The following is a 72089-nucleotide window of genomic DNA, read 5'->3' on the forward strand; positions in this document are numbered from 1 at the left end:
TTAATTTGCAGACGTATTGCATTTAAGGAGCATCTCAATTTATTGCCATGGATATTGCATCACAGTTTTTTAATTCTCAGTTTTATCGACGTCTAATTATATGTCATGTTATATAGAATTCATGCTCATTATTAAGAAAGATGATCTAAATACCCAAGGAAGATAATATTTTGAATGATCACCTATATAAAACTTGGGCTTTTGCATAGCAAATTTTGGATAAATTTTTATTATAATTTGAAGAAAAGGTCATGCAATATGAAGCTTAGATCATGTTTAAGGATATTGTATTACTGTTATTTCTTAATTGAATGGGTTGCATGGATCAAATTGCACTTTGGATTAAGGCTCGCTAATTTTGTTTTGAATCAAAAGTGGCACATTGCAATATATAAAATACTCAAGACACGAGATCTTTTGATTGCTCAAAGTGTTTAAACTTTATAAAGAGGTATTTTATATTTTACCTTTGTGATATGGTATTAATATTTTTGCACCTACATGGAACTTAATGTTGTATGTCAAATTATCAAGTAATCACATATCATTGCTGGAAATTTCTTGACAGTTTTATGCATTTAGGCGTATACTGTGAAGTAAATTAGGAGCAAGTCTTGAAAGTTCTTTTACACCAATTTGTCATAGTGTTTTTAATCATAAGGTTATTGGTGCACTATATTGAAGTAGCAAAGTAGTGAGTGTTTGCCCAAGTGGGAGAAGTGATGTAAAGTTTTGGGCTTCACACTAAATACCTTATTAGCTTGTATTTTGATAGAGCTCATAAAGGTTTTGGAGCACACTTGGAAATGTTTTCTAGTTGTTGACACTGTAACATCCCGGACCATATTTTTAATTATTTAATTCAATTTTTTTTGGGTGAAATTCCAATTTTGCCATTGGAAGTAGGGTCTTTTTCGTCACTTTTTAATCCGGAAGCAATTTGGGGAAAAGGATTGCACCGTTACGACAAGCTCGTCGAAACGAGTCCTCAGACGGGCAGCACACTAGAACCCGAGTTGTGGAACTCAAAAAGGACTTTTTGGTCATTTAAAATTTTGTTCAAAACCGTAAAACTACTCAGTCAGATGCGCACATGCATCAGAAACACCCCAGCCGCGTCTTCTCTCTCCTCCCCTCAACGTCTCTCTCTTTTTTCATTTCGAAGTCGGAACCCATTGATTTTCCAGACCCGATTTTTCTGTCGTCATTTTCAGCTATTCCGACAACAGAATCCGTCGAGTAAGGTGTGCTTTTTCATCATCTCAGTGTGTTCTTAATGTTTTGGTAGTTGGTTTGGGTCGATTTGGAGTTTTGGAAGTTTGATTTTAAACCTAGAAAATTTCGGTCTTTGAAGTGATTTTTCGGCCCCTTTCCGGCCAAATTGGAGGTCGCCCGGTTGTATAAGTTGCTCCCCTAGTTGCCCTGATCACGTAGGTGTAGGTATTGTTGGGTGATTTGAGAAATTTCCGTCGCTGAAAATTTCTCAAGCCACCCACGCGCTGCCTATGTGTGGCGGAGCTTGGGCCTTGGTGTGGTGACCCATTGTGTTTTGATTTGATCCCCATGTAGTCCCTAGCGTGACGGTATGCTCGAATTCCTATTTGGTTTTCGTATGACAGTCGAATAGATTTACGCCTATTAGGCGATATCTGGGTTCGATATGTTCGGACTGTTGGATTGGCTCCAATTTCAAGTATGTTGTTTCCCGTACATCAAGGATCGTGTAGGAATTTGCGGATCAAGAATCAGAGTCTCAAATACTCCGAATCAATGAGTTTAGGGTTAAGAAAACCATTGACCGTCCGATCGAGAGCGATCCGACCGCTCGATCAAGACCAAACTCTCATGACGTATTTAGTAAACTCTGTTGGACCTATAGAAACTTTCGGATCGGAAATTGGAGGTCATGGGCCCAGCGGGCCCGGTTGATGACTAGTTTGACGGGACAATTGACCAGGGGTCTTTTGAGACTGTCTCATCTCTTATTAAGTACCTAAATTGACAGGACCCGATCCAAATTCTGCTTTGGAATCCGAACCAGATCCTATGCGTGTCCGATACCTGGCGAATGTCGGGCACAAATGACCTATTTGCCCTTCTATACAAAACATGATATAATCCGAAGGCAACATTTAATATATGAGTACAAGGTGATTTAAGAAAATATAAAGTTTCTGAAGCAAAACTGTTAAATAAGCAACTTTCTGTAACCTTTAAAATTCTGCTGCCATTTATCTGTAATTAACAAGAATATCTGTTCCTATAAGCTTTAAAGGACATTTCACTCGGCAGCACGCCACATAACATATTTTACAGAATAAAACAGCTGATAACTGAAACTGAACTGCTTAAATTCATTTATTAAAACAAAGAGTCCACTCACTGATAGTCTGAGCTCGCTGGACCTCTTGAAGGTCCATCCTGCAGGTCAACTGGTGCCCGGGTGCCTGATTCAATGACCATAATAGTCTATTAAGACAATATAGTATTAAATTAAAAACCCTACCCTCGGCTCCTAAAAGTACGTGCATCAATTTAAAGTGATCCCTATGCCCATAACAGCTTTCCTTTCACGTGGGATAGTTTAGCGGTATCTTGGGACTCAAAAAGCGCTAAAGTTCAAAAAGTCAATCCGGAACCCCACAGGTCCATGACCTCACAATATGATCCGGATGCCGCTAGAAGGTCCAATATATCTAGGACACATGTCCCGAGGGTATTGGTGTCAATCGGACGGTCGGATTAATCATGATCGTGTAATCGCATAATTTCTAAACCCTAGCCCTAGGGTTCGTGTTTTCGGAGTATTCGGGGCTCCGATTCAAAATCCGTCGAATCTGACACGTTTCTAAAATTATCTAAAATAACATATCTAAAATTGATTACGATCCAACGGCTCAACAGTATTGAACCCGATAATCGCACAATATGGAAAATCCGTTCGAGGCTCAAACGATATCCAAATTGAGATTCGCGAATTCCTATGCGCTTGTGACAACCTAAGGATCGCATCAGAACACAGTATCATAGTACCACCCTCGCCCACGCTCCGCCGCATGCGCCGGCAGCGATGGGTGTCCAAAGCGATAACGAATCGCCGGAAAATCGCAAAACCAAGGCTCCAAACTCCTATCATAGGTATAACACCATATTTGGAACCACTTTTGTTTTGGACTAACCTCAAAACTTGACCAGAAGTGGCCGAACACGGAGGCCGAAAGTCGGCTGAATTTCAATTTGCTAACTAAGCTAGCTACGGTGAAAATCAATGCAAACCTACCCAACCATCAGCTAGAGCACGGAAAATAAGTAGAAATCCATACCTTACTCGACAAATTTGGAGGAGAATTGAAGGAGAACGAATGGTTGGAAGTTTTGACAAAACCGGCGGAATTCCTACCGTTTTCGGCGACTGGTGAGCGGCGGAAGTGGGCTGCGACGTGATGGCGGGGTCGGGCCAGTCAGGTTGGTACCGGTGTTGGGGCTTGTGGTGGCCTATAGTGGTGGCGCTGGAGCTTGGAGGGCGACGGGAGGGAGAGAAAGAAAACAAAGAGGGAGGAGGGCGCGGGGAGAGAGAAAGAGAGAGAGAGGTGAGGTTTTTATAAAAATTCTGGTTTTCCAATTTACCGTTTTGCCCCTCGTGATGTTTTAATCGTATTTTCTTCGTTAAAACTCTGATTCGAGTCCACTTCGTGTCTATGAACTCGTGTCATCGTGCTCTACGCAATGGCGTAAGTGGAATTGTCAAATTCCTTTTCTGTCAAAAAGTCAACTTTGGGTTCATAATTTATTCCAAGGGCAAAATTGTCTTTCCGCATAATAAATTACTAATTAAATATGAATTTTAGGTTTGGGTCATTACATAAATGGCCTTAGGGATTTTCTTAAAGGACGTACACCCACTGTGAGTCCCGAGAGCTAGGGTATTGATTTAAATTTCAGTGTTGGGTTTGATTATTCAGTTAATTCTGGACCATGTGTTGGACCGTGTGTGAGTGGACATTTATTTTATAAATAGTTTTTATAAAATGATGCTTGCATGAAATATTTTAAGAATTGATTGTTTCCGGTGTTTTGTTTCTGAACATTTGGTTTTGGGTGGAAGTAATCAAATTATGTCTTAATTATGGTTTTGACAATTTCCTTCGTGCTATGATGGTTTTTACGACTAAAGAGTTATTAAATGTTTATGGATGATGTAAGTTGGTTTTTTATTTTTCCAAGCATTCAGTTTTAGTTCTAAATGACTTTAAACAATTATACATGCTGATAAACGTGATTTACTTGGGAAGTTTGGGAAAATGTTTGTGAATGGTTATATATGTTTAACAGTGATAAATATGCGAGATTGTTAATTAAATATTTAGTAGGGATTTTAATTGTGGGTTATTGTTCGGATTTACCTTGAGAATGTTTTGATAAGGTTTTTATTGGTTTGAAGTCAAATAGTGAAATTAGGGTTTCAATCTCGGGTTAAAAAGGGGGTTTCATTTATTTAATTATTTATCGATGTGTACTTGAAATTTTGAATGGTTTTAAAGGAATTCATCTTGTTTTGAGAAAATTAAGAAAGGATTTGAGAAAGAGTGGAAAAAGGGATTTGCAGAAAAGAGAATTTCTATGAAAAAAATGTTGAGAATGGATTTCAAACCCACCCCAGGTACCCATTCCCGGTTGCCTTCGAAAAAAATATAACGATTGACTTTGATAGTGTATGTACACATGACTAGGGTATTGCCTGTACCTACGGTGGTAGGTGTCCGGCCAGTGGAAATTGCATGTACCTACATGGGTAGGTGTCCGGCCAATGTGTTTCCTGTACCTACGTTGGTAGGTGTCCGGCCAGAGTGTATTGCCTGTACCTACGTGGTAGGTGTCTGGCCAGTGGTTTCTGCCTGTACCTACGTTGGTAGGTGTCTGGCCAGTGGATATTGTATGTATCTTCATAGAGATTACTATGTAGGTGTCCGGCCAGTGTGTGTATTGCCTGTACTCGTACTACAAACACGAGCGTTCGGCCAATGATGATTGATAGGATTTTTAGTACTTGTGCAAACAGTGTTAAAAATCACATAAAATACTTGCAAGAATACAAGGCTATTGTAGTATAGATGCTCATGCAAGGTCGTTTTCCTCAAGGACTAATTAGCAATTTATGTAAAAACAAATTCCAATTACTACTTAAAATAAAAAGTCAAGAAAGATGATTATAAATTTGGTGGATTCTAAAAAACAAATATTAAACAAAAACAAATACGATTGAGAGAAAGAGTTTTGAATATCAATTTATAAAAACACTAGGGTTTCACCATCACCTAGCAATCCTATGAACTTTTACCAATTACTTATAATTGAAATCCAAGAAAATATCATTAAGAAGAAAAGAACGAAAACACCTGAAAGTTGTGAAAACCCAAAACCCTAGCAATTGCTCTCCACAATGCAAAGTTCAAAAGTGAAAAGGGAGTCCTTCAATTCCTTGTGAGAAAGAGCTTAAATACCCCTTAAAACCTAGCTGCCAATGTACAGCTTTTCTATCCCCACAAGGAAACTAATTAAAGTAAAATAATACTAGGAAATAAAGTCCAAATTGGAATAGGAGAATTTGCCTAAAATCTGCCCAGCCACGTTTTGGCCCCAAATCTCCTCCAAATCTGGCCCAAGATAGCTTGTTTTAAAGATAAAAATGTTCTGAACACTTCTCTAGAAGGCCACGAACCCATCCGAGGTCATCTTGGGCTTCAAAAACGCAATAAAAGCCCAACACGTCACTATTCCAGCACCGCGCACTGCTCATTTATTTTATTGCCAGAAAATAACCGCTTGGAAGAAAGATCTGAAATTTTGATACGATCAAGCTAAGTGACTCAAGAACGTCCTCCAACTGGAATTACTCCAAAATTCCTCAATTTGATTATGTTTTGCTCCAGAGAGAGTCGAAAGTCCTATATTGAAAATATAATTCAAAGTATCAAAATTCTTCCAAAATATTAACCAAAATATACTAAGAATGAGGTTAAATATATAATATAAAATATGTCCATCAAAATACCCCCAAACTTAGCTTTTGCTTGTCCTCAAGCGAAACAAGACTCAAACAAAAAATAAAAACTTAACAGACTAGACATCTGGCTAACACTTAACCAGGACAAAATTTCCATCTTCAAGTTGCAATCCATAGAAAATTTTAAAACCTAGAACATCCTTTCAATAGATCCAAGTAATCCCACCACAGAGTCTGAGCTATTTAGACTCAATTAGAAAAGAATTCACAAACTTCCTTCAGTGTAAAGTGAACCATCATGGTTATGGAGACTCGACTAAAACCCTTACCACTCATCCCTTTTATTCATACTTCACACACTCCACACTTTTTATTTTCCCTTTCTTCTTCTTTTTTTTTTTCTTCTTTTTTTTTTTTTTTTTGGTGTATAAATAGTAACAGTAGTGGTTGTGCAATGTTGGTTCCTTTAAGCTTTCGATCCAACCGTGTAGCGAGACTTAGGTCAATGTCTCCCAAACCACTCGGGTTTTAGGGCACTAGGTGTAGAACACCCCTAAGGACTTATTAACTCAAGCTGAAAAGGCTACGAAACCAACTAACCACCCTGCCTCATGCCAAAACTCTACCTTTTGTCTCGAGAATCACTGCTGATTAGGCAGGACTGGCCCGGTTACTAGCAAAGTTTCGAGTGAGGCAATTATTACTTTATAACACATACTAACTTTATTTATATTGAAATGAAATTAAAACACACTTGGACAAAAAGTAAGTATTCCAATCTCATTCCCCAAAAACCATGTTGGTGTGATGTGCAAATTTCAAAGTATAATTCATGAATTAGTGTCTAAGCAACAATAAATAGAAAAGACTCTACTGTGGGATTGATTTTCACCATGTCCATTTGTTCTAACGTTTAAAATAATCTATGGATATTGACTGAAAAAAAACGAAAATTTGTAAACAAGACTCAAAAAATGAAAAATAAAAAATTTACGTTCCCACCCCCAAACTTAAAGCACACTTTGTCCCCAAGGTGTGGAAAATAAACAAAGGAAACAACTAAAGAAGTAATGAGGAGAGAAAAATAAATAATAATAAAAAAGAAAAAGAAAAGAAAAGAACATAAAACAGAAACAGGAGAAAAAAAACGAAAATAAGAAAAAAAAAAAAAAATGAACAAACCAGGGATGTGGAGGTGACGCTGCAGTGAGTCGAAGGCAGGACCTGGAGCGGGATGCAAAGAGCGCTGACCAACTCAACCACGTCCACACTTGCGTCAAATATGAGCGACAGCTACAATATAACCTGGTCTAGCTGCTGCATCTGTCATTTGAAAAAAAAATATTGGATTCCCTTCTCCTAGCCCGAGCCCAGAAGGCTCTCTTCTGTCCATTCCCAGCTCAGACTGTAAATCACAAAAGACACTTTTTTTTTATTTCACTCAGTTTCAACCCATCCATCTCCACCCTCTCCCCTTGTCATCTATAGCAAGAACTCAAGAGCCTTGGCTATCTTTCAGAGCAGAGTCGTGTGGGTTCATCTGTGTGAGGGTGCCAAATCCAGAAAACCCTCAACAAAATCAAAATCACCATCCGCTGCGGCTTCGTCGAAGAGACAATCGGATGCTCACCGAGATCCGTCCCAACTTTGACCCCAACGACTCAGATGAGCTGACCCAGACGGAGTTCAACCCCAACACCACATACACTCGTAGTTCCTGAGCTTGGTTAATGGTAAGCTTCGCGTTGTGCTCATAACTGGGTCACAGTGTGGGTATTGTTGTGTTGAAAGTAATTAAGAGCAAAAGTGATTATTGCAGACTTCGTTGCCTTGTTCTGAGATACTCATCCCCGTCTGTTGGTGGATTTCAGCAAGCAAGTCAATCTTCAAGTTGGGAGCAGGTATAATATCGAATCCCTGCAAGTTTTTTTCTTTTTCTTTTGTAGATCTGCATTAATTCATGGGTCTTTCTGGATTGTGAGAATTTCTGCTGATTTGTGTCTTTTGGTTGGTTCTGAGAGCGATACTCAATTGTGTGGTGTCTGGTGATGTAAACTAAGTTGCAAAAATTAACTTCTCAAAATTATATCTATGTGCTGGATCCGCAACAGCTTCCCCCAAACTTGCATCTTCGAGTGAGCTCGAGCTCATGTGAATTGCTTTAACTTCTAGTATAGTGTAGATGTGGTGATGGTAATATAGGATTGCTGCTGGGTGCATGATTCCAGCTGCTGCTGGGTGCAAGATTCCAGCTGCTACTGGGTGCAAGATTCCAGTATAGGATTTTCTGTTTTTGATGCTTGCTGATGATGGTTGTGTCCTGCATTGAGTCATAAACGGCCTGCGTTGAGTCAATGATGTGTTAGGAATAGAAAGAAAGAAAAACAACAATTTTGTTTTTTGTTTTTTTGTTTTTTTTTTGTCTTGAAAATAAAAGAAGTAAAGAGTTTAGAAAAATTGGGTTGCCTCCCAATAAGCGCGCTATTTTAAGTCTGTAGCTAGACTTTGCAGAAGCCTGGTGGTCAAATCACTGGTTCCTTCAGAGTCAAAGACTCGGCTGCAATGTCAAAGGGTGTCTCCACGTAGGGTTTTAGCCTATGACCATTCACCTTGAACGTGTTGCCTTTATCTTCATTAGTGATTTGAACTGCTCCATGAGGAAAAACTTGAGTCACTAGGTAGGGTCCAGTCCAGCGAGATTTTAATTTCCCTGGAAACAACTTGAGCCTTGAACTAAATAACAGAACCTTTTGCCCTGGCTGAAATTCCTTCCGTAAAATTTGACTGTCATGAAATGCCTTAGTTCTTTCCTTGTAGATGCGAGAACTATCATAAGCACCTTGACGAATTTCCTCTAGCTCATTTAACTGCAATTTCCGCTTTTCCCCAGCTGAGTCATATGCAAAATTTAACTCTTTAATGGCCCAGTAAGCTTTATGCTCCAGCTCCATAGGTAGATGACAGGCTTTCCCATAAACAAGTCGGAATGGTGACATCCCAATAGGAGTTTTATAAGCTGTCCTGTATGCCCACAAAGCATCATTTAGTTTGAAACTCCAATCCTTGCGTGTAGAGCTCACTGTTTTCTCCAAAATACGCTTTATTTCTCTGTTTGAAACTTCAACTTGGCCAGATGTCTGTGGGTGGTATGGTGTAGCCACGCGATGATGAATCCCATATTTTGCCAATAGGTTAGCAAATGGTTTATTAATAAAATGCTTCCCCCCATCACTAAGAATAACACGCGGTATTCCAAAACGTGGAAATATAACCCCCTGGAGGAACTTCAGGACCACTGATCCTTGATTAGTTGGTGCTGCAATGGCCTCGACCCATTTTGAAACATATTCCACAGCCACTAAAATATATTGGTGCCCATTAGAAGATGGGAATGGTCCCATGAAATCAATACCCCAAACATCAAATAGTTCAACAATTAGGATACTTTGCTGGGGCATCTCATTCCTTCTGGATTGATTGCCGACCCTTTGACACCTATCACATGCCTTGCACCAATTCTGTGAATCTCTAAAAAGTGTTGGCCAAAATAACCCACTCTGTAGGATTTTCTCTGCTGTCCTTTTCTGCCCAAAATGTCCTCCACAAGCGTAGTGATGAGCAAACTTTAAAACACTTTCCTGTTCAACCTCCGGAATACACCTGCGAATAATCTGGTCTGCACAATACTTGTATAAGTACGGTTCATCCCAGAAATAGTGCTTTACATCAAATAAAAACTTCTTTTTCTGCTGGTAGGAAAAATCTGGATGCACCACACCCTTAGCCAAATAATTGACAATATCTGCAAACCAAGGTGTGTCAATTTTGACAGCAAATAGCTGTTCATCTGGGAAACTTTCACTCAATGGTAGAGAATCTGCCTCTGTAGCTGCTGGAATAATTAATCTAGATAAATGATCAGCCACAACATTCTCACTGCCCTTCTTGTCTTTAATCTCTAAGTCAAATTCTTGAAGTAAGAGAACCCAACGAATCAATCTAGGCTTTGCATCCTTCTTAGACAACAAGTATTTAAGTGCAGCATGATCTGTATAGACAATTATTTTAGCCCCAACCAAATAAGACCGAAATTTCTCTAGTGCGAACACAACTGCCAACAATTCCTTCTCTGTAGTTGCATAGTTAAGCTGTGCATCATTGAGAGTACGACTTGCATAATAGATGACATGGGGAAGCTTATCTTTTCGCTGCCCTAAAACTGCCCCGACAGCATAATCTGACGCATCACACATTAGTTCAAATGGTAAATCCCAATTTGGTGCAGCAATGATGGGTGCCGAAGTTAGGAGGGCTTTCAACTTGTTGAATGCTTCTAAACAGGCCTTATCAAAATTAAATGGTGCATCCTTAGCCAATAAAGTGCACAAAGGTCGACTAATCTTGGAGAAATCCTTGATGAACCGACGATAAAAACCTGCGTGTCCTAAGAAGGATCTCACACCTTTTACTGATGTAGGAGGTGGCAGCTTTGCAATAACTTCAATCTTTGCCTTGTCAACCTCGATGCCTTTGCTGGAAATTGAATGACCCAAGACAATTCCCTGTTCAACCATGAAATGACACTTTTCCCAGTTTAGCACTAAATTTGTCGCTTGACATCTCTGAAGAACTAATGATAAATTCTGTAAGCACTGATCATATGAATCCCCAAAAACAGAAAAATCATCCATAAAAACTTCCACAATATTTTCGACCAAGCCAGAAAAAATACTCATCATACAACGTTGAAACGTAGCAGGTGCATTGCATAATCCGAATGGCATCCTCCGATAAGCGTAAGTACCAAATGGACAAGTGAAAGTAGTCTTCTCTTGATCCGCTGGTGCGATTGGAATCTGATTATACCCAGAATACCCATCAAGAAAACAGTAAAAAGCCCGCCCAGCCAACCTTTCTAACATCTGGTCAATAAAAGGCAATGGAAAATGGTCTTTTCTCGTCCCTGTGTTAAGCTTCCGATAATCTACACACATTCTCCAACCCGTAGTCAATCGTGTAGGAACTAACTCATTATTATCATTTTTCACCACTGTAATACCGGTCCGTTTAGGCACAACTTGAGTCGGGCTAACCCATTTACTGTCAGAAATAGGATAAATCATACCTGCATCAAGTAATTTCATAACCTCTGTTCTGACCACCTCTTTCATAATTGGGTTAAGGCGGCGTTGAGCATCAACTGTTGGCTTTACGTCGTCTTCCATTAATATTCTGTGCATACATAGTGCTGGGCTGATTCCCTTGATGTCCGCAATTGTCCATCCCAATGCATCTTGATATTTTCTCAATACACGAAGCAATTTATCCTCCTCTGTCGGTGTTAAATCTGCTGCAATTATAACTGGCAGCGTCTCTGCAGCTCCTAAATATGCATATTTAAGATGTTGTGGTAAAGGCTTCAGCTCCAATTTTGGTGGCTGTTGTCTAGATGGTTTAAGGGGCTGTTTGGGCTCTCCTAAACTCTCATACACATTCCTAAATTTTGGCAACACTGTGGGCAGACTGTTCAATGCGTGTATGTACTCATGAACACCTTCATCTTCAGAATCTGTCTCAAGTTCCCCCTGTAAAACATGCAGCAACTGATCTGTTTTTGAATTAGCACAAAATCTGTCATGCACCATACTGTCTACCATGTCAATACGCATACAATCTTGCTGTTCAGCAGGACGTTTTGCTGCCTCAAACAAATTAAACACCACAGATTGGTCTTGAACCCGTAAAGTCAATGTTCCAGCTTCCACATCAATTAAGGTCCTAGCTGTTGCCATAAACGGCCTCCCTAAAATAATAGGTGTTTGAAGGTCTTCATCCATGTCTAAAACCACAAAATCTGCCGGTAGATAAAGATCATCAACCTTAATAATTAGATCTTCAATAACACCTCTTGGATAAGTGATTGAACGGTCAGCTAGTTGAAGTATAATTGATGTAGGCTTTAAATCTCCTTGCCCCAATCGCTGAAAAACAGAAAAAGGCATCAAATTAATACTTGCACCCAAATCAATTAAAGCACTTTTAAAATTAGAATTTCCAATAGTGCAAGAAATATTAAAACTCCCTGGATCTTTTTTCTTAGGTGGTAGTTTGTGTAGCAAAACTGCACTGCACTGTTCTGTCAAAATAACTTTTTCCAAATCTGAAAGCTTCTTTTTGCTGCTGCAAACTTCCTTCAAAAATTTGGCATATGATGGAATTTTCTTGATTGCATCCAGTAAGGGAATGTTGATTTGAACCTTGGATAATGTCTGCATAAAGTCCTTAAGTTGCTGATCTTTTGCTTTAGGCTTCAAACGTTCTGGATATGGAATTGGGGCCTCATAAACACGCTCAGGAACTTGTTTTGGAACAGTTTCTAGATCTGCCGAATTATGTTTTTCTGCAGGTTTGGCAGGTTCTGCTGCTGCAAAATTTTCTGTATTATCTTCCACTATTTGCTGCTCCTTTTCAATGCTATTTTCACGATTGTCATAGCTTTTTCCACATCGTAAAGTCCGAACAACTTTGCAATCTTCACGTCCATTTGGATTAGGAATTGTTTGACTAGGAAATTTGCCCTTTTCTCTGTCTGAAATCTGTGTAGCTAGCTGTCCAAATTGTTGCTCCAAACTTTTAATTGATGCTTCAACATTTTGAAATCTTTGATTGTTGCCCTCGATGAATGATTGAGTTGTTGCTGCCAGTTTAGCAAGTTGATCTTCCAGAGATGGTTTGGAGGGAACAAAAGGTTTTTGTGCATGCTGGAATGGTTTGGCATTAGTCTGATTGTCACCCCATTTGAAATTAGGGTGATCCCTCCATCCAGGATTGTAATGAGTTGCATATGCATCATTCCTAGGCCTTTGATAGCTGTTCATCATATTGACATGTTGTTCAACAAGCTCTGGGTAAGAGTCTCTATGTGGGCAGCCCATTATGTCATGTGTAGCCATACTGCATATAGTGCAAACTGTTGATGTAGGTGGCTGCTGTGTAGAACCTGCTATATGTTGTAGAAGCATATCAAACTTTGCATCAATTTTCTTATCCATTTTTTCCATTTGTGCAGACATGTTGGGAGAACCTACTGATAACTCAAAAATGCCCCTTTTCTGTGAATGTTCTGCTGCCCATTGCTGAGATTCTGTAGCCATCATATCAAACAATTCAAATGCCTCTCTTGCAGATTTATTTGATAATGATCCTCCAGCTGATGCATTCACATGGCTCTTAGATGTAGGATTAAGCCCATCAAAGAAAATATTCATTTGTGTATCTGAATCAATTTTGACATGTGGACACTTTATGTACATCTCTGTATATCTCTCCCACGCTTCATGAAACTCTTCATTGGGCTTCTGTGTGAATGTCAAAATCTCCCTCTTGTAATTCAATGTCTTGGATGCTGGATAATATTTGTTCAGGAATTTTGTGTGTAACTGCTGCCAAGTAGTAATGCTATTAGCTGGTAGAGTGAATAACCAAGTTTCTGCCTTGTCCTTCAAAGTGAAAGGGAAAAGACGTAACTTAATAGCCTCAGCAGAAAAACCCCTAATCAAAATATTCTTGCAACCCACAATAAATTTTGCAATATGTATGTTTGCATCTTCATTAGGCAATCCCCGAAAAGTAGGTAGAATTTCAAGCATATGGTGCCTGATCTCGAACGAATCACCCTCTTCTTGTTCAGGATACACAATGCAATTGGGAACATCAGTGGCACGGGCTTCCAATGACTCCCTGAGTGGTCTACCTGCCGCAGGTAATTCTAACGCCATGTTACTCTCGTTTGCAAACAAATTCTGCAAAAAAGTGCCCTGCAGTGAACAGTCCCAAGCCCAAATAACTTCTCTTCGCTGTCTATGCAGTGTGCGCTCTGGTTCTGGATCAAATTGTACAATCTGTGCAGTTCCTGATCTGGTCTGGACCATGCAGTCTGCAAAATCTGCAACAGAAACAAAATTGTTCAATTTCAATTTTGTATTTTATTTTTTATTTTGGACGAAAATTAAAAAGTAAAATAAAATAAAATAAAATAAATCAGAAAAAGGTTAAACAAAAATTGTCTAAAATAGTCCCCGGCAGCGGCGCCAATTTCTTGATAGGATTTTTAGTACTTGTGCAAACAGTGTTAAAAATCACATAAAATACTTGCAAGAATACAAGGCTATTGTAGTATAGATGCTCATGCAAGGTCGTTTTCCTCAAGGACTAATTAGCAATTTATGTAAAAACAAATTCCAATTACTACTTAAAATAAAAAGTCAAGAAAGATGATTATAAATTTGGTGGATTCTAAAAAACAAATATTAAACAAAAACAAATACGATTGAGAGAAAGAGTTTTGAATATCAATTTATAAAAACACTAGGGTTTCACCATCACCTAGCAATCCTATGAACTTTTACCAATTACTTATAATTGAAATCCAAGAAAATATCATTAAGAAGAAAAGAACGAAAACACCTGAAAGTTGTGAAAACCCAAAACCCTAGCAATTGCTCTCCACAATGCAAAGTTCAAAAGTGAAAAGGGAGTCCTTCCGACCAAAATTGCATCCAATTACTTTTCTAAAGATCCTAATGGTGATCAGGCATTAAGACAATTAGATAGTTTAAAACAGTGATTAACAATTCAAAATACGCATGCACTCATCATAAGCAATTAAATAAAAATCACATATTCATGCTAAGGTTCAAGGCTTCACCCTAGCAAAAGAAATTTAGTTACGCATACTCATAATTGAAATCCAAGAAAATATCATTAAGAAGAAAAGAACGAAAACACCTGAAAGTTGTGAAAACCCAAAACCCTAGCAATTGCTCTCCACAATGCAAAGTTCAAAAGTGAAAAGGGAGTCCTTCAATTCCTTGTGAGAAAGAGCTTAAATACCCCTTAAAACCTAGCTGCCAATGTACAGCTTTTCTATCCCCACAAGGAAACTAATTAAAGTAAAATAATACTAGGAAATAAAGTCCAAATTGGAATAGGAGAATTTGCCTAAAATCTGCCCAGCCACGTTTTGGCCCCAAATCTCCTCCAAATCTGGCCCAAGATAGCTTGTTTTAAAGATAAAAATGTTCTGAACACTTCTCTAGAAGGCCACGAACCCATCCGAGGTCATCTTGGGCTTCAAAAACGCAATAAAAGCCCAACACGTCACTATTCCAGCACCGCGCACTGCTCATTTATTTTATTGCCAGAAAATAACCGCTTGGAAGAAAGATCTGAAATTTTGATACGATCAAGCTAAGTGACTCAAGAACATCCTCCAACTGGAATTACTCCAAAATTCCTCAATTTGATTATGTTTTGCTCCAGAGAGAGTCGAAAGTCCTATATTGAAAATATAATTCAAAGTATCAAAATTCTTCCAAAATATTAACCAAAATATACTAAGAATGAGGTTAAATATATAATATAAAATATGTCCATCAATGATTGTTCCTAAGATGTTGCCCTACCACCCTGCCGGTTGTCTACACAGGGTTGGTCAGTTTCCCCATAGGTATACTTGGGTGGAGAGTTTTTGTATGAATTAGGTTGAGACTAGAATTCAGTTGAATTGTATTTTGGGCTTGCTTGTTTTATTGAATTCAAAGAAATGGTTTGAAACTTGATTTATGTTGAACGATTGCTTGATGTATTGGATTTAAATTGATGTTTTGAGATTGTATTAATTGTATTTCTACTTACCAGTTAATTCCGAGTATGTTTTATGTATATTTGTATCTGTCATATCTCATTCCTGTATATGTATTTACAAATGTATTAGTGAATTTCAAAGGTTTGCGAAAAAAGAAGGGCTAGTATGTTCTGTATATTTATTTTCGAGAAAACTTTCTTTTTGTCCGCTCACATCTTTACTGTTTTGCTCCCCCAGGAAGTAGATAGCTCAGAGTTCGGATGACCACGTAAGCTACTCAGTCGTCGGTGAATTCCTAGCCTGTTCACTTTATAGGACTCGATTTTTGTTTCATTGTTTGGAAACTAACTTTGTAAACTAAACTTCAATAGTTGTTATGATATTTCCCACTTAGGATTGAATTTGAGGTCGGAGGCCATTTGTAATTTGTGTGTGCTGCCAGTTGGGATGGTTAAATTGTTGTAGTTTGCAGGTTAAATTAGTTGTGTAAATGTTAGTTTTTCAGAGGAGACTTTGCCGAAATTTCGGCATAAGTCTCTATCTCTTTTTCTTAAACTTACAAGAGTGAGAGGTGAAATTTTAGTAATGGGCCCGGCATCGTTCTGATGCCTGACGGGAAGCAGGGTCCGACACGAGTTCCAAGGGGGAATTCCGATCGGGCCTGTCAGACACATTAAAGTTTTACATCTTAAGTGTTGGTTTTATGCATCTATATGTTTATGACTAATGTTTGGATGACCGGCTGTTTCGTTTTTTACTACTAAAGTTCTTACAATGCTTATGGTTTTTGGCTTGTATTGGTTAAAGAAAATTTAATTGATATTTAAGGTTGAGGCCTAATCCTAAAGAAAATTTCAGTGAAAATAATATGATTTGTACTATGCTCATTTCTTAATACATGTTTTGGTTGCAAAATATGCGTTCGATGAGTGGGAGCATTCAATAATCTTCTTTTTGCATACGTTTAGTTTTGACTTTTTATGATTAATCACTTAATGTTCTAGTTCTCCATTAAGGGTTTTAAGCTAATACGAACAAAGATTGTTTAGATGTGTTAATCAATGACTTTTACCTTTCATTGAATTTATGATCACTAATAAGCATTAAGGTTTTTGTTTCGAGTTTGTAAGGTATAAAGTAAATGAAAGGAAATTGCATTGGTTCATTGATTTACTGTATGAGGTTATTCCCAAAAGTGTTAATGGGAAATTTGATACGATTTTGGTTATGCCGTTCATTTTTCATATGCAAAATCAGTGGGAGCCAAGTTTTGTTCGACTTAATTTCATTATTTTCTTAAAGACAGTTCAATAATTTTTTTAGCTTTTTAATCACAAATGGTCCTTGAGGTTTGCCAAATTATCACTTTTGGTCATTTATGTTTTTTTTTTCATTATTGGTCCCTTATGTTACACCTCACACATCAATTTGGTCCCGCCGTCATGTTCCGTCAAAATTTTCCCTTAGATTGCTGACGTGGATTAAACAATGTTTTAAATATTTTAGATTTTATCACAAATGGTACTTGAGGTTTCCGAAATTATCACCTTTCGTCCCTTTTTTTTTTTCCTGACACTATTGGCCCTTATGTTACACCTCACACATCAATTTAATCCCACCGCAAGATTTCCTTTTTTTTTTGGTTAAATTGCTAACATGACACATATGTAGTGCACACATAGCGAATGAGAAAATGTCAAGTGGATCTAAATGAAGAAATGTTAAAAAAAAATTAGTTTAACATTTAAAATCTTTTTAAAAAGAGAGAAAAATTTTAAAACATACTTTTTTTTATTCAAATCCACTTGGCATGTTATTAATGGACATGTAGGCTCCACATACATGTGGCGTCAAATCCGTTAGGTTTTGTTGAAAAACCCTAAACCCTTTAAAAATAGTTTAACATTTAAAATTAATTTTTAAAAAAATTAAAAAGAGAGAAAATTTTCAAAACATAATTTTTTATTTATTCAAATGTCATATCCGTTAGGTTTTGTTGAAATTTTCATCAATTTAACAGAACTTAACGGATTTGACTTGACATGTATATAGAGCCTATATGTCCAATAATAACATGCCAAGTGGATTTAAATAAAAAACAATTATGTTTTGAAATTTTTGTTTTTTTATTAATTATTTTCTAAAAAATTTAAAATGTTAAACTATTTAAAAAAAATATAAAGGACCAATAATGTCAGAAAAAAATATAAAGGACCAAAGGTGATAATTTCGCAAACCTCAGGGACCATTTGTGATCAAACCCAAAATGTTTAAAACATTGTTTAATCCACGTGGCGTCCTCGTTAGCAATCTAAAGGAAAATTTTGACGGAACTTGACGGCGGGACCAAATTGATGTGTGAGGTGTAACATAAGGGACGAATAATGTTAGAAAAAAAAAAACATAAAGGACTAAAGGTGATAATTTGAAAAACCTCAGGAACCATTTGTGATAAAAATCTTTTTTTTTTTTTTTGTTATTGTTTGGTTCAATTCTTTTAATAAATTATGTGACTTCAATTTTATGTTTTTTATTCTTGATAAATGAATCCAGTTACATGTCATCATGCAGTATAGCTAGTTAAATAAAGTGACTGTAGCTAGCTATATATATGTATGAATGAAAGTGACCTTTGTAAACGCAAATTAAGTTTGGTCATGATCATTCTGCATTCTAGTCTTGATGGAAGTCTCATGTGATCTTGAGAGCTTGTATGTGTAATTATAAAAACCTTGAAATATTGAAATGTTCAATAAGTCTTGATAGTTCCGTGCTTCTTCTTCTCATTGGCAGTGACTTAATTAGGAATTATAGTTTAGTTGAATTCTATAGGCCTTACAGTAATTGCTATTGAGTTCTTGATGATCATTAGACAAAGTGGGAGACTGTTAGACATATGGATGTCTATCTCATTAAAGTGTGGTCTTATAATCATCAAAGACTTGATACCGATACCAATTAGGAGTTTAAAACAACTAAACCTGCAGCTCTATTAAGGTTAGTGTTTTAAGGCTAATATAAGAGCTAGAAGGATTCCTATCTTAATTGTGGATTAGAAGTTATAAATCTAATGCAAAAAGGACTTCTTAAGAGTTTCTTGATGAGCAAGACTCTTAGGAAGATGCATATAAATACAAGTGCCGCTGCTCAACCGATCAAGCCAACCCACACAAAAGAATTCATGAAGAGATCAAATTGAGAAAATATGCTGTATATTCTTAATGTGTGTTCTGTCATGTGTAGTCATTATAGTTTACATCTCTCACCATATATATATATATATATATATATATATATATATATTGGTAAGCTCCCATTGCCAAACCACCAATAAACCATGTATAAATTTAATAGGTCCACCACAACTTTGGAATAATTTCTTTTTAAAAAAAAGAGATCATACATCAAAAGTTCTAACGTATGAAAAACAAGTCAAAAGAATTAAAAAAATAAAAAGATTAAAAGAAGAGATGCATTATTTCTAACAAAGATATACAAGCACCAATTAGAATGAAAAAACATAGGTCCCTCTCACTTTGAATAATTTGATTTGTATCTCGACTATAATGTTCTTGTTTTCACTGGGATGAATAATAAACTATTCTAAAACAATTTTTTTATTTGTTTTTTATAACTTTGATTTGATCTCGACAATGAGGATAAAGCTTGTCTCTTGGTTCTTTTGAGGCACTAATCTTTGTAATCTACTTTATTAACGATGCTTTTTTGGATTTTTTAGCATAAGTTCCTTTCCTCACCTAACAGCTTTTTCATTAATGATAGTTTTTTTCCTCGGAAATGCCTTAAGCATATTATAATAAAAAACATGTTTTTTTTTTCCTCACCATTATTATGATTACAACCTTTTTCGATATTATTTTTGGACATTAATGGCATTCCCAATAAGGTACGATGTTGTTATAATAAAGAGAAATATTTACAGTGCAATAGTGGATATATCACTTGCTATAGTTGTGAATAAAGTATAACAAAGTGTGGCCGCGCGACCATGCTCATGCTCACGCTCATGCTTGTGCATTTATTTTTCTATCTCTTTAGTTTCTGTTTAAGTTTATTGTATTCGTAAATTAGTCACAAAGATCATTAATCAAAAGATCAAATATAAATATCTATAAAGGAATAATACAAATATGGAATAGTAACCACTCATAGTTGATGTAGATACATGCCATAAAATTCCAAGCATTTTTCTTTTTTAAGGTGATCATAAGTGTGACATAATATGAACCTCACATGTTTGTATCTAACTGTTTTACTATGGAAGCCTATAAGTTCAGTTGAAAAAAAAAAATAACCAACATTTAATACAATTGTTATCTGTTAGGGACTTCTGTTAAAATTTGACATGGACCCATCAACTTCGCATGGCGTTCCCAAGTGGGCCCTAGACTAAATGAAATGTGGCCACTTAGGCCATCTCCAAGTGGGGAGGGCTATATTTAGCCCTCTAATAAATGATTTTATAAGAAATCGTGTCAAGCTACATTTTAACCAGCTCCATTAGCCAAGAGCTAAATTTAATATATTAATAGTTTTTAGTATATTATGTAAATTTATTAGTTAATTTAATTACACTACTATTTATATCCTATTTAAAATATATTTTAGAAGAGAAAATATTTTGGGATAGGATTTTTGACATTAGCTAGTCGTTTGTGTTTGCAATTAATAATAATTGACAATACATTATGATGTTCAAGTCTTTTGTGTTTACAATTAATAATAATTGACAATACATTATGATGTTCAAGTCTTCATCTTGCTTTAAAAATAACTTTGACATTTGCAACTAATAATAATTGAAAATACATTGTCATGTTCAGGTCTTTGTCTTGTTTTAAAAAACAACTTAAAAATTAATTTAAATGAAAAAAAATGATTTAAAAAAAATGAAGGATAGTTTGTAAAAGAATTAAAGAAATTATGTAAAATGATGAAATTGAGGAAGGATAATATGTAAAATGATGAAGATATGAGAAACTATGTAAGAATGAGGTAGATATTTATACAACAAAAATTTAGAAATTTTTTAGAATTTAAAAAAAAAATCATTTTTTTGGGATTTAAAAAATAATAATAACAAACAACTAGTTAACGTCAGCTAATGGCTAGGTAATATAAGCTGGGCCCATCCAATTATTTAGTATGAGTTGGCCAAAGGGCCACATGACATGTGGCCTGATTTTTATGAATTGGCCCTTTGTGTAGCCCTCCCTTTTTTTTTTGGTAGTCCTTTCTGTAGCCCACTCTTGGAGATGAGTCTTAGAAATTTCGGGCTATAATATAGCCCTCACCTGGAGATGGCCTAAGGCCGTATTTAGGCTTAGGCCATATTTAGGTGGGGAGGGCTATATTTAGTCCTGAGCTACATTTAGCCCTCTAAAAATAATTTTATAAGAAATAGTGTCAGGATACATTTTAACTGTCTCCAGTAGCAAATGACTAAATTTAATATTTTAATAATATTTAGTATATTATGTAAATTAATTATTTAATTTAATTAAACTACTGTTAATAATAATAAAAAGTAACCTAAAAATTCATTTAAAAACAACAACAAATTTCAAGTATGTAGTTAAAAATAATACTTAAAGAAACTAGTAAAAACACTTACTTCATCGGAGACATTGGCTCCGCTTAGATATCTCCTCTTGGCCCTTTTCAAGGCTTGATGCCATTTGTTCATGCTCGGAAATATGTGCTTCTTCCACCGAATCACTACAACTTTCATGGTTTCTCGGCATCGGAGCGATGCCTTCGTAAAGCTTGTAGTATTTTTTAGAAACACGCATCCAAACGTTGCTAGAAGTTTGGCTTGTACCCTTGAGACTATCTTCGGAGACTTTTAAGTAAGCCTTGCAAAGAGTTTCACCTTCCCTTTGAGTCCAATTTCCTCTTTTCTTTGAAGTACCGGCTATTTTTTTCTAACAATGGGAGAAAATGATTTTTTTTTTTAATGGAAAAAGATGAAGATAGTTTGTAAAAGAACGAAGAGAATGTGAGAAATAATGTAAAAGGATGAAATTGAGGAAGGAATATGTAAAATGATGAAGATATTGTGAGAAATAGTGTAAGAATGAAGTAGGTATTTATAATTAAAAAAAATTTGATTTAAAAAAAAAGAAAAAGAAATCATTTATTCTGATTTTTTATTTTAAAAAAAAAATCTAGCTGACGTCAGCTAACCGCCGGGTTACTCAAGACCCTTGATTTGCAATGGTTTTTTAATCAATGGCTACAAATGGCCTATTTGATACAGGGAAAAAAAAAAAGGCAGTGGGGCCCCATCCAATTATTTAGTTCGGGTTGGGCAAAGGGCCACATGTAGTCCTCGTTTTTTAGGAATTGGCTCTCTGTGTAGTCCTCTCTTTTTTGGGTGAGATTTCATTTAGTTCGGGGCTCAGTTGGGACACGTCATGCGAAGCTGGTGGGTCCACGTAAGCTTTTAACGAAGATACTGACAAATTAACTAATAGATGCATTAAATCGGTACGGAATTAAACGTTATATATGTGACTGAGACGAAAAAAACTTCATGTATCTAAGGCTGCAACTCGAAAAACTTTGTTTTAGTAAAATAAAAATTCCCCTAATTTTTATTTTTGTGAAGAATCCAAACAAGAAAAATTGGTGTACATCAATTTACAGATTCAAACTTTTATTCAAATTTCAAACTTATTTCCCTCTTTTAAAATGCATGATAAAAGTAGAATGAGAAATTCATTCCGATATGGAAAGATTTCAATTGAAGTCACGGTTATTAGTGGTCCATGTTGCATGGAATGGTGATTGAAAACAAGTATCTCGTCTATTACTTGAGCTTGTATAAAATTGAAAATAGTATATGTTATAAAATATAATCAGTAAATGTTGTATGCTATAGGATCACTATATTATTGCACAATTCTTAAAATACAAACAGTAGCAAAATTACGAAGTCTGTATAAATGTGCAAATATATAAATTAAGTACAGAATACTGACTTTTATTGAAGATAGAGGCTTGCGTATTTGCAATGTCCTAAAGACAGAATTTCGCCTCTTCTCAATGCTTGAAGTTCAACAGGCGTCTATCTCCCAGGATTCAACTATCTATAATTCAAGGGTCCAGCACCGGATCCTTGAATTCTGGCGAACGTTGGTGTGCTTCTCTCCAATACAGTTGGTAACTTTAAAATAATATGAGATAGTTTTAAAGAAAAAAAGATTCGTCTTATGGCCTAGGACTTGTGGTTTTATAATAGAATTACACCCCTTCAAAATAGCAGTTAGTATCAGTTATACATGTTCAAATTCAAACAAAAAGATAAGTCTTTCTGGTTTGAATTTAACTTCTGCCAAAGAAATCCGAAAAATAAAAAATAAAAAAATATATTTTATTTTCGGGCTAGGTATATTTCTTTTATTTTTCCAAGACCCCAAGAGGCCCAAGGCCCAAGTCTTGATTATTAAATATTAGTATTAATCAAGCAAGCCAACCATAATAGTCTTCACTACCAAGCCCATCAGCCCATCAATCTTTATTTAATTGATGTTAAGGTTTCATGCTTATAAAGCTTATGGAACCTTTTGTTTTCTCCAATGTGGGACATTTGCTTTCAAACTTCCAACAGTATATAATGTTGAAAGTATTATTTTGGTTTTGGCTGAAGAATGGCGTAGTTGAATATTCAATATTGTATTCTTTTGATGAAGTATAGAATAGACCGCGGGAAACATACTTGCGTTGATTTTGTTCTTTGGATATAAACGATATTAGAAGAGAGGAGAATCGAACTTAAGATCTTAGATGCAAAAATAAATACTCTGAACCACAAATCTTTACATCATTTTTATCAAAGTAAGTAAATAAGAGCCAAAAAAAACAAAATAAATTAGAAGAGGGGTTGACCCAAACATTTATCTCTCCACGAACGTTTTCCCTCTCTGTCTCTCTCCTCTTCAATTCTCTGCCATTAACGAGGGGTTCTTTTCTGGAAAAAAAATAATTATTACGAAAATGCCTCTCTGGCTCCGCCTCTCACTCTCATCACTCTGTTCTCGCATCGCTTTTTCTCCCTCGCAAAGAAAGCGTTATGTTTCTCTCTCCTCCTCTGCCTTAAAACCCACCCAGGCCTATATATATCTGTACATAGCCGCCAATAGCCCTGAGCTGTGTTTTGCTTTTCCTTACTCACTGAAATTTCATATCAAGCAAAAAAAAAAGAAAAAAAAGCAACCCCAACTTTGTACTATGCTTTCTTTCTAATAACTGTCCTCTTGCCTTTTCTGCTTCTCTCATTATTTGATTGTTGCCTCTGCATTTTAAGCCCTCACCTTTTCTGCTCCTCAGTCCTTGCCTTGCTCTTTGGGCTGGAAAGAGATAGAAGAAGCTAACAAAAAGTGAGTTCTCTTTTTCTCCACAATCTTTTGGTTTCTTATCTGATTCTTGCTCTGATTGATTCACCAAGTAAAGGGTACCACTTCAAATTTTGGGGGTCTTGCTTTTGATCACTCTAAGCTAAAGAAAGGCCTCATTTTTATTGGGTTCCATTTCTTTTTTGTTGGGTTGGGTGAGTTTCATGCCATGTTCCAACTGGTTGATTCAACTTTTTTCTTTTTGAAGATCACTTGCCATATATATATTAGGTAGGAGGAGTCACCAATATCTCCTTCAGACCATTTTATTGGGCATCAAAGAAAACAAAAATGGCAGATAAAGACCCTGATATTTGTTCCCACAAATTCCCTTCTGCTTTTCAGGTACTAATTTAATCAACCCATATCCTGAAGTTTCATTTTTCACATCTGTTTATCGATGTCATGTCTCTGTGTTTGCTGCCTCTAGTGCTCTCTTTTGCTTGAAAAAAACATTAATTTGAACTTTACAGGTATTGGAAGAACTAAGAGAACTATGGGGCATGGCCTTTCCCATTACAGCCATGAACTGTTTGGTTTTTGTCCGAGCTGTGGTTTCAGTCCTATTTCTAGGCAGGCTTGGAAGCCTAGAGCTAGCAGGAGGTGCCCTCTCCATAGGCTTCACAAACATCACTGGCTACTCTGTGTTGGTGGGTCTTGCCTCAGGCCTAGAACCTGTTTGTAGCCAAGCCTATGGGAACAAAAATTGGGAGCTTCTCACTCTGTCCCTCCAAAGAATGGTCCTGATCCTTCTCTTGGCAATAATACCCATCAGCCTCTTATGGCTCAATCTTGAAACAATCATGGTGTTCATGGGACAAGACAAAGCAATCACATCAATGGCTGCCACTTACTGTTTGTATTCAATCCCAGACTTGTTAACAAACACAGTTTTGCAGCCTTTGAGGGTTTTTTTGAGGTCGCAGAAAGTGACCAAGCCAATGATGTACTGTTCAATGATAGCTGTGGCCTTCCACGTGCCCTTGAACTGGGTTTTGGTGGAGGTGATGGGGCTTGGAGTGCCAGGAGTGGCCATGGCGTCGGTGCTGACGAACCTGAACATGGTGGTGCTGATGGCAGCGTACGTGTGGTGGGGATGGAGGCAGGGGGAGATGAGATGGAAGGCCGGGATTGGAGATTTGTGTGGTGGGATTGGATCACTGTTGAAGTTGGCAGTGCCAAGCTGCTTGGGCATATGTTTGGAGTGGTGGTGGTATGAGATTGTGATTGTGATGGCTGGTTATTTGCCAAATCCTACTGTCGCTGTGGCCGCCACTGGGGTTCTTATTCAAACCACTAGCATGATGTACACTGTCCCCATGGCCCTTGCTGGCTGTGTTTCTGCCAGGGTAAGTTCCCTTCCCTAATAATTATTCTCTCTCTTTTATTATTCCTATGGCTAATTTGGAGCAATCATCCTTCAACTACGAACTGCACTTTCGTGCTTAAACTCCAAAAATATTTGTGTTCGTCTTCAAATTACTAAAAAAAATTGACAGAATTGACGGAAAGGTCATTAGTGCAACGCATAACTTAATTGAGGACAATAACAACTATTTTTGTTGTTCAAAAACGAAAATATAACTCGAGGTATGAGATCATTGCTATAATTTAGCCTATAATTATTTATGAGGCTCATTTGTTTTGTCCGTTACACAATTATATGTTAATGACCTTTTCGGACGCCTTGTATCATAAGGAGTCTAAAAAGGAAAACATAAATCTTCTTGTTTGGAATTAATTATTTATGTTAGACTTATGCTATTAGCAATTAACTCTTAATTTAATAAAAAAATTTCTTTAAAATGTTAAAAAATATCGCAAGTTGAATCTCATAAAACACAAGTTTGAATCAGGATTCTAGTGCTATAGCTGCTATTTTATACATGATTTATTAGGTATAGACTCTGTCTGAAGTTAGTGGCAACTCATTTGTGATGAAAATGTTGTCCTATTATAGTCTTTTTGGATGGGTCAACATGCTGAATGGTCCCCTATAAACACCATTGAATGAGTGTTTTTGTATAGCAACATTGTCAAGACAAAAGTAGAATAAATTCTTTGGTTTTCGAGTTGCAATTTTTTTTAATTAGCAAGTCTACATCTAAACCAACAAATAAATAAAACAAAAAAAATAAGAAAGTAGAAAATAATGCATATATTCCAAATCTCGAAGTGGAAATTAATAAAAGTTTTATGGGGGAGATGCTTTCAATCTGTTTGCGGGATTGCATCACTTATATGCAACCAGATAGGTCACACTTGTAATGTGACAGGACAAATTAGTATAGGACACGCAAGTACCTGTTAAATTTACTCTCAATTGCTCCTTTAACATAAAGCTCCCACCACTTCTATGACGAATCCATTCAACCAACAAAAGAAAGTGAACCAGCCAACAGCCCATTTCTCAGACAGATGTTTACTATTCATAGGCCCAGTACAATATCTGGGATTCTGGGACCCATCAAATATAAAAATGCAGATTTTAGTGGTAATTAATGATCACAATTTCGTTGAGGAGACAATGACATTCTTGTCAGAGAGTGCTTCGAGCAGTAGAGCACGTGCGCATGCGCGTGTGGATGACTCTCAGCTATTGATGCAGTGAAACTTACACTTGCATCAATAGTTGAAAGTCGCATACACGTTGACGAGTGCACGACTCTTAGCTACTGGTGCAGTAAAACTTACGCTTGCATCAATAGTCGAGGGTCGGGTGCACATTGACAAACTAGCTAGCAAAATTCCTCTTGTTATGTATTTGCTTCACTAATACAGTGTTTCAATGTTCACATATATTTTGCAGGTTGGGAATGAGCTTGGTTCAGGCAAGCCATACAAGGCCAAGCTAGCAGCCATGGTAGCATTGGGATGTGCATTTGTGATTGGCATCGTCAATGTGACATGGACGGTGATTCTTAAAGAGAGGTGGGCTGGCCTGTTCACCAAAGACGAGCTGGTCAAAATCTTGGTTGCATCAGTTATGCCAATTATGGGGCTTTGTGAGTTAGGCAACTGCCCTCAAACTACTGGCTGTGGCATCCTACGTGCCACAGCGCGCCCGGCTGTGGGTGCCCGTATCAATTTGGTCTCTTTCTATTTTGTGGGCACTCCTGTTGCGGTCGGGCTAGCCTTCTGGCTCAAGGTAGGGTTTGGTGGGCTTTGGTTTGGCCTTTTATCTGCTCAAGTGGCTTGTGCGGTGTCTATTCTCTATGTTGTGCTGGTCAAGACTGATTGGGAGGCTGAGGCTTTGAAGGCCAAGATGCTCACAGGCTTGGAAATGGGGGTTTGCAATGGGGTTAAAGAAAAAGGCCATCAAAATGATGAAGAAAACAGGTTATTGATGCATGGAGATGACAATAACAATAATAATATAGATGATGAGATTTTTTAGGCGTATGTGGGGATGGGTTTTGATGTGTTTTGACTCTTTTGATGTGACCGGCTTTATGGGGGTTTCTGCTTTTGTTGTGTAGTTGCTTTACTTACTTTTTTTTAGGCTGAAGGGGCTGCTGAGCTGACTCATGCGTAGATTTTTGTGTTTTGGCTTTGTGTGAGCTGCCTCTTAATTTGTTTTCATGGGCATTGCCATGGGTCTCCTGTTTTTGTCGCTAGGGACAGTGTCACTCTCCAGGGTCCAGGCAAGTGTATGGCATGGTACTTCAAAGAAGTATATTTAATATTAGGGTTTAGGGCTAGGCATGCCTATATTTAATATTCAGACCAAAAAGAAAATATTCAAAATGGCCAGGCATATATTCAGAGTTAAAAAATGATTATGATGTTATAAAAATAAAATAATTAGAGTATGAAAAGTATTGAATATTAGGAGTAGAATTATTTTTGTTCTTTTGGTGTTTACACTAACAGAATTCTTTTAGATAGAACTCACTAGGGTTGGGCACTCAAACCGGCGAACCGGAAATCCGCGCCGAACCAAATCGAAAAAAAATCGAGTTGACCAAAAAGTCAAAAACCGGTCAAAAATCGAACTGGATTGGTTTGGACCGGTTTCGGATCCGGTTTCATGTCTTCAAAAACTGAATTGGGCCGAACCGAACCGGTGAAACTAAAAAAATATATAATTTCAATATATATTTATATTTAATGCTATATTTTTAATTTCACTAAAAAAAACCTAATATTTATCCAAGTTCAATGTCAAAATATCTCTCTTTTCTCACTTTAATATTTATTTTTATATGAAATTGAATAATTTGTTAATTTTCAAGTAAAAAAATAATATTTCAGTTGAGAATTGTACTAAAAAACAATTTAAAAAAATATTTTTTATAATCCAGTTCAAAATCGAACCGAAACCGAAACCGGATAGAAACCGATTCAAATCGAACCGGACAGTTTTTTAAATTTTTTTATTAAAATTGAACCGAACCAAACCGAATGAATAGTACCGGATCGGTTCTAATTTGAGGCAAAAAATCGGTCCAAACCGAACCGTGCCCACCCCTAGAACTAACTAACACTCATATTTTACACGCTCTGCTTTCCTCTCACTTTTCCTTTCTTCTCTTCATTTCTTTCCTCTTTTCTCCGTTTGCTAAGCAATGGGAAGCCTATTTATAGGCAATTGGATAGCTTCCAACATTTTCATTAAGCTCCAACATCATCATTAAGCTTTTTGAATATTATTTTATTCTTTTCTTTCTGTGAGCTCCAATATTTTATTAATAACATATGACTAACTTTTAGGCCTAAAGCAACCGATGACTTTTTTTAAAATCAATTTTTAGAAGCAAGGGTGGAGCAGCTTTGAGAAATTGGTGCGAGAGATCCGAGATTTTAAAATAAGTGGCTATCTAATACTTTAACAAATACTTTGGTTGGTTAATTTGTTTTTTTAAAAGCCACTTTTTTTTTTTTAATAAGCACCGCACTCCCAAATGCGGGCTAAAAGTTACAAAATATCCTTTTTTTAGGCCTACAAACCTGAACGTAAGGCCCAACTAAACACCTTATGTTTATTGATTAATTAATGTCCATTAATAAATCTTCAATTAATCCTAATAAATTGACCTAAATCACCTTTAATGTTTTTCCCAAATCTTAACCTAATTGGTGTGTGATTTAATGTTCTGATTAGCAAGTACGGGTGGTTGTGATTCTGTTACCCCAACTTTTCAATGAAATCGTGAACTGATTGATATATTGCAGTATGATAAAAAGACGAATCATGAACCGACTGACATAAGAGTATGCTCATGCTTAAAAATACTGTTGAAATAAGCAGAACTTTTTATCATTGGCAATGATTCTTTAACTCATATACGAAGAGAATGAATTTTACTATTAAAAATAAATCAATACAATCCACAATCCTGCTAAAGCACAATTAATCAACTAGATAGTTGATTGTAGGCTAGAGATTATCTTAGCTAACCCACTAATAACAACCTAACAAAATTACCAACACAACCGATGAGTTTGCAATATTAATTGAAACCCATGTTCCTACTAGATAAAGTTACTAATTAAGTGTTGAGGCCCAAAAAATCTAAAGCTGGGGCCAAATATATTTCTAGTCTAGTACTTAACTTGGGAAGAAACCCAACTTGGGTACGCAAAAGTTCATCATATACGCTTGAACACATGTCACGCCAAGCAAATAAGGAACACGCCACGCTACAAGCTTAAGTGGGCCCAAGCCACGAGAATGCCTAGGGCTTGCTGAGTGGATTGTGGTATGGATGGTAACGAGTTTTCATGAGGCCCATTGATGAGCCGAGAAATGGAAGTTTTGGACTGCTTGGGAGCCCCGAAACTCAAGCCCATTTCTTGAGCCTAAATATGTGGGTAAGCATAAATGAGAGAAAATAGCTCAATATTTTAGAAAAAATAGCCCAATACTCTAGGAAATTAGCTCATTCCCTTAATGGGTTAACCCATTACCTTAAAATGGCCCAAATGACTTATAAAATATCTGAAAGTCTCTAGCACATGGCTGGAAACAAAACAACAACAAAAGCCAAAGGTTACTTATGTATGTAGGCTGCTGAGAATCTCCAGCACATGGCCAAAGACAAATCCCAACACAAGCCATCCAAAAAACCAAAGGATACTTGAGCAAAACACCCTTTAGACCAGCGCCACTACCCACTCATTTCTCCTACCAGCTCTTGCCATGAAATAAGGGAGGAAAGAAGGTGAGGTAGTAGCCAAAAATAAGAGTTTAACACTGAAGCAGCTGCAGGAAGGCTTTAGAGCTCCCAAAAATCTTATCTTTGTGTGTTTGGACAGAGGGAGGTTTCACAAAAGAGGTTGAATCAAAAGAAGAGAAGAGAAATGGAGAAGAAAACTTAGCAAAATTAGAGAGAACCAACTAGGGTTTTCTTGGGAAAAATGAGCTTCCAGCGACTATAAAAGAGAGGCACATTCTACCCATCAAAACAACCAAAAAAGGGCATGCAACCCACATCCAGAAAGCAAGCTTCATCTCTCATCCTTGGAATCCTTTAATTTCGAGCTCTATTCCTCCATCTCTTCTCATTTTCTCTTATGGCAAGCCATTCCAGAGTCTGTCAGAACTTTTGTCAGGTTGCCGGAAAATTGCTCAAACCACCCACTTCTCCTTCCTCATCTTTCTCCTCATCTCTCTCTCTTCAACGAATCCTCTTAAAATCTCTTCCCCCTTGCTTTGAACCTCTGTTTCTCATAGGAAATCACAACTCTCTCTCTTTCATGCTAAACTCATGAGTGCTTAGGTTCCATGCCACAAGCTTCTCAAGCTAAGCCAAGAATTTATCTGTAAGCAACCGTTGTTTTTGTCGGTGAAGATAACCAGGGTGCTTCCTAAGGCTTCGCTACCATTTCGAAGTATTCTTGGGGTCTGATTCTCGAACTTAAACACAAGGGGTAATTTCACCCATTTGGTCCTTACGGCAGCCCAGCCCATTTGTAACTGCAAGGACGAAAAAACCCCTACATTAAGTTATATTAATTCACTAAATATTCAAATGATATTTTTTCAAGGTTGAGATTTTAAAAAAAAACACAATAAAGGGAACTTCAAGAGATTGGTGGAGATTACACGTCATTAGTAACACATTCAAAGCCTAGGTGTGTGTGTGTGTGTGAGAGAGAGAGAGAGAGAGAGAGAGAGAGAGAGAGAGGAATAATAAAAAGATAAAAAAGAAAAAAAGAAGAAAAAAAGAAGAGAGGAGATCAGAGGGAGGAGAGAAAGATCAATCTAAATGATGAAGTCCTAGCCTCTTGTAGTTAATATAAAATAATTATAAGTATTTATTTTAATAATTAATATATTGTGGTTTGTGGTATACAACATTATTTGGATATGCGGAACCGCAATTGCAACCGCATTTTACAATTTCGTAATAGGTCGGTTTAGATGCGGTAAAACCTCGGTTGGTATTTGCGATTTTTCAATTTTTCGGTCTAAAATGCCAGCCCTATTAGCAAGGTAGTTGACAATTGGAACTCTTCCTCTTGGATTGTGAATTAGAGTCCTTTTCAATTCCCCCTTAACTAAGCAATGACCCTATTACGGTTAATCCTGAGGGCTTCCACAACTTCAGGCTCTCTCAACAACAAAGCAACTAGACTAGACAAAAATAATAATCAAAGGCTCAAGGTGCGTCCAAGGCCCAAAATTAGAACAAAAAACTATCAGCTTCGATTAATAAGGGGGAGAAGATGTCGTTTTGATCCACTGCCAACCAAGAAGAAAAGATCCAAGGGCCAACTTTTCAGTGCACCAACCAAGAAGAAAAAAGAACAAATAGTGAATGAAGTACTTATGAAACTGCATTTCACTTTAATAAGAAACAAGTCATAGTTTAGAATGATTTACGTTTATGCGAATTGGTTACACATATGCCCCATCAACTTTGGGGTCTGTCCTATGTTGCCCCCTAAAAAATTGACTCACATTGCCCCCTAGATAATGACTCCATTCATACCTGTAACCTATGCAGATTCATAATATTTACTACCGATTCATTGTCTTCGTATGCTTCCTTCGAAAACAAGGTTGTTGATCTCATACATTATCAAACAGGCAACAATTTCCAAATCACATTTTTACTTGCATTTGTTTGGTACAAAAATGCTTTCCCATCTGTGCTCTTACTCTCTTAACCCATCCATCTGTCATTTCCTTCAATTTTATCCACCTAGCAATACTCCCCTTTTATTTATTCATGTTTTTCTTTGATTGTATGAGTGAGCACGTATGCATGTATGCATCCAAATGCAAGGCCAAAATCAATCACAAAATTACTAAGCAGGCAAATATAATATTTCCGAGCTCATAACAAGGGAAGATCTAGAACTTGAGACAAACCTATCGAAATGTTGCAGAAAAATTAGCTGAATCTTTTCTCAACACTAGTCTTCTCGCCTGGTAATGACCTCCCCTTGCTTTGAGAGAAATTCAATCTCTCTCTTGAAATCTGACGGATATTATGCCTAACATCAGTTCTTGTTCTTCTAGAAGTGTCAGAAGAGACCGCATCCCTGCTCTTACCAGGGTGTTCTCCACCTGCCCTTCCCCTTTGAGCATTTCTAAAAGGTGCTTTCACATCGATATCAGAATTCCTATCTCTTCTTCCACCTGACCTTCCTCCTTCAACATTTCTGGAAGGTGTTTTCCAATTAAAATCAGAGTTTCTAGCTTTTCTTCCACCTGATGTTCCTCTTTCAACATTTCTGGAAGGTGTTTTCCCATTAAAATCAGAGTTTCTAGCTTTTCTTCCACCTGATGTTCCTCTTTCAGCATTTCTGGAAGGTGTTTTCCCATCAAAATGAGATTTCCTACCTCTCCTTCCTCTGTTATTAATACCACGTTTTTCAATGCTTGTCTCACTCAGATCTTCATCCTCTTCATCACTGTCATCATCATACAAAAATTCAGTATCAGATGAATCACGCAACTCGCCTTCCTGCTCTTCCTCACTTTCATCATCCTCCTTTTCTTCACCTTTTCCTTTAGGAACATCAACTACTGCCTTCTTTTCTAGAGTACTTCCGCCGGGCACGCTAACCATTTTACTATCTTCCTTTACTGTGTTCATGAGGTGAATATACTGGCTTCTCATATTCATTAATTGATGATTCTCAATAATCGTACCCCTCTTATATCCCTCTCTCAAAACAACAGTATAAGTTCCTATCTTGTTTGACAAATAAAATATACCTGGATGGTGAAGCAATGCTTGCTTAAACCTCGACCGAAGACCCAAATATTCTCCAAGACACAGCAAATTCTCCCTGTCTGTCTTCTTGGGAACCAAAATATGCAGAAGCTCGTGCAGAATTGCTACCACCCACTTATCTGATTCGTCACTCTTAGACGAAAGATGAGCTGCATTTTCATATGGAGACACATAAGGCAACTTCTGCCACTCATCAATCCACTTCTTCAACTTCTTATCCATCTCAAAACCTCTGGAGAACTGCATAGGAAAAACACATTGGTCTTCCTCCTTAGAAGGCGAATCCCCACTCAATGCCCTCTTCTTCTTAGCTGAAGCCTTCTTCTCCTTAGCTGCAGCGTTCTTCTCGAAAACCGAAGTTGCCATTTCATTTCTCCAACATACCAACTCCAAATCCCGCAAATCCTTCCACCCAGATGCCGAATTTTTGCCAACAACAATATTAAAATAGTCCGGATACTCGTGGACTAAACTTTTCTGATAATCATGAGGAAGACCCAGATCCCATTTCAAGCTCTCGATGACATTTAGCGGCAATTTATTGGTTCTTACCAGCATCAAGAGCTTCAAAAGCCGGTCAGCGACATCCTGCCTGTAGCTCTCACTCTGATACATCAGCTCCTCCTCGGCATCGAGATCGAGCACTTGGCCAGTGAGCCGGACATGAGGCTGGATTGCGCCGCCGCCGGGAAGGAACTCCTCGAAAATCGAAGGGTATTTGCGGATGAAATCGATGGGGCGCGTGGGTATCATAAGGGATTCTCTGTTTTGGGCGATGATGGAAATGGGGAGGGACTTGGACGGCTCTGATTTGATGAAATTCTTGATGTTGACCATTGGCCTGAGGTTCTTCTCCCTCTCGACGGCGTGGTCAAGGCCTCGATCTCGGACCCATTTGGTGGTGGCGTCTACGAAGAAGGTTCTGTGGCGGCTATGGCTGTGGTGGGAGGACTGAGAGTGTGGTTTTGGGAGAGAGCGAAAGGTGAAGTAAATGGGAGACATCGATTCGTCGCTCTTTGTGAACAAGGAGGGCGAGGGTTTAAGGAGGGTTTTGCATTGTTTACTTTCCAGTGCACCTTTTTAAATTTCTTTTTTCTCCTTTTAATATAAACTTGCCTCTGGGCACATGATGCTCACGCAATGCCAATTGATTTTCTTTTTTCTTTTTTATTTAAATTTTAAAATTTAGAAAAGATAGTATGGATAGTTATCTATATCTATATATATAAAGCAAAAGACAGAGAATGGTGAAACATTCAAAATACCAGAAAATGCCCTTGGTTAATGCAAACATTAAGAATTAAAATTATTAATTAAAAGAGGATAATATGGTAAATTCACAATTTTTCATATTAAAAAAATTAAAATTAAAAGAAAATTCAGATAATGGATCCTATTTTTATGGAACACAACTATCCATTATCTTTTTTAATTCTAAAATAAATTTAAATTTTTTTTAAAAAAGCCTCTCGCAGGCGCAGAAGCGCGTGCAGAGAGGCTAGTATATATAAAGTAAAAGGCTGAGAATGGTGAAACATTCAAAATATCAGAAAATGCCCTTGGTTAATGCAAACATTAAGAATTCAAATTATTAATTAAATGAGGATAATATGGTAAATTCACACTTTTCATATTTAAAAAAATTAAAAGAAAAAAAAAAGCAGATAATTGATCCTATTTTTATGGAACACAACTACCCATTATCTTTTTTAATTCTAAAATAAATTGATTTATTTTTTAAAAAAAACCTCTCGCAAGCGCGGAAGCGCGTGCAAAGAGGCTAGTGTTTTATAAAAGTATAACTTATTATTTTATTTTATTTTTAATTTTAATTTTTTTAAATATGAAAAAAATTGAATTTACTATATTATTCTCATTTAATTAATAATTTCAAGGCTTAAATGCTAAAATAGTCCTTGTGTTGTACCATGTTGATCAATTTAATCCCTGTGTTTTCAATTTGGCCAATTTGGTCCCTATATTTAGGACCATTAGCCAATGTGGTCCATTCCGTTAAAATTGCCATTAAATAAACATAAATGATTTTTTTCTTTTTTGTTGAAAACCTATAAACTTACTTGAAATTGATTTTAAAATTTTAATTAATTAAAAAATATATTGGAACTTCATTAAAACCAAAACATAACGTTAGGAAAGAAAAAAATAAATAAGATGGGCATAATCAAGGAGGGGGGAGAGTGGGGCGACGACCAGAGTGGGCTAGAGGATCCGAGCGGCTCGGCTGGGGATGGGACAAATGGCCAGGGAATGGTGGGGTTGGGGAAGATCTTGCTGGGACATGGTCGGGTGGTAGGGGTTGTTTGAGAGAGAGAGAGAGAGAGAGAGCTCAGGAGTGGGAAGGATTTGTGTTCAGGAGGTAGGTGTGTGTGTGTAGGGGAGTTGGGGCCTTTGGGTCTGGGCTGCAGAAAGTAGCTGTGGTGGGTTGTTGTTGGGAGAAAGAGAGAAGAAAGAATGGTGGTGGGGGTGGGGGCTAGATTGGATGGTGGTATCATCCTTTGATTTTAATTTCTTTTAGTTTTAGATTTTATTATTATTTTGTAGCAAGGGGACTAAAAGTCCAGACCAAAATTAGAGATCTTATTTAATTATCCATTTTTTAAATTGAATTCAAATATATCTATTTTTTTTATTAATATTTAAACAATTTTTAAATTTTTTAAACATAAATTTAACGGATTGGATCACATTGGCTAACGGTCCTAAACACAGGGATCAAATTGGCCAAATTAAAAACACAGTGATTAAATTAGCCAACATGATAAAACACAGGGACTATTTTAACATTTAAGCCTAATTTCAATTCTTAATGTTTGAATTAACTAAGGGCATTTTCTGGTAATTTGAATGTTTCACCATTCTTTTCTTTTTGCTTTATATATATAGATAGATAAACGATGTTATGCCAAAGAAGCATCCTACGTACTCAAAAAGTAAATTCAAAAATTAAGATTCTTTTTTAAAACATGAGTTTTCAAATAGTAATTTTAGAGTGCTGCTAAACGAACCCTAATATTAACTGAGTACACCATATGATCTAAATACACCATAATATTTGAATCAAAATGTAAAATTAACTAAGTACACCTTATCAAAAATACCCCTTATACACCCTAATACACTCTATCACACAACACAACATCAAAAACACAAAGAAATTCAAATGCAAATAAAATTGTATTCACTTGGTGATGGCTCTTAGCATCCTGTGTAATGCTCAACTTGGCATAAAGATCCAAAATTGCACTGCCCACAAAGACATTCGAATGCAAACCTATCTTTGTTGCACATGCATGAAGTTGTTGCTTGCCTATGGTTAGGTCTCCAAGTGCAGTTGACGAGTGAATGACAATGCCAACTGTGAATTCGTTGGGTTTGATATTCGAAACAAGCATTCTTGAAAAGAGATAAATAGCTTCTTCATGATGGTGCTACTAAGCAAAGTTGCCTATTATTGTTGTGGCAGATACCACGCTCAAGTCAGGCATTTCGTCAAACAACTGGCGTGCATGGAAGAATGCATATGAAGTACCAAGTTGAAGGTATGTGCATGAGCTTTTTGGGTTTCACGATATGACAAATATAAATTTTAATTTTCTATCAACCTAAACCAAAAAAACAAAAATTAATACTTCTTTTGGTGACTCCCTCGACATGTCTGAAGCATCCATGAGACTTGTTTGCATCAATGAATTAATAAATAACAATGAAAGAAAGTGTTGGAGTTAATATTAAGGTTTTTGGCAGTATGATTTTTTGCTTATGTTGAGGGTTGAATATGGTGAGTGTGTACTTATTAAAATTACATTTGTTTCATAATTCAATATATCCTTTTTGGTCATTTTATAGTAGGGCAAATTAGTAATTTAATAAATAGTTTGGTAGTATGGTGTACTCAATTAATTTTAGGGTTCGTTTAGCAGATCTAAAACTTATTTGGTATTGAACTCCAAATTATATCTAAGATCTAAAAAAATTGAAATTAATATCATAAAATTAGAAGCCCTAGATTCCCGAATTGAATTAACAAAAAAAAAAAGGAGAGAGGGAGAGAGAGATGAGAGAAGGAGGAGAGAGAAGGAGAGACGAGAGAGGAAGGAGAGAGAGACAGGGGGGAGGGAGGAGAGAGAGAGAGAGAGAGAGAGAGGAGAGTGAGAAAAAAAAATATAAAACCTTGTTTTTTGTTTTGTTTTTAATAATGAGAGTGTTTTTGAGTTTTTAAAAATGGTCATACCAAACGGGTCTTTATGGCTTTAGACTAAAAATTTGTATTTGAATTTATAAAATTTGATTCAAGTAGGATACTAAACAAGCCCTCAGTTATTTTTTCTTCTTTTCTACATTTTGTTTTTCGTTTGGGTCTAATTTGGAGGAATGTCCGAACATTTATCCACAAGTTTCATTTTGATTCATCAACTCAACTTTTAGTTCATGTATTTTTCAACTCGACCATATGTCGCATGTATAATTATTTACATCATTTCTGTCAATTTTTCCATTAATTTGAAGGGTAAATTACAAATTTATTTTAACTCACATCTTTAAAAGTTAAAGGCTTATTATTGGCTAATTTGGACTAATGGTGCGGAACCTTCCACTAGTTACATTTTAGTCCTCCATTGATCTTTTTTGTTATTTTAGTCATTTAAAATAAAACTAAAGAAAAAGGAGTATAGAACAAAGTAAAAAGCGTTGATGTTTGTTTACTAATCAAGAATTGGAATCAGGAATTGAATTCCAATTATGGAGGATTCCTCCGTTTACTTCACATAAAGGAATTAAAAACTAAGTGGGGCTCACACAAAATCAAGAATTAAAAATTCCTGATTTTGGAGGAATTCAATTATTGGGTGTGAGGTGGTATTCTAATTCCTAGAGAACTAACCCATTAAGAATCCATCTTTTTTACTTATTATATCCTCACACAATTGTAAACATTTCAAATTTACCATCTACTTTAACCTAACAATGAGGACATTTTAGTAATTAGAACCACTCCTACCCCAATTCCATATGGTTTAGTAAACAAACTGAATAGGAATCCGGAATCTAATTTTCCTTAATCCATATGGTTTAGTAAACAACTTAAATAGGAATTCAGAATCTAATTCTCCTGAATCCAACTCCTCCTCAATTCAATTCCTCGTAATTTGATTACGGATTAGTAAACATAGAAAAAAAACTACAGAAAATATACAAATTTTCCACATTCACACCTTCTAAGTCTCACGACCTCAAGGCCCGTGCCCCCAAGCCATTGCTAACATTCACCCTTCTACTGTAAACTCACACCCATCCCTCTAGGTTTTATCTCGAGCAACCCCACTCTCCCACAACCTTTTCCTACACCAATTAGAAGTCCGACCAGCCAAGCTTGTCGAAGATGTTGTCTCCAACTGCTCCCCCACCTACCAAGCCCACAAACACAACATATATATGATCTGCCACCCTCCCAACCAAGAAACCCACTTCAAACGCCCCCCAAAGTCGTTGATTCTAAATCTCTCCCTAATCTTGTTTTTCAGTCTTTTTGTTTTGCTTCTTAATTTTGGAAGGCTTCATGAACTAAACAATGACTGAACAGACTAAAATGTAACTTTTGTATAAGTTTAAAGACTATTACTCTAAATTTTCTTAATTTGTAAAGATATGAAATGAAATTCCTAAGATTAACATAAAAATTGATTAAATAAACACAAATTACTAAACGTGTGACACATAGTCAAGTTGAAAGATTACAAGATGTAAAGATTGATTTGAAGGACTAAAATGTAACTAGTGGATAGTTCAAAGATTATTGCTCTAAATTAGCGGTCACATGAGGAGAGGAATAGATACAGAGCAGTATACACTTACATGCACCTAAGTTTTAGCGATAAGGTGGGGTAAATAGGGAGAAAGAGAGAGCTCAATATTAGACAACTTCTCACTCTCAACTTTAACAAGAAAAAAAAGAAGTTATAATGCAAGGTGTAATGTAAAGTAGTGATCAAGTGGAACCTATTGAAATTATAAGACTTGTCAAGGGATTGGGTTTGATTGAATTTGATGTTGTTTCCCTCTTTCGGCTAAGTAGACCAATGTAATGACTTTTGGTCGTTCTTCTTTCAAGTTTCATAGCGGTGCCACCATCAAGCTACATAATGGCTTGAATTGAAAGAGTGTGTGAGTGTAATCGCGCTTCTACCTACTCATCAACTGACTATCGGTCAAGCAAGGAACTTGATCTTGGCTTAGGTTCTTTCACTTCCTTCAGGCCAAGGATGGTTAAGCTTTGTATTTCTATTCTTAGGGTTTTTGATAAGTCCAATAAATGTAAAAGCAATTGAATTAAATAAAAATAATATAAGTGCGATAAAATAGATTAAAGAAATAATAAATTTAAGAACGAACTAAGAGCGATGAAGAATGATAAATTAAAATAAACTTGAATTGAAACAAACTTTAAAATAAAATTAACGAAAATTCAAGGACCATGGAATGTAATTGACTTAAATGTAAAAGCAACTAAGTAAATTGGTTGCACTACGTGCTTGAAGAGCAAATCCTACACTATAAATTGAAAAATGCAAGCTAAAAAAATAGGTTTTATGTGTTGAGTCTACTTCAGAGAAACTATTTATAAAGCTTCAACCAACCCATTGAATTGGCCAAAAGTCAACTTCGTCCAAAAACGTTCCTTATATGGCTTCCTAGATTTGAGGAATCGGATAGGTGAACACATCCTCTCATTCAAATCTGATTGCTTGATACTTTTTTTAAAAATTTTTTTAATGAATATTCTTGAGTTACAACAATCTCATTGATTTATTTCCTTCTTTGAATTTTATCATGTGCAAATAAACCTCTAGAAATCTTAAATGTCAGGACCCACCCCAAATTATGTCTCGGAACCCAAGAGAAGTCATGCGCTTGTCCGACATCCAATGGAAAGTGGAGCTCATATAGCTAAGCTAACCTTATCCCGTGTTTGGAAGAAACAACAGGGTTTGACTTGTACTAAAAATCTGGCAGAGTTTGCCCTATAAATATCACATTTCTTGATTATCCACGATCATGAAAACACTCCCAAATTCACAATCCTTAACGACAGGACTGACCTTGGACCAAGACGAATAGGGCAACAGTCCAGGAACAACAAGCCAGTGACCCAAACTTTTTATATTACCCATATACCTATAGAAAAAAAAAAAAAAAAAAGGAGTTCAAATTTCCAATTTTAGTGAAATCTAGATGTTGTGTTTTGACCATTAAATAAATTCAACATATGACAAAAAAAAATTTTTTTACCTAGTTTGTTTATTATTATTATTTTTGTTATTATCTTTCATCTCTCTTGTTCGTCTCAGCCTCACACCTCACTACACCATATTTTTTACTACCTCCCACCATCTCCCTCTATTTCTTCTTTACCACCTCTCTTCAATATTTTTTTATTTAATAATTATTTTTCCTTGGTTATACTGGGTTGAGACGGTGAGTAGATGGCTGGCATTGTGTTGGAGATGGAGAGGAAAAAGAGATAAAATGGAGAGAGAACATAGAGAAGATATGAGAGTTTTTTAGAGGGAGATTGAAATTTTTTTAGCGGAAGAGGAGAGAGTTTCTCCGGCAAAAACATGGCTATCTTTTTCCACTAATTTTTTAATAGATTTTTTATTTGACTGACAAAAAAATAATATAGTTTTGACGACATGCATTGTGTGTTGAACACTTAAAATAAGACAACATGCAAGGGTGAATTGTTAAAACATTTTGACAATGCTTAAAATACTACAACATACAATACGCAACCTACACACAACGTGCTCCTGTTGTACGTTGTGAAAAGTCCAATTCCACAATGCTTAACCTACGCATGTTGTTAATGACGTGTTGTCGTATGGTATTTTTCTTGTAGTGCACATGTGTAAATTAAGATGAACTTCACTCTAGTGCATCAGGAAATATATCCAGCCTAATACGTATAATCAAACAACTACTGAATAATAAGGATAGAAAAAAAGATGATGAAGGGTCACTCGGCAAATGAAATGTGGGAATAAGAAACTTGTAGGCACCCTACATGCTAAGTTGACATAATTAAAATTCTCATTTGCATCTTTTTCCTTGTCTCTAATGTTTTCCACATGAGAAGCTACAACACCCTTCAGGAGACAACGAAGAATCATTGTCATTGGCATGATTATCTACCGTAAAATAAGTCAACCTGGCACTTAACACATCAAGTCAAATTTCTGTTTAGTTGGAAAGGTAGAAAGCTGAACACTCAACATACCCAAATAGCTCATTTCACCAATCCAGCTGTGATCTCATGTCCTAAAAATCTAATCATACTAGAGTCTAAGATAGACGAAGAAATCAATTATTAAACTAAAAAGGTATGGATACGGAAAGGTAAGCACTCAACACATTGCTCGAGTTTCCCACAAATTGGTTTGAAGGAAACAAAGCAATTTGTGGTACAAGAATGAAGGAAACATTCAGTATTTTCAAGATTGTCTACTGCAGAATACGTCGACCTGACACTAGCTTGTTGAAGCAGTTCAATAGCACATAAACATTGAGGATACATCAATTGTACTTAAACATAATTACAACGTTGACGACATCGATCTTGGAAGAACCTATTTATAGTGTTTTTTTGTCTCTCTATTTTTTTCTTGCGTGAGCACTTAAACAGTCACTTGCAAAATGAGCACTTTCACAGTCACTTGTAATTGGGAAGTTAGGTTGTGCTAAAGAGGAGTGGAACTACATTTCATGAGAGTAGTAATTGACAACCTCGACAAAATTTCCCCAAGCTCATCAAGCTGAAGATTTACAATAGGTGGTTGATGATTTCATCATCATCTTCATTGTGAACCATTGTGGGAGGATAGTGCCTAAGTAAGCCAGAAATGAGATTATCTCAGGCAATAAAGTTTGTTTGCAATTAATGAGTAGAATAGTTTTAAACAAATGGAATACTTTTTCAAGTTGAAAAAGTCATGTGCAAAATTTTGTGAGTAGCATAACTAAGCAAATACACACCAAGACAAGGATAAAGATGGTTAAATTAAGGTTATAGATGTAAATTAAGATGAACTTCACTCTAGTGCATTTGAAGACACCCTACATGCTAAGTTGGCATCATTAAAATTCTCATTTGCATCTTTTTCCTTGTCACTAATATTTTTCCTCATGAGAAGTTGTATTGCCCTTCAGAAGACAACAAAGAATCATTGTCATTGACAATGAAACTCTTGAACTAGCCATATAGATCAAGGACATGACAATTAGAAAATGCACAATTAATATCATTATTAAAGCTACATAAAATTATTCATTGGTTACATACCCAAAAAGGTATGGAGAACTAGATTTATCCAAGTTCAACCAAACACATCTTTTCCAGCAGACTCTATTAATTATGTTTTCCCCTCAATTAACAACAATGAAATGTAAAAGAAAAGTAATGTATTTCAACAATTCAGTTGTGATCTCATGTCCTAACAATCTAATCATACTAAAGTCCAACATAGACGAAGAAATCAATCATTAAACTAAAAAGGTGTTGATACAAATAGGTGAGCACTGAACACATTGGCAGAGTATCTCATGTAGTGGTTGGAAGGAACAAAGCAATTTGTGGAACAAGAATAGAGGAAACATTAATTATTTTCAAGATTGCCTACCGCAGAATATGTCGACATGGTATTGGCTTGTTGAAATAGTTCAATAGCTGAGAAACTTTCAAGATGCATTAATTGCATTTGAACACATTTCCACTTTTGACAACATCGATCTTGAAAGTAGTAAAGAGTCGTTACAATTCTACAAAGATATCTTGCAATCATTGTATGTACTAATGATAATTACAACAAAGGTATGGTCGTACCCAATATGATGAGAGAACCTATTTATAGTGCTTCTTTGTATCTCTATTTGTTTATTGCAAAAGCACTTACACAATCACTTGCAACATAAGCACTTGTGTAGTCACTTGCAATATGAGCATTGCACAGTCACTTGCAATTGGTAAGTTAGGCTACGTTAGAGAGGAGAGGAACCACCTAGACAGATGCTTGCATTTCATAAGTGTGGTAATTGACAACCTCGACAAAATTTCTCCAAACTTATCAAGCTGAAGATTTACAATAGGTAGCCATTGATGATTTCATCATCTTCCTCATTGTGTTCCATTGTGCGAGGATAATGCCTAAGTACGCCAGAAATTGGATTACTTGAGGCAATAATGTTTCTTTACAATTAGTGAGCAGCATAGTTAAAAAATGTAACAGTTTTTCAAGCTAGAAAAAGTCATGTACAAAATTTCATTGGTAATAGAAATAAGTAAATACATCCCTAGACAAGGATAGAGACAGTTAAAATAAGGCCATGGGTGAAGATTAAGATGGACTTCACTCTAGTGCATTAGGAAACATATCCAGCCTAATACATATAATCATCAAACTACTGATAAATGGTAAGGATAGAAAAGGAGATGATGCAATGTTAATCGGCATATGAAATGTGGGAAAAAGAAACTAGAAGGCACCTTACATGCTAAGATGGCATCATTAAAATCCTCATTAGTATGCTTTACTTGTCATTGATGTTTTCCACATGAGATATTGCAATGCCTTTTAGGAGAAAATGAAGAATCATTGTCATTGACTGTGACACTCTTGAACCAACTCTATAAATCAAAGACATGACAATCAGAAAATGCACAACTAATGTCATAATTAAAGCTATAGAAAATTAATCCTTGGTTAATACCCAAAAAGATATGGAAATAACTAGGTTTATCCAAGTTCAGCCAAACACCTCTTTTCCATCAGGCTCTACTAGTTACATTTTCACCTCAATTAATGATAGTTCAATGTAAAGGAAAAGTAGCACATTTTAACAATCCAGTTGTAATCTCATGTCCTAACCATCTAATCATACAAGAGTCCAAGATAGACAAAGAAATCAATCATTAAACTAAAAAGGTGTTGATAGATGGAAATTTTGTGCAAATACAACTATTTATTTGTGCAAGGAATCAATGTCAAGATCAATCAATGCATGGAAACATTATGCAAATACATTTATGTATCCTTAAATCTTAAATTTTTTGATGCTAAGGTTTATACATATGTTAGGTCAAAGAGGAATGCATTCAAAAGCTAATAAAATGCAAAGGTAGAAAAAGGAAAAGTAAATATCAAGGTTAAACAAAAAACAAGGAAACTTTGTGCAAATACAACTATTTATCCTTAAATCTTAAAATTTGCTGATGATAAAGTTTATATATTTGTTGGGTCAAAGGGGAATGCATTCAAAAGCCAACGTGTATAGGTATATTTACAATTGTGCACAACAAAATATAGGAAAACAAAAATGGGAAATTAAGAAAAGAAAGATTAATCAATGCAAGGAATTTACCAAAAAGGGGAGAGGAAGCTAAATGAACCAAATTGGCAAACCCTGCTGAAAATGCAAGGAATCTTGACGAGAGATTTCTGGGTTGGATTAAGAGTGAGAGAAAGAAAGAGTTGGAGGTATCAAACTAAAGTGTTGAAGATTTTTGTGTTGGGTTGTGAAATACACCAACTTTGTGTATCACATGGGTTAAGGAGCAAGGGGGAGAGAAGGGGAAATATGAGTTTTGAATGTGGCGACTTTATGCAACTATTTTTTTTTCCCAATGTCAGTTGGACCTATAATCGCACCGCAACCATCGCACCATCTCACAGCTATCATCCCACCGTGTATATAGATATGGGTTCATATATTATAGATGTTGGTTAAGATTTTGTAGATCTTGAAAAACTTTTGGATGAGAATCTGATGGTCGGTTGGAATCAAAACCAGCTAAACCGATCTAATCTTGAACAAGTTCGGTTTGGTTAGGTTATTCTAACTTTTGTTAAAATGTGTGGCTCACTTTTTTCACATTCTTGTTCAACTGATGTGAAAGATGTTTTCATACTTCTGTAGTTTGATTATAGCATGTTGTACATTCGTACAATCACCAGTATAGGTGAATCCTTATTATCATGCATTGTAACTTGTTTTTAATAGTATTCTTAATGTGGTAGATGTGAGGACATTTTGAAAGATGTCGCGGTGGTCCAACTCTTGGAGGGGGTTACTATTTGCAATACAACACACAAAACTCCTTAATTCTGATTAACCATGTTCGCCTTCTCAAAATAGGTATGCGAAGGCTTATGTTTATGAAGTAGAAGTATTTGGACGCTTTATAAAAATCAGTATGTATCACTTGTTTCTAATTATCATTAGTATGTATGGGTAAGAGAAAGGTAAAAGACATTGAATTCATTAATTTCCTTTTGGTAATAGTGTGTCGTCTTATGACAAATGATGAGAATGAGAAGAGGAAAAGGAAGATGTATGTTGTTAAATTTCTTGATTACCTTGCACTTCTAGCTGCTTCAACCTCTTCGCAACCAACTGCTTCAACTTGCTGGCAGCCAACTTCTTCATTTGGATCGTAATAACCTATTCCTCCTAATCTTGCCCCAAGAGAATGATTATAGTGATGATGAGGAGACATGTATATGTCCAACCCAAAAATGTCGTTCAACTTGAAATCATCATGTCCTATTCAGTTATTGCTTTACAACATCAAGAATACTATGCAGTGTTATTTCATACTCGTTGTATTTGTTGTTTGTCTCCTTACACTTAGCTTCCTGATTGAGGAAAATCATCCCTAATTTGTTCTTTATACAACTTGAGATAGCAAAAACTTGTTAAAAAGATAAAATTTATAGCTTGAGAAGAAATCATCTAGTTGAAAAGAATATATTAGTTTTAATAGTATAAAATAACCGGCAATGATTCAAATTGCATAAAGGCTCCATTTGGTTCATGGGAAATGAAGTATGTGGATGAGAAATTAATTGCTTTCCCATGTTTGGTAAGTCCATGCATGGGAAATTGTTGCCTGACACAGGGGAAATAAGGGGGGAAGTGAAGCCCTTCTCCCTTCTTGGGTTTTCTTTTCCCTTCTCATGGGAAAGTACGGTCATCACTAAATGTATTTTTTTATGACTAATTTGTCTTTACTAATAATTTATAATTGCAATTTTATCTCACAACTATTGGTATTCTTTTCTTTTTTAATTCATATTTCTTAAAATCCTCCTAACAACGTTCTATTTCCCAGAACGTATCTATTTCTCATAATTCTGTTTATACAAGGAAGACAAAATTTCAACCTCACCCAAGTTTTCACATTCTCATCCTTAGAGCAACTTCAAACAAGGTAGGTATTATACTTTTATTCATCACCCAATATTTTCCATGTTTATTTTTCTTCTTCCTTTTTTCCCCACTTAAGCACCCAAATATTCATTTATATGAATTGACTTGAATTTTGGGTTTACTACTTGGAATATTTGATGTCTTTCTACTTTTTTTTTTTTTTTCGGTTTAACAGGTATTTTGCTCTAATCAGTTTATATTTAGGGAAAGTTGCAATTTCCACGAGTATTGGACAATGGTTTTCAGTTCTGCAACTTGAATAAAAGACATGTTAAAAACTATCTTTTTGAAATGCTTTAGTGCAACATTTTGGAATGTAGGTGATAACTTGAGCTTGGATGGGCTATATTGTATTTTGAATTTTAGATGCGGATGCAGATGCATTTTGAGGATTTGTTGATGATGTTGCAGTTGGGTTTTCTTTTAGAATCTTGAGATTGTGAGTAAGGAACTTTAGTCTGCTGGTTGCAGAGGCATTTTGATGAATAGCTTTATGTTTAATTCATTTAAGGTCTTCTTTTTATATGAAATGCATATGTAGTTTGTTGATTATTTCATATAAATGCTTGTTTTAGAATTTTGATGATTCTGTAGTTGGTTTTTTTTTTTTTTTTTTTGAATCATGTGATTTTGGTTAACTAGTCTGCTAGTTGCATATGGATTTTGAGAAACTACTTTTGAAGGATGTTGAGATGGTGAAGTGATTTTGGTTAACTAATCTGCTAGTTGCATATGGATTTTGAGAAACTACTTTTGAAGGATGTTGAGATGGTGAAGTCAACTTTTTTATTATAAAAAATGTGCTAATTAGTCTTTTTTGTCTTTAGTATAATATTTTGTTTTTAATTCATATGCAAAGGAACTGCTATAGCTACATATGGACTTCTATTTATTTGTAAGAATACACCCAATTCCAGCAAAATTAAATACCCATGTATTGATTAGCACACCCATAATAACTTTACAAAATAATATCTTCCAATAGGTTAATAATTTTGTGAATTAGCTGAATTCATTGGTGGTATTGTCAAAAAGAGTAGACAAGAATTAATCTAATACAAGGTGAAAAACTAAAATTTTGCATATTCGTGGGACTATCAATGGGATGTTGGCGAGTAATGTTTAATAATTAAATTGGAAAGTTTAATAAAATGAACAGTTTTTTTTCCTTCATATTTTTACCAACGATACAATTAGGAAACTAAACAAAATTTGTTTTCCATTCCTACTCAAAACAAACATGGGAAAGGAAATAATGTGATATTTCCCAGTTACTTTCCAATTTGTCAAAACATGGGAAAGAAATCTTCCATTTGCGATACCTTTGGAAATGACAGGGGAAATCATTTCCCATCAAATATGGTTCGTGAACCAAACAAGGCCAAAGGACTCTCAACTAAAAAGATCCCACAAAACCATTTCCATTGTTCATTAGTTGAGTTCCCAAGTACTCGTTCTGGTACTTTCAACAATTCTCCTTGCAAACATAAGACTACCTCTAACACCACATTAAAATAAGCAATAAATGTTTCCTAATAGCGTAAAAACATCATGTATGATTCTATTCTTTTGGCTGTGTGCAAGTATATGCAAAAACATAGTGTGATCTCATCTATAGAAACATGTCTTGTATCTACAATCACCGAGTTGTGCAGCATGAAGTACAATTTGGTAAATGTATACCTATCCATACGGGTTGGTCTCTGCATCTCACATCACTTACATATACCATGCGATTAAGATTTCCAACTTCCCAAAAAGCTTTAGTAATATATTGTGATTTCAATGTGCACTTACGATAATGATTTTTGGTTATAATGTATACTATCATGTGCACCATATTGACTACATTAAACAAACACATAATATTGTCCAATATAAGAAACAATCTTCTTTAGTTCTAGACCATTTTTACGTGCTATTACAACATACGGGAAATTCTTTTCATAGAATTAAATTAGTGACAAACATAGTGTTCAATAATTAAAGAAACAAAGTTATTCTTGCATCATTATTATTAAAAATAGTAGAAACATCTCACATATATTGAACTCAATTTAATACAAAACTAGAGTAATAACTTTTAAATATTAAAACAAAACAAATTTAAATAATAATTTGGTGAATGATGAAATTTGTTTAATACTACCAAATCTATTTCAGATGTCAAACCAATGAAAGTGGGAACATTTTTTTTCCTTTGTCGTGTAAGTAGAATTATGTGATCACAATCATTATTGTTATCTCAAATTGATCTTAGTATTACTATTAAAACAAGAAGGAAAAATGCGTAAGGGCACAAATATAAGTAATCCTTTTTAGATGTCTGTTTAGGGGTGGTAGAAATCCACCTAACTCAGGCAATTCCCTAAAGCACGTGAATTGGCCAGGCATGAGAAGAATAGCGGCCGGGGTTCATTGGGGGAGCCGAGCTTGCAAAACGGCTGGGCATGGCTGGAGAAATATGGGCCTTGCGAGACGTAGCCGGGCAGAACAAGTGTGGAAGAGATTACGATAGCCTTAATTCTCTTTCAGAAAGAGGCTCTGGATTCGCTACAAGTACCACCAAGTGAAAGTTAGGTCCCACGTGGCGTAGGTTATCCGGCGTTGGGACAGGCCCCATACGTGGCGTTGGTTGTACCGGCGTATGGGGAGATTTGTAATATGATGTTCAGGTCTCACGTGGCGTAGGTTATCCGGCGTTGAGACAGGCCCCATACGTGGCGTTGGTTGTACCGGCGTATGAGGAGATTATGTGATATTGTGTTGAGGTCGCACGTGGCGTAGGTTATCCGGCGTGTCGACAGACCCCATACGTGGCGTTGGTTGTACCGGCGTATGAGGAGATTTGTGATATGATGTTGAGGTCCCGCGTGGCGTAGGTTATCCGGCGTTGGGACAGGCCCCATACGTGGCGTTGGTTGTACCGGCGTATGGAGAGATATGTGATATGATGTGCAGATCTCGCGTGGCGTAGGTTATCCGACTTTGAGACAGACCCCATACGTGGCGTTGGTTGTACCGGCGTATGGGGAGATTATATGAAATACAGAGAAATGAAATAAGGTGTCGCCCAAATGTGGAATTGGGTTTTATGGAAGAACTACGTGTGGCTTGATCCCTCAAGGAGGGTACGTAGGCAGTCTAAGGTTATTAGGTGCAGCCGCAGACTAAATGTTAGTCATAATTTAGATTTGAATTGTTTGCCTTGTTTAAGACATGAATTGTTTTGTTAGCATGTTTGGTAGTTCTTTGAGAATTATTGGAAGGCCGAAGGCCGTTTGTGTGAACTGCATGAAATTATATTGTGCATGCTGCCAGTTGTGGATATTAAATGCGTTTTTATGCAGGTTGAAATTTTGGGAAATGTCCAATTTATAGGGGAGATTCTGCCAAAATTTCGGCAGGAAGTCTCGGTTTTTAGTAAGTGGGCCTGGCATCGGGGTGATGTCAGGAATTCCAAAGGGTTCGTCTCGGGTTTTGAGAAAATTCGGGGCGGGTCCTTTCACTAAAAGTCCTGAGTTGTGAGAGGAACCGTTGCCGGATTACAGAGGCCATTGTAGTCTGCGAGCAGCAATAAAGCCTTATCAAAAGTCCAGGGACTTCCATGGAGAACTCGTCGTTTATCAGATTCACATGAAAAAGTGAAAAGGAAACGATTGGCATCTACACACGAGATGGGTACACCATCTTTCAGACGCCATATTTTCTTCATGGTACCAATAAACGCTGCCTTATTAACATTCTTAGTAAGTAGTTTGCCTACCAGAGAGTACAAATCAGAAGCCACTCCATCAAACAAACTCCCACCAAGATCAAATTCTATTTCTTCTTCTTTAGATAAAGCAAACTTAGTGGCAAAACGATTAAGAACCTCATCCATAATTGCTGCCAGCAGATAGAAAGAGAAAAGCACTCTCAGAAAACTTCTTGACCTATCAAAACTTCACTCTAGGTTTGACAACTGTAACAGTATTCAGCTTTGGCTAGCTAAACTCTCACAAGGGGAGAGACTCTTATTTTCCTTTAGTTAGCTGTAGGGATTGCTTAGCCAGCCTTCAAAAGGGTAATAAAAGATATACTTTATCGCATTCCAATTTGGCCATAACACTAATACAAAAATACAAATTCGATTCATAATCGTAAGGGCTTATAAAGTCTAAATGGTTAAATGCAGTCATAGGGCTAAATGTAATCCAAGGCTATAAATTTAGCCTTTCAAAACATTAATTTTTTAAAGAATAGTGTATGGCTAAATTTTTCCATCTTCAACCATAGAAGACTATATTTTAGGGTCCTTCATATTTTATTATTTTGAGAAAAACTATGATACAACACTCATACATTCCACAACTACGTATTATTTAATTTAATTAAACTACTATTTAGAGACAATATTCTATATATGACACGTATATATTGATAACATTTAAAAAGGCTATTTTTTAAAAAAAAATTCCTAACGGCTAGCTTACGTCATCAATGATGTTAGCGTGCCTTTAATATTGGTTGTTGGATATGCATTTGTACGAGATGTTTTGTGTTCTTACCCACACTTGATAATTTTTTTCTTGAAAAGCACATGTATGGAGCCCACAAAAATATTTGGCCTAGGCTAAAGCTGGGCTACAATTGGCCTGGTTGGAGGGCTAAAGGGCTCTCTAAATTTGGCCAAAAAATTTTTTAGCTCACGACTGAAGATGGATTTTGCATTATTTTATGCCTATATTTGGCCTATGGCCCATGACTAGAGATAGCCTAACACCCTCTCTCAATATAGTTTGTATTAAAAATAAAAAAAAGGGAGAAAAAAGAAAAAGGTTTCCAAATCGAACCACCCATCTAATAATGATTTGGCTTCGCTTGGCTTGGCTTCTCCATTCACTTTACCTCAAACCAAACTGAGCCCAATTGATTCGGCTGCTATTTTGGGAGACGAAACCAAATTAAACCAGATCATACCCAATCCCCTCAATTCAATACAAATCGCAACTCTGAAGATAATAATTTTACAATATAGCAACAAGTAAATAATCAAATCAAATTCTGACCACCAAAAACCAAAAACCCCAAAAACTGGGGAACGTCATTTCCAGGCGCTCCCGCAGCCACCGGAGATCGACGGCAATGGCGGCCACCGCGTCTTCAGCCGCAGCCAAACCCCTCCCTTCCTTGGACTTCTCGGCCGATTCTCCGCCACTCAGACTGGTCCTCACCCCGGATCAGTACAAGTACTGCTCTCAGGCACTCAAGTTCTTCAAAGACAAGCTCCAGACTTCTGACCATATCCACCAGGAGTTCGCTCAGCTACAGGTCTTTTTTGCTTGTTGTGTTTTTAATTTTTCACAAAATAAATTCATTAAAATTTCTCATCAATGCTAGGCGAAGAGGATAACATCATCTGATATGAAGAGAAGTTGCACTGTGGCTCTTGATAGTGTCAATTTGAGCAAAAACCGATACACCGATGTCTTACCATGTATGTTTCAATCTGGGTTTTTATTTTTTTATTTTATTTTATTTTTAACATTTCACAGTTTACGTGCTCAAAAATTGGATTTCATAGTTGGGTTTGGTTTTTTGTTGTTGAAAATTCAGTTGACACAAATAGGGTTGTTCTCAACTCCTGTAAGGATTACAGACCTTCAGCAAGGGGCTACATCAATGCCAGCTTAATCTCGGTATAAAAATTATGTTCTCTAGATAAATAATTGTATTTGTGTTTGGAATTAGAAATGATATAGTAGGCGGCTTAGCAACACATTAATGACTGTTCAGTAGTGGTTCTTAACTGTAGACTGGTTCCTCCGAAAGCATTTCCCGGTTTATAGCAACACAAGGTCCACTTCCGCACACCTACGAGGACTTCTGGGAGATGGTACTTGAGCAGCGTTGCCCTGTGGTCATTATGCTTACTCGCTTGGTCGACAATTACAAGGTACTTTCCTTTGTTGAGTTGCAGATAATTGTTCTTGGGCATCTTCTCATTGGAAGATATACAGTTATAGAGACTTTGATTATTATGCAAAACTGGAATAAGCAGCTGTATTCTAGGTTTTACAACCCTTTCTGAAATATCCTACCTACTGATTCTTGAATTTATGTGACATATTTTCTTCATAGCAAAACATTCGTACAAGTGTCAGTTTGTCGTTTTATGCTTTTGATTGTAAAACAACAACTTCATTTCAGATTAGATGGATCAATAATTGTACAAAACTTTACCATTATTATTTTATCCTAATTTCTTAATATTTTCCCATGCATTTGCAGATGGTTAAGTGTGGAGATTATTTTCAGGCTGAAAATGGCCCTAGAGAATTCGGTAATATATGTATAGCCACTAAGTGGCTAAGAACTACTGAAACTTCATTAGAATTGCGCCTTCTGGAGGTGAACTATAAAGAGGTAAGGCATTGCATAATTTGCGTTCTTGTCCAGGATATGAATGTCTGTTAGATGAATAGTAAAGCATATAACTAGAACTTAAGCTTATCAGTTGTCTTATTTCCTTTAGGCCTAAGAATGTTGTGCAATTAATGTCAGAATGATGTAATAGTGCTTGATTGGTTAGAAGAAACAGAGCAAATTCTTTCCTTTAGGCTTGCTTATAACTTTAGTGAGGCATTAGCTTTAAGAATGTTATCAAATTGATGTCAAAATTTTGCAATACTGTGTGCATGCTTATGACTTCATTCACGCATTAGCCTTGAGAATGTCTTGCAATTAATGTCAGAATGATGTAATAGTGTGTGACGGGTTAGAAGAAGAGTAAGATCTTTCTTTTTATTTGATATTAATTCTTAGTCATTCATGAGTTGTTGCATCATTTTTTATCTTTATTACATCGCATTCTGAAGGTTAATAACCAAAAAGAAAAGAGAAGAAGAATAAAAAATAAGATATCTGATCTCCTTGTTTCCAAACATATTTTTTTATATTATTTCCGTCTGGACTCTGTTTTGACTGTCGATGCACGTTTCTGCTTAATAACAACCTGTGAATTATGACATGTTCTCCTTTTCCATAGTGTTTGAGAACAATGATTACTAGATGCGCTAGTTTAAGGCCTTTTATCTTTAGTTGACTGAATTTGAGTTTGGAGTGTATGCGTGAGTCGTTTTGATGGATCTGAATGTGGTAGCAGTATATGGCACTTATTTTGGGCCTTGTGATGTTGTTTTGTATTTATGCATGGCCTTCAGTTGTCTTAAGTTTGGTTTTAGAGATTCTCCTTTCTCTTTTTTTCCCATTTAGAAATTGATTTAAGATGCCTGACCTTTTGTCTCCCGATTCACTTTTACATTCATGTGAAAAGAAAATAAGGCTTCACCTTTTGGTTCTTATCATGTTCCTTACATTGAGCGGTTTTAATATAAGAAGGCATTGGGAGCCTTCTTGTCTTTTAATTGATAATATATGCATACATATGCTTTGATGCAGTCCTGTTGACCTGTAGACTCAGATGTTCATTATTACTTGTTATTGTTGCAGTCAGAGGAACCACCCATGTCTGTATTGCATATTCAGTATCCTGAATGGCCTGACCATGGAGTTCCCGAGGACAGGATTGCTGTCCGTGAAATCTTGAAAAGACTATATGAAGTACCACCAAATCTTGGCCCCATTGTGGTGCACTGCAGGTTAAAACTCTTTTTTATGACTTTCATATATGTCTCAATGATGTTTGGTAAATTATATATACATGTTTGCCTGACACGCTGCTTCTCTTGCTCAGTGCAGGTATTGGGAGAACTGGAACATACTGCACAATTCATAATACAGTCCAAAGAATTCTAGCTGGGGACATGTCTGCGTTAGATCTTGTTGATACAGTAACCACATTTAGGTCTCAGCGAATTGGAATGGTCCAAACACGGGTATCTTCTTCCTTGTTTGTCTAAATATTTACTGGTTTAATTACTCTTTTATTTTATAATTAATACCAACTTTATTTGCTTGAGTTATTCGTTACGTGCAAATTCTTGCAGCTTTCATAGATACACAACATGTCAAAAACATCAGTAAATGCTAAACAAAATGGAAATTATATGAATTACCCGATTCCTATCTCACAGTAATTTTCTGTACAAAATGGAAATTCCCATTGGCCTATAAATATATTGCATGGCAACACCATGGTGGCATCTTTCACCCCAAAAAGATAGATTGCGTAAAGCAGAAAAGAGTAAATGAAAAACTATTTAAAATTGCTTTTTAGGCCCTGTTCGGTAACTCTTTTGTTTATGCCTTTTAGTTAAAGACAGAGAGGCAATGTTTGGGAGGAATAAGGGAGAAATGAAGTAAAACCTTGAAAGAAAAAAATAGTTGAAATTGTTTTTAGTTTTTGGTTTTCATTTTAGGTACCATTCCATTCCATTCCTTCCCTCCTTTTCCTCCCTCTTTTATTCCATTCATTTCCTCCCTATCTTAAACTGAAAAATAAAAACTTGCCAACGAGGGTTGGTTGAGTTGGTAAGGATTGTTATCTTTGCTATCAAGGTCTAGGTTCGAGTCCAGCTGCCGACAATCCCCCTTGGTGGGTAATCTGTAAAAACCAAAAAATGGGCTAAGACCCCCTCTACAAGTCCTCAAAGAGGCCTTGGTATGCCCTAACCCTGGGATAGGGTAGCTCCTCTTCCCCTAAACTTTTTTTCACAAAAAAAAAAAAACTAAAAACTAAAAACAAAATTGTTACCAAATGGCCCCATAGTTTTATCATCTCTCATCTCACTTTCCTCTCAATTTTCCTTTCTCTATTTTTAATTAAAATTAAAAAAAAAACTAAAATGTGATGTCCCTCAGCAAACCGCGTGAGGTGTAACTTGTAAGTGTTGTGAATTAAACCACAATATTTGTTTCATAATTTTCCAACTGTAATTACAATTTTTGTTTGTTTCTTTAATATTTGTATTTCTTAAAATTTTTTGTTAGAAATTTTGGTCTTTGTCAAAATTGTAGTGTTTTAAAATAATATGTTGATGCACCCTTAAAGAAGACCTTGCTCCGCCCCTGAGAGTATGGCTACTAGATACTATGTGGAAAATTATTAGAAAATTGATGAATCTGACACTTGGTACCTGCATCCAGAATGGTGGGAGGAATTGGGAATGAGTGTGGCGAAATACTAAAATAGCCACGCATGTGCGTGTAAATGGAGGGATGTTTGCAATTGGACTGGATTTGTGGACAGAATGAAACACAGTGATGAAATGGGGAGTAATAGAAACACGGTGACCCAAAATTGAATTTGGGGCAAAACAGTGACCTAAAGTGCATTTTACCCTTTTTTAGATGGACTTCACTGAATTCTTCATCATTTTTTATTTCAAGAATCCCATTATTGATTGAATCTGGGCCAATTCATTTGCAAATGATAAATCTACCGGTTTAACACTCAGAAATTCTTCATCATTTTTTATTTCTCTTGTAGACAATTTAGTTTCCTTACACTAATTTTTTGCCAAGTATGCTTTTTGTGTACATGGGTTGTGCCTCCTTGGTGCTTTTGAATAAATCTCATTACTTATGAAAGAAGTATGTAGGGCATTTTCTTGTTGATGCCATAGGCTTTGCTGTTAGTGAGTTTGTTCTGTGATTACTTATGAGGGTTAGTACCTGAGCTGAAGTTACTGACCCAAATTTTTTAAGGGTATTGTTGTGCTTAAAAACTCCGTTGGTTAAAATCTATAAATGATTAAGACAAACCAGAATTTAACAAGAGTTTCATAGAAGTCAATCTAGGAAAAACAATCAGAGTGTTAGAGAATGGCACTTCAATTCTGCTAAATTTTGGAGGTTTTGGTTGGATTTTGAATCTTATCTAAACTGCTTAATCCTAATATTTGATAGAAAATGTCACAAATATTTCAGAGTACTGGTTTGTTTTGTTGTAAATATTTCAGAATACTGTTGTCTGTCTCATTTTGTGCCAACATTTTCTTACAAGAATTGTTCCAACTCTCTCCAATTTGTGGTTCATTAGGAGCAATATTTTTTCTGTTATTCTGCCATCGTTGATGAATTGGAAGACCTCGTCTCAAATGAGCTCAATAGAGGTATTCCCGTTATTACTGTTAAATTCTTGTGTTTTAAAAGAAGAGTGTCCACAGCATGGTTAGAATTGCGTAATAGCTTTTTTGGTCAGCAAGTTTGTAGAACATTTTGACATGTAGCTCTAGTGTTAATCATGAATAAATATGCGCTGCTTTCTGCTATTTTTGTGGCAGCTTGATCAATAACAAAAATGCTCCATAATGCTGGAAGTGCTCGACCTACTTGCTTATTGAAGAACTGTGTGATGCATCATTATTCTGGTGGAACAAATAGTGCTGCTAACAGCTAATTAAGTCTCCCCGAATCATCTGTTCCACGATTTTTTTAACACGAAGGCACCATGGATCTGAATAGTTAGGCATTTCAAAGGTCCTGTTTGCCGCGCCAACAAGTCTACCTGTATGTCTAAATCATATAACACTGATACTCATGAGTTTCTATTCATTGCTAATTGTTATTCCAGGTGAACTTTTTTTTCCTTTCCTTTTTATTTGTTTTTGTTAGTGCAAAGGCCGTTAGGAGGGGCCGGCCATAACACAAGCACCATATGGGTTTTGTGTGATGACAGGGAAGTTTGGTGCAGAATATGGGTTTTGTGAATGTGGATTCCTAATTTGGATGATGAATGTAAGAAGATTTGTATCTATCTTCTTAAGCATGGAAGGAGTTAAAAATTATGTTTTTGTATCTTGTTTTTATTTGTCTTTTTGCCTAACCCGCTTTACGTATTAGAATTAGAAATTAAGGGTTGGTTACTCCTCATTTGGCTTTATTTTAAAAAAATTAGGGTCTAATTATTAGGGTTTCCTATATTAAGAGTATTTTAGAATTATTATTATTATTATTATTATTATTATGAGATTAGTTGTAAGAGAATTGGACTTTTTAACATGTGAACTCAATTCGGTTGAAAATATTGATGGGAAAATTTTCTAATTCTCTTTGTTCTAGTTCATACTCTCTCCCTTTCGTTGTAATAGTGTTTTAGACTTGTAGACAGATAATTGCTTAACCATGAAGAAGACATAAATAGAGGTGGAGTGTAATTAGGGATTTGATAAAGCTTGTCCTCGTTTTGCTTTAGGCTCCCAGTATTTTGACCATCTAAATCCATTCGGTTGATAGACTCGTAACAGTTGGCTCACTCCTTGCTAAATAACATGGACTTGCTTAGATTAGCTTCACCTTCACAAATTGCGTACGCATTTTGTTAACAAGTTTTCGAAACATCTAAACGCGGTTATACTTGAGCATCAGAAACTAAACCCAGAGTTCTAGATCGAACTCAATTCTCAGACATCCGAAAACATCAAGATCATGCGTGCCCACAATTTGATGCATCTACTTCGGCATCCGAAACTCAAAATTTGAATCATCCCTCACCAATACTTGTCATTTTATAAAATATAAACTTATAAGTCAAAAACTCTGATCCGCTATTTAGTGTGCGACGTTATGAAAATGATTTCTTGGGTTGATGAACATGAAAGAGAGAACTCCAATTGAATTCAATACATGAAATTTGAAATTATGATCACTTTTAACAAAGTCAGTGTCGCTAAACCAAATGATTATTTGCAAGTACAAAAATTTTGACTCTATAAATTGTTATAGATTGTAAGAAAACAAAATTTGTTATGCGAGTCTGAATGTCTTGGTCTTGGAGAATGCACAAGATCATCAAAGAGAGACTCAATTTTCACACATGAAGTATGTCTAGTATGAGGAGAAACGTGTGAAACTGAGATAACACTCTTTCGCTATCTCTAACGAATCACGATATACTATGCGTAACAATTTGTGATTGACCAATATTATTCCCGTTTCACACAAATTTTTCTGCTAGTATAAGACCCAAAGTACTTTTCATTTAGTTGCTGCAGCTTATGCAGATCTTGACCACACTTTAGACTCTAGCAGGATCCCACTTGATATTGTCCGTAAAACTTACTTAACTTGTTGGCTGTGGTAAGCTTTTTGTTTTGATAGAAGTCAAAGAGTGGCACCATTTTCGGACGAGAAATTGTCTGAGTCTTGCACAATCTTTAAGACCTTGCATCTATTTACACGTTTCCATATAAAAAATTATATGCTTTATCCATATCTATATACACAAGTAACAACGGATGGAATTATAGAAGGAATACCATTCATAATTATTACAATATGACCAAAGTTTCAACATCATGTCTAGCCTTAATTCCTGATAAAATTGCACAGAAAGTGACATTTTCATCACACACAAAATATGCATATACCTATACAATATTATATAGCAGTATAGAAATCATTTTATTATTGTTTGTAAGCAATTTTACCAAGCACCACCATCCTATTTTTGTTTTTGTGTTCTGGGAGATTCTACCTTGAAACAGTTTTTTTTTTTTTCTCTCTCTTTCTCTTTACATGACTCTCAATGTCGGAAAAAATTAACTATACATTTGACTCAATATATACCCGTGACTTGCAAGTTTTATTCGTAGTGATGTTCTATGTGCTTTTAAGAGGATAAAAGCAACATTTTTCTTGTGTGGCTAAGTTTGACTCATTTCCTGAGATGGGAAAAAAAAAAAGCCCCAAAGAATTTTTCCTAAAGTCGTTTGATCTTCAAAGGTACGCACTTGACTTGGTCTTACTGAAAACAATGGCAAGACATCATTTATAATTTGCAAATCAAGACATGCACTATACAATACCATTACAATGCATGTGGGCCATGATCTGAAAATGGCATCATAAAAACATTGAAAAGATGGACGGTCTAGATTTATTTGATGAAAGTGATACACATAAGGGGACACACATTATGTGCTCAGACCAGAAGAATCCAAATGTAAAACTTCACGTCCATCATTTTCAAAGAACCCTACATCTCATGACTCCTCAGTTGACCCGACAAGAGCTAATCATAAAGCTACAAGGAAGTCCTGCAACTGATTTTGGATTTAATCAAAGACAAAGCATAGCATAGCATTGCTTACAAGAAAGCATGGGTCTCATAATTAAATGCTGAAAACTACATCTTCTTTGGTCGCATTTGTGTAAACCCCGAAAAAAAAAAGTCCTTTCTTTAGCTTGACATATATGTCCTTGTCCTTGACCTTATTTGCAAGAAATTTCTGGTGTTCATATGGCTACCAAGACCAAGAATGTTAGAATCTATAATGAAGTTTGGCAATTGTCAATGTATGTGAATGTCAAGATAAATACGTTGATTGGACAAGAATAGCAATGACGTATAGTATTGGTTGAAGGCACAAACTGATTAGGCTAGTGTTCTCAATCGAAAAATTGTTTTCAAATTTAACAATCTACTTCAATCAAAAAAGTTATAATTATAGGAGTACTTTACAATCACGGTTACGATAGGAATGAATAACTTCTAAAAGGGGATCAAAATAGTCGTTAGCATCTTATGAACGACGGTTGTTGAATAAATAAAAATTAATAAATACATTGTTTGTGTGTTTTGGTCGAGTAGGCTGTATGAAAATGATTTGGAATTTCTTTGGTGCCAATCACACGTCCTGCAGAATTCATTCTAGCTTGGTTTGATTAATTTCTAACTGATTAGGAATATATAACATTTATCTTAAGCGTGATGAGTCTTTGATGGAAGACCTTACGGTTGGACAAATGTTGAATAGGCATGATGGGCATAGTTGCATGTAATCTACGTGTCACTTGTTGAGTATGAGGTAATTTGACTATGTATGGTATTGGTTCATTTGTTAATGCACTGACCTACATGATTGAGTACTTGTAGTTTTATTGGACTAAGGACATTTAAGATTTCCTTTTAAGCATTTTGTTTACCCTTACTTATTTTATATCCATAGGTACCAACAAGTTGTTTAATTTTCTAGCACCTATATAGTTTTCTCATCCAGTCGTATGTCCCTCTTAGATTATTATTTTTTATCTCTCCAACTCTCTCTTTCGATAGAGGTATGGCACTTGGAATTTGTGCGTTTTTATGGCTTAAACTATTATTACAAGATTTGGGTTTTGCACCTCATCAACTGATGAAGTTATTTTGTGGTAACCAAGATGCTCATGATATTGCTCATAATCCTGTGCAACATGATAAGACGAAACATGTTGAGGCTGACAGGTTCTTTATTAAGGAGAAGTTGGAGGATAAAATTGTTGAAGTGCTCGTAATCAGGATGTAAGACCAATTGGCTGATATACTTACAAGGGCTGTATCGAGTCATGTTTTTCGAAGTTCTTAGAAAACTTGGGCATAAGTGATATCTATGCACCAACTTAAGGGGAGTGTTGACTTTTATATTATATTTTATGTAATTCCTTATAATATTAGGTTTCCTAATATAGTCTTGTAAAAGTGCTGCTATTTCCACCCACTTGTCTTATTTTCGCACCCACTTTATCTTCCCACTCACCATATAAATTTTAAAAAACACAATCCTATTTTCCACCCACCAATATTCCTAAAATACCCTTTTAATTATTACCTCATTTCTCTCTCCTTTATTCTTTCTACTCATGTCTTTTCTCTCGCTGACAGCCCACACATCTCTCTCATTTTTGCTCTATCTTATTTTTCATCTCTCACACTCCATCTCTCTCTCTCTTTCTGTGTGCCTCTCATGTTTACTATACAAACTAAAACAGTTTTTTGCTGTAATTTTTATTTTTATTTTTGTAAATATGGATTCTGTGAATATAATCGTATTTATCCTCTTAGCTTTCTACAATTGTAAAAAACTTTTTCTCCAAAGTTATCCAAGGACCAGAAATCTATTGAACTTCGCAATAAAAAAATATAAAACACCCATTCTTAACACATGGGAATGTGAAAGAGTACAATGCCAAACAGATAAGGGAAAAACAACAGTACTCGCCCAATTCACGTCTCACCCTTGAATTTGTTAAAAGACCAAGTTCAATCATCATCAGATGCAATTGTTTCTCTAGTTATAATAGTAGACCTTATAATATATATGAACTGTTGTATGCGAGAAATTTTTCTTAAGTCCTTTTAAGTCATTTTACAATAGGGTTAAATTTGTCTTTAAAAGTTTAAAGATAAGGTGGGTGAGAAAATAGGACAGGTGGGTGGAAATAGCAGCACTCGTCTTGTAATTGTTTCATCTGATAGTGTGATTAGGATTGTAATCCTACGTGTATATATATTCCTCTTTGTGAGATGAATAACGCACAACAATATTTAATGTAGGTCGAAATATGGGTCAATTATAGTGGGAAAAATGAATTAAAATAAAGTTGCTCAAAGTTGGAAGAAAATCGTGCAAGAGAGGAAAATTCCAATTAAATGTCAATTGTGGCGCTAGGAAAAGAAGGAAGGCGTATCATTGGGATTTTCAGACTGATTGAGGAAGTTTGAAATAATTATGATTTTGTCAAGATTTGGATTTAATTTAATATTTTTAAGAATAAATTATCTATTAGGATATTATTTTCCTAATATGATTTTAGCAAGGATTTTTATTATTTTCTTGTTAGCTAAATTTAGGATTATTCTAGAACCTAGGGTTTCTTTGTTTTCTATTTAAGTCAAATCATGGCGTTGTATTTGTCAATTTATCTATCTTATTATCAATAAAATACCTTTGAGTTTTACTCAATTTTCTGGTAGACTCCAGTTTATTGGTGGATTCATACATTGTTACTTTAGGGTTATTGTTCGATCTCTCTATTCTCTTATATCTTGCTGCGTCATTAAACCAAATATTATTCTTTTCTACAACAGCTCCTTAACATTAGGCCAAAAATTATGATATAAATTGGTTTGGATTGGACCAGGAGCTTTCATAGCGCCGATACTTCTAATAGCATACTCAATTTAGAGTCTAAACCAGTCTTTAATGTCTGCTATATACCTGACGAGTGTGGTTCCTTTTCTTTTTGTGATTAGCTTGAGCCTAGAAAAATCTGGCATACACAAAACATCTAAAGAAAAAATTCTTTCACACGAGGAGGCCTAACAAAACTTTCCCCTAGTTCCAACAAAAGATCTTCATTAACAGCTATCTTTAATTATCAGTGTTGGTTTGAGTAAGGTTCTTCAAGATATTCTTATTAATACACATAAGGGTGTCTATTTACTTAGCCAAAATGGACAACCCAAAAGAATAGACTTGAGTGAAGTAACTCAGAGCAAACATAGACATACAATTAAAAAACCAAGCCAATAAAAGAGATGAAGGAGTGATAGGATCGAACATGTCTATGCGAGAGACCGAATTGATGTGCAGAATAAAAGATTAAGGATTAGATTGATTAATTTGAAAGTTGAAACAATGACTTTTGAAAAGTTTATTGGCCATTCATAATTAAAATATGAAACAAAACATAAAGTTGTAGTAAAAAGTTAATAATAAAAAAAACAAAAGAAATTTTAGAAAACCCCTACTTGAGGTGAGAATCAGACTGAATTGGACCGAATCGATTCTATTTGAAGTGAGAATCAAACCAAATCAGACCGTGTCCACTCCTACTTGCAGGCAGGGGGGTTCGAAACCCTTCCTTTCCCAACCACCTACTGTGCCTTATCCAATCCACTGCAGATGAGTTTGTGAATATAGCTATGACATGTAATATTTATAAGGTCTTTAAAATTTCTGCAAGCTAATATTATCTAGGATAAATTTCCATATAAAAAAAAATTCCCTAAGAATAAATTTAGGCATATGTTTAATATTATTTATTATTTTATTATGGAGTTGTATTTTTTTGTTTGTTATATATTATGGAGTTGTATTATTATTCACTATTGAGTTTTAATATTGTCCATTATATGTGATACTATGTGGTACTAAGTTACTAAGTTACTCCTATATTTTATCTTTGTTTTTTCGGTCAAGCTCATATATTTTATCATATGTATCAAGTGTAATATATTGTAGTAAATTATTATAACTAAAAAATTATGGTGTGTTTAATTTTCTTTTACTAATTATTACATATTTTCTAAAGTCACAGTGTTTGTCAGGTCACTACATAATCAATTTAAATCACTCAAAACCCACCATGTCATGCATTTTCTTCTAATTTTTTGTAATAAAATAATAGACAATTGACTAAGTAAACATCCTCTAAAGTTTCAATAAAAATTTCTAAATTTTTCTAACAATTTCCGTAATTTTTATTTCATTGATATTTTATTAATATTTTTATTAATTTCTCTGTATTTTTGAATTACCGATATTTTCAAAACTCTCGATATTTTAAACTACGGTCGAGCCGAGGGTGAGAATCTGAATCTGATTGGAAAGAAGGTGTGGTACTCAAAGTCGTCTCCAAGTGCATAGTGATAAACTATAAGCGAATTGTTTTTGGGTATTTAAAATCATTGGTAAAGTCCAGGAGAAAAACTTGTATTAAAAAAGAGTCAAGTAGAAAAACAAGTTGAGATTTTTTTCTTTTTACTAATGGTTACATATCTTGGGGTGAAATATTAATGGAAAATTTTTCATTTGTTTTGGGTGCAAAATTTTCATGATTTTATCAAAAACATCTTTTCATCATCTTACAGTTCAATAGAAAGACATAGGTTTTCCTTATAAACTGGTGTAATGTTTAATTAGCAGTGGCCGGTTGGTGACTTTGGGTTTTGACCACCTCCTCTTTCTATTCTCTCTCACACAGAGAAAGAGACTGTTTTGTGCCAGAGCCACCACTTACCAGACCTAGAGAGAGAAAGCGAGAGAGAGAGACTGAGGCTGAGAGGTTGAAATTGAGAGTGAAAAACCTACACTCACTCACTGTTGCTCTTTGCTGGGTATATTTTTTGTTTTTTTCCCTTTTTGCAATTCTTCTTCTTCTGCTCTGCCCAGCCTCTTTTCTACTGTAGCTCTCTTGCAACTCTTATACTAAAAAAAAAAAAAAGCCCAAAAGAAAACTCATCTCTCCTTTCCTATCACCATCACTGTCATAATCATCTGGGTTTCCTGAACCTATTGGAAAGTAGTGCAATCCAGAATCTCTTCCATCTTCTTATAGATCCAGCTGTAAGCCCAGAATCTCTGTCCCTAACTGTTAAAATTTCTAACTACTCTTGCTGGGTTTGCTTTGAAACTATTTGTAAAATCCCAAATTATGCATTTTATCTAATTTTTGAATGTGGGTTTGTTTTTTGTTTGCAGATTTCCCTCTCATTGTTGTTTTATGATGTTTATGAATATTTTTGATTAATGGGTTTCGGCTTTTTTCTTGATTGGCAGCTTCGTCACCCATAGTTGCTGGACTGGAACTCCAACAGTGATCAGAATTGGGTCTATGGTAATCTATGTTAAACATGAATGTCCATAATACTGATTCCACAGCTTTGGATTAGATCATTCTGATTTCAGAACTCGTTAAGTATGCTTCCGATTTGGTCACTAGTTTCTACAATCTTGAGCTTCTTATAGATAGCAATAGTCGGAGTTGTGTTGGTTCTTACTCTTGAAAAGGCTTGAAGTTCGTGTCCTGGCTTTTGTATGAAATATACTTTGTGGCTTATCAACACAATGGGTGGGATGTGCTCCAAGTCGAGGAGATCCACTGTAGACGATGTCACTGTAAATAATGCTCCCAGCGGAAGCATTCCTACTGCTAATGGCCATTCAAGTAATGGGTCTCGTGGTCTGCCCCTAAAAGTGAATACGAATTCAACACCGTCTCCGGTTAGTGATGGCATGGATAAGAAATTGCGAGACCCGTTTATGTTGCCAGAGACAAATAGTATGGTTCCTTATGGGCTGATTACAGATGATGTCAATGATGGGATTCCTCACTTGTCCAGGGCCTTGTCGCAGAAAAATAGATCTACCAAATCTAAGCAGGCTGTTGCAAAGGTAATCCTGACTTTGCTATGCTAGTTTTTTTTTCCTTGCCTATGTTGCGTTCGAATGAATAATTTGAAATTGTGTGGTATGAATGGTTATTGGATGCACATTTTGTTTTCTATAGCACTTGGAATCACAAACGCTTCCATATTGAGTTGTTATGGAGCTTCTACTCTAAAGAGTGTAATAATCAGAGCGAGGATGGTAAGGTGTTGCAAGGATGCCAGTTGATGAGTCCTTACATTTTATGTTGACTTTTAATAGGCCTTACTTAGAATGTACTATTTTGAAACACGAACTAGAAGGTCTCATGTTGGTTGTGGCTTATATCGTTGGGACCCTTTGACTTGGGATATACAGATAAAGGTTTGCCCATCTATTGCCCCTTGTTCTTTTGGATAGAGGTAGTTCAGTAGACATGGAGATAATGGAAGTGAAATACTTTCAACATGAAAATTCTTTCTGTATTTGGATACTTAGTGAAGTGGTGATAAGCAGGAGGGAAAACCTTCCAACATTCTTCTTACTATAGAGGTGAGAAACAGTGGGAAATGAGTTTAGCCTTTTCCTGTTCCATTTTTAAGACAAGCATGATGAATCTCATACTAAAGACACCAAAAAGATGGTTTATATTTTCCTCAAGTTCATTTAGAAAGAAATTCTTACCAAAAGAATATAGGAAGTCTTTCGGCCTCCTCTATAAGGATCCAAAAGAACAACGCATTAAACTTCCATTTAATCTGATTTTGCTTTTTCACTACTTGTTTCCATCTTGCTCTTCCCATCATTCCCATGTAACATAAAAGATGAAAATGTTGTTTCAATTGAAGGCCCTATTTTTGGGTTTGCTTTCCAGTTATAAAGTGTCATTCCAATTGAAGATCCTATACTTGGTGGTTGCTATAGATACTTTTCCATGGAGAGTAGAGATTTGTGTGCTTAATAACATCCCCTTGAACACAATTTTCTAGAAGTTGATTCATAAAGTAAAAATCCCATTCAAAATCAGGCCTAATCTGGGCTTATTCCGGAGTGTTGCCTTTTGTTGGATAAATAGGTAAAACATGTTATTAGATAGTAGGGAAAGGAGGTTATTTAAGGAAGCTGATTTGAGCCTGGGTTATTCTAGCATCTTGTTCTGCATGATTAAAGAAGCATATAGGCTTTTGGGAAAGGGTTAAAGCCTGAAGTTTTATGGTGGTGTTGAGTGAAGGATGCCTTTTTGGGTAGTGTGAATGGCGAGAAGTAGAAGGATTTTTGTCAGTTATAGGGGAAGGGATGGAGTTTGATCATCGTTGTGGGTTTTTGTCTCTTCAGAATCTAAGGAAATCCCAATTTTATTTTTTGTTTGCTTGTTTTAGTTTTTTGTTTTTTTGTGATTGGGGAGCTGTTGGACTGTAAGGGGAGGGATATGTTATTTGTCTGCTTGGATGATTTATCAATTTTATTAAAATCTAGTTTCTACTGGGAAAAAAAGAAAGAAGGTAGGAAATGAGGAAAACCATGGAAGTGATAAAGAACTATAGTGTCTGGATCGACTCATCAAAGTATTAGTTGAAAATTACAAAAATTCAGTGTTTTAGAAGGCGCAGATGAGGCGAGCCTTGAGGCACACCTTTCTGTAAGGCAGCTTCCACATGCCTTCAGGCTTTAAACGCAGAGCGTTTCACCCAAAAGGTGTAGCAAGGCGCAGCCTAGGTGCTTGTGACAGAACAAAACCCTATTCTCCAAACCAAATCCGCACCTTTCTCCCCCAATGGTGAGGCAACAACGAAGCAACACCAGTGAGATCTAAGGCAGAACCATATCTGATCAGAGGGATGAGAGAGCGACCAGACAACGTCGATGAGATTGATGAGGGTGCAACAACACCCACAAGATCGAGTGCCATGACGCTGTCAAGAGAGAGGAGTGATGATGGAGGCAGAGAGAGATGAGAGGAAGAATAGAGAAGAAGAGGGTTAGTGAAACACTGTGTTTCACTTATGGGCTGGTAATTTCACAAGTTCTCTTATGGACCCAGCCCATATACAAAAAACATGACCCAATTTTGCTTTGATTTCAGCCATATGTTTTATATCAATGCATATGAGAGTTTTAAAACACTGGTGATATTACATTGTGCATGTAATTGGACGAAACTTACCATTTTATCATGATTGCGTATATTCTAATGGTAATTTTACTGTTTATCTTGTTCTTTGTCTTTTATTTCAGTAGGACATGATAGTTGGTTTTTAAAATAGATATTGAAGCAATACCGAAGTAAATAATATTCCTTTGTAGTTAAATATTGTTAACTGTTTTTTTTCTTTTCTTTTTGGTTTATAGGTATCAGAAGTGAGCTCGCTTTTGGGTAGGGCTGGTACTGCTGGCCTTGGGAAAGCAGTGGAAGTATTGGACACCCTTGGTAGTAGTATGACAAATTTGAACCCAAGCAGTGGTTTTACCTCAGGGGTGACAACAAAAGGGATTAAAATTTCAATTTTGGCTTTTGAAGTTGCGAACACAGTTGTCAAGGGTTCAAACTTAATGCAATCCCTTTCAAAGGATAATATCAAACATTTGAAAGAGGTTGTGCTTCCATCAGAAGGGGTACAAAATTTAGTGTCGAGAGATATGGATGAACTCCTGAGAATTGCTGCAGCAGACAAGAGGTTGGTAATTGAATTTACCATCTATAATTTTCTGGATAATCAGAATGAGCTGTAAATATTGTTGTTATTAATTTTGATGTGATGTCATTTCTTGAATAATTATATGTGAACATTGAAGAATTAATAATTTTGTGGTACGATTCTTGCAGAGAAGAACTGAAAGTTTTCTCTGGAGAAGTAGTGCGTTTTGGAAATCGTTGTAAAGATCCTCAATGGCACAATTTGGATCGCTATTTTGAGAAGTAACCTTAACCAAATCTTGTTTATTTTCCTTATGTGTGTTCTGTTTAACTCCTTAGATAAGGTTCTCATACTGCCACCCATGCTATCTTTTCCCGAACTTTAGGTTGGGTTCAGAAATTACACCCCAGAGGCAATTGAAGGATGATGCAGAGACAGTGATGCAGCAATTGATGACCTTAGTTCAAAATACAGCTGTAAGTTAATACATGTAAAGAGATTGCAGCCTCTCAGTTGGAGTTGTGTGCATTCCTGACTTACCTTAGCAGTTCATGTAATAGCATGCACCACATTAAAGAGAATATAAGTATATGCTCTTTGTTGTCTCTCCTTTCCGCTGGGGAATCATTGATTGACATAACAATGTCATTAGATCAATTTACTTTATTTAATTTGTTTTTCATGAGGTTCCGATATAACTCATGTTATGCTATTTCTTGCCAAATCTGATTTCTTGAATACAATGATGAGGGGATGAAGCTGAATCAAATGCTTTATGGTAATTCGTAGATGGAGAGGCTGTTTCTCTTTGTTTATTTGTTTATGTGAAATTTCTATAGTGCATGTTTGATTGAATCTGATAATAAAAATTGAAAAGTTTCCTTTTGTATTTGTCAATTGCTAATCTGAGCCAAATTGATTTTGGTTGCTGGCATGTTAAATAAAAAAGATTTGGTAAATCTGCCTGAAGTATTGGTATGAAACTTTCTATTACAATTAATGACTCGAACTCAAAACGTTGTTGAGCCTCATCATAGTCCTCATTCAGTTGGAGGGCTTTCAAGCTACATGATTAAATTTAGTTCTTCTCCATGCAGAGGATTAGCTCTATTGAGTGTCGCAGAAGCATTATGTGACCTTTTAGTAGACATTCTGCATTCACTAACTGCATCCTATCAGCTGAATGGTTGCATGTTGAATAAATTCCGTTAACTTTACTTACCCACCATTGGAGTTCTTAGGTGTCTAATTCCATCAAGGGGGAGGGGGTGCTGGATATGGTGGAGAGGAGCACCCCGCTTATTGCATATTACTCTATGGAGGGTACTCTGGTTTTGAGTGTAGCAGTAGATGATTTTGACTGCTGTATGTGTGTTTGTTGTTTTCTTTTTTGATTAATAGTTAGACAAGCCTGGGTGGTGCCAAAACATGTTCTAACTGCCAATTACTGGTGGATAGATGCTATTCCTTGGAACTTTACTGAAGGAAAGACAATCCTTTTTCATGGTTACAGGAATTATATCATGAGTTACATGCCTTGGACAGATTTGAACAAGATTATCGGCGTAAGCTTCAAGAGGAAGACAACTCAAATACCACCCAAAGAGGTAGCTTGCATCTTGTATTTCCTTTACAATGTCATACGAAACTTTTATCTGCATATTTTGGTCTGGTAGGTTAAGAGAGTTATTCTATGTTGGATATATCCATTGTTTTTTTTGATGATGACTGGGTTTATTGAAGATTAAATTCCACCCATAATGTATGAGGTCACGGTGCTGAGTTTTTACTTTGCATATGTTTGAATGTGTATGTTTGTACGACTGTACGACTTTGCCATGGTCAGTTTTGGCTGTGGCCATGTCGAATAATGATGCAACATTAATACTAGTTCTGAAATTTGTTCAGTATGTAATTAATTAATTAATTATTACTATTTCCTCCTTAATTCCAGTGGTTAGCCTCATGTAACAGTGTTTTCCACAAATCCTTGCATAGTTTTCAAATTTTGATTTCTTTCACTTCTATTTTTTGTTTCCCATCGAAATGGTTACAATTATAACTTGGTTTATTGTGCCAATTTCACACATAGGAGACAGCCTTGCAATCTTAAGAGCAGAGTTGAAGAGTCAAAGGAAGCATGTGAGAAGTTTGAAGAAAAAGTCACTCTGGTCCAGGATTTTGGAAGAGGTAGCAAGTCAGTATTTCTACTTGTTGTATCTCATCTAGGTGCAGAAGAAATTAAGTTTTCTTCTTAATTGAATCGAATGTAGCACTTAAAAACTGGATGCAATATATTTTATGAGTCACGTAATAAAAATGATAGCTTCCATTTGCAGCTAGAAACTTCTCAATACACCCACCTTTCAATGAAAACTTAGATAGCAAAAATACTCCTCTTTAAGGTTACTAAGATGGATTGTTATACACACTTAACCCTAATAAACCACTTAGAAAAAGTTTATTTAGTATGTAAAAATTAGAAAACAAGGCCAGTGATGGGATACTTCATGTTTTAGAACTTTTTTTTTGGTTTCGAAGAATTATTGTAGGGTTTTTTTGGGAATATTCTAAGGTGTCTTAAGTTAAAGTCTTGTGTTTTTTATATTAGGGTATGGGCTTTTGAACAAATAATCTGGGTGCGGTGTGCAAATAATACTTTTTTATTATTTTTTATAGGAAACAAGAACAACTGTTTTTAAAAAACAAAAACATAAGTACAAGAATAGTGAACACGGAGTCCACATCGAAAAACAGAAAAACTGCAACCCCAATGCCATCCTAGAAAAACGGATACAACAAAATCATAGAGAAGCCAGCAGATTACAAAACATCTCCTATGCATATAGAATTCTGCTTTAAGTTGTTCTACAACCAACCTAATATCTCATATTTGCAGGTCATGGAGAAACTTGTCGACGTTGTGCATTTCTTACATTTGGAAATTCATGAAGCATTTGGTAATGCAGGTATGCTGAAAATATAGGATGAAATTTCTGATAATGGTCTTCTAAGAGAGGCCTTCCAGTCCTCCTTGGGTAGGGCAGGAAGCTGAGAAAGATATTATGGGCACTTCTTGTCCTTGATTAAAGTTAACACCAAATTGCATATAACTGTGGTAGAAAGTTGACCTTGTTAAGTAAATTAAAAAAAATATTAATGTTTAGACTGTACTTAGACGTGGGAAACAGATTTATTCTCTGATGCTGTTAACTTGTTGAGATTCTCCATATAAAAGAAATGCTAATATCTATTGCCTATATTGGTTAAGCTGCCACATATAATATCATGCCTCTCTTGTAATATTAATTTTGCTTAACAATTATGTCGAAGCTATTCATCATGTTTAATTATTTACTGAATTTTATGCTATTTTTCTCTGTCTGGTCTCACAGATACTGATAAACCTGTGAAAGGTGTTCAGAACAATCACAAAAAGTTGGGGTCTGCTGGTCTTGCATTGCATTATGCAAATATTATCTCTCAAATCGATACTCTTGTGAGTTTATGTTATTTCATTGCTTAAATACATTCCACCTTTGTGAAAATATTTTTTCGTTTCCTTATCATTTGCTGTAAATGCATTAGTATGTGATATCATGACTTAACAACTTATTCTGGTTATACTCTACTACTTTTGTGGAAAAAGGTGCAAATACAACTTTCCACTAGGGTTCTGTTTCAATACCTTTTTAGACTTGAATTGAATATATATATTTTTTATGTTCCACGAGTCTGCTTTGAGTGGAGCAACCAACATTGAGTGTGAGAATGGGTTGTATCCAAGTCCAATTTTCGAGAACATGTTCTTGTGGGACTATGCAACCTCTTATTCTTAAGTCTGAAGATCTGTCTGTGCTTCCGTTCCCACTTTTGCCTTTAAAGTTTTTAATGAGTAGTGCTATGCCTTGTGGGATTGTTTGCTTTAGGTGGTTGCTTCCCCTCCTAATAACCATTGAATGTGTGCATAAGTTCAGTTTCCTTCCTAATAAACGACCTATATACTTTGAGCAATGTCATTTGTGAACCTATTCAGAGTCCTCAGTTAATTGTTAAAATC

At 35.9% G+C, this 72089-nt stretch overlaps 4 protein-coding genes and 1 long non-coding RNA gene across 8 annotated transcripts in view; 4 read left to right on the forward strand and 1 right to left on the reverse strand.

The window, feature by feature from the left end:
• Positions 7170–13479, forward strand: LOC109950532. Its single transcript, XR_002272755.1, has 3 exons — positions 7170–7737; positions 7824–7905; positions 13074–13479. It is a non-coding gene; the product is annotated as an uncharacterized LOC109950532 (long non-coding RNA).
• Positions 23298–27653, forward strand: LOC18767439 (protein DETOXIFICATION 54). Its single transcript, XM_007201055.2, has 4 exons — positions 23298–24052; positions 24276–24412; positions 24541–25416; positions 26877–27653. The coding sequence occupies exons 2-4, from the start codon at positions 24359–24361 to the stop codon at positions 27462–27464; spliced, it is 1518 nt and encodes a 505-aa protein (XP_007201117.1). The 5' UTR covers positions 23298–24052; positions 24276–24358; the 3' UTR covers positions 27465–27653.
• Positions 30414–34472, reverse strand: LOC18767631 (protein ROOT PRIMORDIUM DEFECTIVE 1). The gene is made up of 2 exons (XM_007199955.2): positions 32388–34472; positions 30414–30986 (listed from the first exon to the last, which is right to left on the reverse strand). Exon 1 carries the CDS (start codon positions 34258–34260, stop codon positions 32410–32412), a length of 1851 nt encoding a protein of 616 aa, XP_007200017.1. The 5' UTR covers positions 34261–34472; the 3' UTR covers positions 30414–30986; positions 32388–32409.
• LOC18768001 (protein-tyrosine-phosphatase PTP1) lies at positions 51254–57278 on the forward strand. Of its 2 annotated transcripts, XM_007201456.2 has the most exons (9): positions 51263–51852; positions 51922–52018; positions 52138–52220; positions 52337–52477; positions 52813–52947; positions 54034–54182; positions 54278–54419; positions 56525–56597; positions 56769–57278. In XM_007201456.2, the coding sequence occupies exons 1-9, from the start codon at positions 51667–51669 to the stop codon at positions 56771–56773; spliced, it is 1011 nt and encodes a 336-aa protein (XP_007201518.2). In that variant the 5' UTR covers positions 51263–51666; the 3' UTR covers positions 56774–57278. The 2 variants fall into 2 exon arrangements, 1 of the variants encoding a protein (XP_007201518.2); XR_002273003.1 differs by lacking the exon at positions 56769–57278 and having other exon boundaries at positions 51254–51852; positions 54283–54419.
• Positions 64059–72089, forward strand: part of LOC18766423 — a 10953-nt gene continuing 2922 nt past the window's right edge. The window contains exons 1-10 of one of the 3 annotated variants that reach the window (XM_020570327.1): positions 64059–64592; positions 64806–64863; positions 64995–65420; positions 67743–68068; positions 68218–68310; positions 68415–68505; positions 69543–69636; positions 70122–70219; positions 70929–70998; positions 71425–71528. In XM_020570327.1, coding sequence (XP_020425916.1) covers positions 65064–65420; positions 67743–68068; positions 68218–68310; positions 68415–68505; positions 69543–69636; positions 70122–70219; positions 70929–70998; positions 71425–71528 — 1233 coding nt within the window. In that variant the 5' untranslated portion in view covers positions 64059–64592; positions 64806–64863; positions 64995–65063. Of the gene's footprint in view, positions 64593–64685; positions 64705–64805; positions 65421–67742; positions 68069–68217; positions 68311–68414; positions 68506–69542; positions 69637–70121; positions 70220–70928; positions 70999–71424; positions 71529–72089 lie in introns of those variants that run through there. The other 2 variants (XM_020570326.1, XM_007201674.2) reach the window with 2 other exon arrangements.

Source organism: Prunus persica, chromosome G8, assembly GCF_000346465.2.
Source record: "Prunus persica cultivar Lovell chromosome G8, Prunus_persica_NCBIv2, whole genome shotgun sequence".
Taxonomy (NCBI): domain Eukaryota; kingdom Viridiplantae; phylum Streptophyta; class Magnoliopsida; order Rosales; family Rosaceae; genus Prunus; species Prunus persica.

What these genes read in the sequence shown, in the direction of transcription:
- LOC18768001 (XM_007201456.2), top strand. Translation starts at nt 51,667, where the DNA reads ATGGCGGCCACCGCGTCTTCAGCCGCAGCCAAACCCCTCCCTTCCTTG. An exon ending in ATACACCGATGTCTTACCAT is followed by an intron (nt 52,019 to 52,137) that starts GTATGTTTCAAT and finishes TTGAAAATTCAG; the next exon opens with TTGACACAAATAGGGTTGTT. An exon ending in TGGAGGTGAACTATAAAGAG is followed by an intron (nt 52,948 to 54,033) that starts GTAAGGCATTGC and finishes TTATTGTTGCAG; the next exon opens with TCAGAGGAACCACCCATGTC.
- LOC18767631 (XM_007199955.2), bottom strand. Translation starts at nt 34,260, where the DNA reads ATGTCTCCCATTTACTTCACCTTTCGCTCTCTCCCAAAACCACACTCT.
- LOC18767439 (XM_007201055.2), top strand. Translation starts at nt 24,359, where the DNA reads ATGGCAGATAAAGACCCTGATATTTGTTCCCACAAATTCCCTTCTGCT. An exon ending in AATTCCCTTCTGCTTTTCAG is followed by an intron (nt 24,413 to 24,540) that starts GTACTAATTTAA and finishes TGAACTTTACAG; the next exon opens with GTATTGGAAGAACTAAGAGA. An exon ending in CTGGCTGTGTTTCTGCCAGG is followed by an intron (nt 25,417 to 26,876) that starts GTAAGTTCCCTT and finishes TATATTTTGCAG; the next exon opens with GTTGGGAATGAGCTTGGTTC.